Here is a 72089-nt window from a genome sequence, read left to right on the forward strand (position 1 = left end):
TGCCCCCCGTAAATCCAGTTTTGAAAATATCCTAGCCTCAGTGACCTGTGTGAACAAATCGTCTATAAGTGGTAACGGGTAACGATTCTTCACCGTGATTTTATTGAGGCCACGATAATCAATGCAAGGCCGTAAACCCCCGTCTTTCTTTTTAACAAAAAAGAAGCCTGCCCCAGCGGGTGACCGGGATGGCCTAATAAACCCCTTTGCCAAATTCTCACGGATGTACTCCTGCATGGCGAGTTTCTCGGGACCAGATAAATTGTATAAATGGCCTCGAGGAGGCATACAACCAGAACGAAGGTCAATGGGACAGTCAAATGGGCGATGCGGGGATAATTTATCCGCGGCCTTGGGACAAAACACATCGGCATAATCTGAATACTGTTCCGGTATACCTTCCACCTGTACCTTAGTTAGACCTAATGTTAGTCTCCCCAAACACTGCTGGAAACAATGAGGTGACCATGCTGTCAACTGTCCTGTGGCCCAGTCTATTTGTGGGGAGTGAACCTGCAACCAAGGCATGCCTAGGATTATAGTGGAGGTGGACATGTGTAAAACAAAAAATTGTAACTGCTCCTCGTGCAATACCCCTATGGTGAGCTTCACAACCGGAGTCTGTGACAGGGGACAATTCCGCTGCAAAGGGGAATCGTCAACAGCCGTAACCTGAATGGGGGGTCTCACGGGAGTGAGTAGTAGACCCAACTCCTGAGCAAACTCAAAATTCATAAAGTTAGCCGCTGAGCCGGAGTCAATGAAAGCCTCAGTGGCAACAGACTTATCATCCCATGTGATAGTACAAGGGAGAAGTAATTTTTTCTCTTTAAGGGGTGAAGGTTGTGTGCCTAGGGTGTCACCCCCCACTACTCCTAGGCAGACCCGTTTCCCGCCCTGTTGGGGCAATTTCGCACCCTGTGCCCTGCCTCTGCACAGTATAAGCACAGTTGTTCCGTCATCCTCCGCCTTCGCTCCACCTGGGTCAGTTTTGATCGACCAATCTGCATCGGCTCTGGTGGAGGCAAGGCCGGAGCGGGCGAGACAGGCGGAGATGCTGTTACAGAGGATGCAGCAACCGGTGCCGCATACGAAGTCGCCCTGACACGGTGACTACCCCTAGCCTGCCTCTGATGGCGTAGTCTGCGATCTACTCGAATGGCCGATGATATGGCCTCATCAAGAGTCTTGGGCTCGGGTACCGTTAACATTAAATCGGAGACCTCCTCCGTCAACCCAGACAAAAAATAATCCATTAGTGCGAAGTTATCAAATCTGGAGATGACTGACCACCTGCGGAACTCCGCCGCATAATCCTCGACCGAACCCCTGCCTTGCCGCAAAAGTTTGAGCTTCTGCTCTGAGGATGCAGCAAGGTCAGGGTCGTCATAGATTATGGCCATGGCCTTAAAGAATTCCTCTACCGAGGTCAGGGCGGTATCGGTGGGAGACAGGTTATATGCCCAGGATTGGGAGTCCCCAGTCAACAACGTTTTAATAAAGATGACCCGTTGGGTCTCAGTCCCCGAGGATCGGGGTCTTAATTCAAAATATGATAACACTCTACTCCTGAAATTCCGGAAGTCAGACTTGTGGCCGGAAAACTTCTCAGGGACAGGCATACGTATGTCATCACTAGGAGGGGATCGCACTGAATCAACTGATGTCTGGAGGGTTCTCACGGAGCCGGATAAGGCATCAATTAAGGCTTTGTGCTGGCCTAGTGCTTGGTGAATGCTATCCACCGAAGTGGCAAGCACAGTCAGAGGATCAGTGCGTTCCATCAGTTGTTTTGGTCTGGCGTTCTGTAACGATCGGTGAAGCACAGAGAGGTCTGATTACCGGTGACCTGCAGCGTCACGGGGAATACAGACGTATACCAGATTATATGTGATCTGCAGTATCACCGATAATCCAATATACTAGCTAACCTCCGTTCACCTGAGTAGAGTGTAGTGTTAGGTGTAACAGTAACACTTAGAGGACTAGGCTTCAGTACAGCAAGACGTACTGTACAGATTCCCTCCGCAACCGTGAGCTCTCCAAGACGGGAGGAGTCAGGCTGCCAGCAGGAAGGATCTTCTGGAAGTAACCCTCAGGCGGAAGGGTCACTAACAGAACAAGGAACCGCCTCCAAGAGTGAGGTCGGTTCTCGAGGTCGGACAAGCCAGGTCGTACACACACGGACAGATAAAGTACAATACAGTAGGCAAAGGCGGAGTCAAGGTACAGGCAGGGTTCGGCAACGGGGTATCAGATATATCGGGGTACAAAATCAGGAGGCAGAAACAGAGTCTAGGAACGAGCCGAGGTTCGGCAACAGAGTATCAGAAATATCGAGGTACAAGGTCAGAGTTCAAGAGAGTAGTCGAGCAGGCAAATTGTCATAACAGATAATCACAATCAAACTAGTACTTTAGCTATCAATATCTAGCTAAGTGTAGGATTACGGCTCCAGCCGGTCCCGGCACACTTAAGGATCTGACTATGGATCTGGGTGCTCCCACATATGTGATCGCAACGCCAGACAAAGCAAGAGTGAACAGCCGGCAGTATATATGCCCCTATGCCTCCCCCAGCACCTCCCAGATTGCTGGACCAATGAGGAGCGGAGTAAGAGTCAGCTGACCTGCCTGATCAGCTGACTCTCTCCCGGGTGTCATAACGCCTGTTTGAGTGCGCGCGCGCGCGTCACTCTAAACCCTGTGGGACTACGAGTCCCAGCCACCGCAGCTCCGCTCAGCGGTGTCTCCGCTGCGGGGACATGTGCGCGAACCGCCGCGTCCAACGCGGCGGTTTCGCCGCGTTGCCCCACCTGCTGCATGGAGGCAGCCGCCTCATGATGTGAAGAGGCGGCTGCCTCTCCGTGTGCTGTGGAAAGAGCCGCCCGCCGCTGGCTCATGGCGGCGGCTCTTCCGCGATTCCTCACAGTAGCAGGTGTTTTTCTTGGAATGCTGTGTTCTTTTTCCTCCATGCATAACACCCCTTGTTATGCCCAAATAACTCAATTTTAGTTTCATCAGTGACTCCATCTGCAGCAAGATGATGTTGTAGTTATTTGGTGCTGGTCTGTGGGTTGACTCTGACTGTTCTCACCATTCGTTGCTTCTACTGTATCTATCCAAAATTTTTCTTGGTCAGGCACTTCAAGCCTTACCTTGAACTGAGCATGTGGTCTTTTATTTCCTCAATATGTTCCTAACTGTTGAAACAGACAGCTGAAATCTCAGAGACAGCTTTCTGTATCTTTTCCCTAAGCCATGATGGTGAACAATCTTTTTCTTCAGGTCATTTGTGTAACGATTGTGAAATTATTTCCGTGGTCAGCGCACAGGATGCACGCTGACACTGCGGAAATCCTCCACAAGCGTATAATCTGAGAGAACCCAGCTGCGGTGCAATGCACCTGTAGAGGGGAATTCCTGCCGGCAGATGGAGCTGTGGAGAACAGAGGAACAACCCCTCTGTACTACCACAGATGCCAGATAGGAATTGTACGAGGGGAAGCAATGCATGACAAGTGTATGCAAATTCCTCAGCAGAGCAACTTTGAAACTTGCAAAGAAAAGACAGGTCTCTTTTCCAGAGACCTGCAGCCCTCAGACTTAAGGAATGGTCAAACAGCTGTCTGCTTGTGCAGACAGCTGAGCGGATCGTTACAATTTGAGAGTTGTTTTGAGACCCTGGCCCATATGCAATTCCCTTTTTCACCTGAGTTTTCTCCTAGGTGATATTTTCTTAAGTTGTCATAAAATGCTATTTAAACCACCAGAAAGCAAGAAAGTGCTCAAAATAATTTTGATGGAACCTCTACACCAACTTTTTGGTACTTTTTGAGTTTTAAAATGATCAAAATTTAGTTTACAGAGAAGATGAAAATTATCTCCTAGGAGATAACTCAGGTGAAAAAATTTATTGCATATGGACCCCCATGTTGCTACTCTTCAGATAAAATTAAAAGAGGAGGGAAACTTACAATTGAACCCCTTAAATACTCTTTCTCATAATTGGATTCACCTGTGTATGTGAGTCAAGGGTCACTGAGCTTACCAAGCCTATTTGAGTTCCAATAATTACTTCTAAAGGTTTTGGAATCAATAAAATGACAATAAAGTGCCCAAATTTATGCACCGGCCTAATTTTATTTAAACAAAAATTGTGCACTTTCTGTAAATCCAATAAACTTAATTTCACTTCTCAAATATCACTGAGTGTGTCTCCTATATGATTTATTTAACTGACATTTTTTTAAAGTAACAACCAATGATTTATACAGGAAAATCATGATGATTAACAAGGTTGCCCAAACTTTCGCATCCCACTGTATATGTCTTTACGCCTTGTTCACATTTTGCATTCGTGATTTTCCACACATTTTAAAATTGTACAGATTTTTATTTTTTCCCGCATTCACAGTTATAGTGTACCCCGCCACAAACAGATAATAGCAGAGTGAAAGTGACAAAATGTTCACGAAGAACGCGATCACAAAAGCAAACGCACTGTGGCAGTGACCTAGAAATCTGAGGGGAAAACAGCCCTGCAAGTGTGTTCCCTGATTTATAGAGCAGAGCTGGATACGCATTTGCCGTTTGCTTCAGCAACCGGCCAAAAAAGCACAAACCTCCATCCAAATAACCCCCCAGCAGAAAATGCTTACCAAGCCTCCAGGCGCTATCTTCTACCCTTCCTGTAGCTCCTGTCGGCTTTCTGGTGTCCTTTGTGTGCAACTCCAGCGTGTCACCTGACCCGTATCAGGTCAGGTGACATGCCAGGAGCCGGTGCATGGACACCGAAAAGCCAAAGGGAGCTGCAGGAAGGGTAGAAGACGGTGTCTGGAGATCCGGTAAGTATTTTCTGCCCTACATCCTCCTGCAAACCCTCCAAAGCACTGTCCCTGTTATCCCCCTAAGGCATTATAATTATTATTATTTATTGTATTTATAAAGCGCCAACATATTACACAGCGCTGGTTAGTTGAGAGTTAGGCATGCCGGTTAGTTGTTGCCTGAGTTCCATATAACGGGGACTTTGCTGTACTTGATTGAAGACTGTCACAGCCGGTAAAAGTGATCATTCATAAAACAAGTAGTTAGGCTTTAAAAAAAAAAAAAAAAAAGATGTGTAATTCTGCATAATGCTGACTTCAGGTAATTCCTTAGTAGGACTAGTACTATATGTATCTATGTTTATCTCATCTTGTCATGTGTCAGTTCAGGTACAATTTAAAATGGTACATATCTCTTCCACACTTGTTAAGGCTTTGTTCACATCTAAAATCGCAATCAATGAGGCCAGCGTTTTGCGATTTTCCCCCCCCCCTTTCGGGCGCTTACCTGCACGCTACGATTTTGTGTAAAGCACTTTTCTAAGCGCTTTTGCAGAGCAATTTGTTTTTTCACTTCCTGACCAAGAAAAGAATAAATACAATGTATTGGAAAGCAGGCAAAACGCGCTGATATGAACTATCCCATAAGGATTCATTGCACAAGCGATTTTAGGGCGTTTTTTTAAAACTGCAAAACACCCTAGGTGTGAATAAGCCCTTACTGTTATTCTGCATTTTTTTTACCATCCATGTGCAGATTTGTTTCAGCACTTACTGAATAAGGAAGTAAAGGCTGGATAATAGCAATAGGAGTGACGATTGGCTTTTAAAAAGGGCTAAAAATAAATAATATACAATACACTGTTATACCCATTTCATAACACTGTAACCCCACATAAGTATACTTACATTTGAAATATTAGAACCACTTATCTACTTAGTTTCCTCAACGTCTGCCCACCCTTAACTGTCCTAATCTTGCTGCAGCTCTGTATCGCCAAACTCTCTCAAGCTGCTCCACCAATATTTCGCTGCAACCGACCCCCTAACCCCCAGCCCTGGCACACTACCCAACCTCCAGAGGAAAACACGCGCCACTGAACGGAAATGGAAGAAAACTAGACTTAACCAGGATTTCCTACAGTACAAGACTAACCTGCTGCAGTTCCACACTGCCATTGCTCATGCGAAGCAGGAATACTTTACCAAGCTCATCGGAGCACAAGCTTCTAACCCCCGGCGTCTTTTTGCCACATTCAACTCTCTGCTTAAACCTTCAACCTAACCCTTTGTTTCCTCCCACTTTGCCACAGATTTAGCCACCCACTTTACCAACAAAATTGTCTCCATTCGTCAGGAAATATCCAATCTCTAATCTTCACCTCCCATCTCCTCCCAACCAGCTCCTCCTCCACCCATCCTATCCTCCCCTCACATCCTTCCCTCCTACTACCACCGAGGAAGTCAACCACCTACTGCAGACTTCCCATACCACTACATCCCCTCTCGACCCCATCCCTTCTGATTTACTCCAGCCACACTTCACGGAATTGGCCCCAGTCCTCACTACTTTGTTCAACCTCTCCCTATCTACAGGCACCTTCCCCTCAGACTTCAAGCAGGCCACTGGACTACCCCTGCTCAAGAAACCCTCCCTCGATCCCTCGCTACCCTCCAACTACCGCCCTATCTCCCTCCTCCCCTTTGCCTCAAAACTCCTTGAGCATCTGGTTCACAAACGCCTGACCCAGTACCTCAATGCCAACTCACTGCTAGACCCACCGCAATCTGGATTTCGGCCTGCCCACTCAACCGAAACTGCTCTCACCAAAGTGGTCAATGACCTTGCCTTAGCTAAAGCTGAAGGTAAATACTCCATTCTCCTCCTCCTTGACCTTTCAGCAGCTTTTGACACATTAGATCATCCCCTACTCCTCCCGTCCCTCCAGTCCATGGGCATTCACGATCTCGCCCTGACCTGGCTTTCATCCTACCTCTCCAACCTCTCCTTCACGACCGCCTTCAATGAGTCCTCGTCCACCCCCAACCACCTCTCAGTGGGAGTCCCCCAAGGCTGGGTCCTTGGCCCCCTACTGTTCACCCTATACACATCCTCCATTGGCAAGGTTATCTCCTCCATGGGTTTTAACTATCATCTGTATGCAGATGACACCCAGATCTACCCCTACACCCCTGACATATCCACCACTACCATGGACAACGTCTCCTCCTGCCTATCAGCCATCTTCTCCTGGATGTCCGATAGGTTCCTGAGACTAAATCTAGACAAAATGGAATTTATGATCTTCCCACCCCGGCCATCCATGAACCTCCCAGATGTGCATGTCACTGTTAACCTCACTACCATTTGCCCTACCTCTCAAGCCCGCTGTCTGGGTGTCACCATTTACTCCGCACTCTCCTTCAATCCCCACATCCAAAACCTCACAAAGTCTTGCAACTTCCACCTTCGTAACATCTGTCATATTCGCTCTTTCCTGACCTCTGCCACCACCAAACTCCCAAAGCCCTCATAATTTACCGCCTTGACTACTGCAATGCCCTTCTGTCTGGTCTCCCTATGACCCGAACAGCCCCACTGCAGTCCATCATGAATGCGGCAGCCAGAACTATCCACTGTTTCCATCGCTCCACTACGGCGGATCCCCTCCTTGAATCCCTCCACTGGCTTCCTATCCAGTCCAGAATCAGATTCAAGATACTGTGTTTGACCTACAAATCTGTCCACAAAACCTGCCCAACCTACATTTCCGATCTTACTCAGAGGTACACACTCCGCTCTTCCAATGAACTTCGCCTAACCGCCCCCCACATCATCCAGTCCCATGCACGCCTCCAGGTCTTCTCAAGAGCTGCTCCAACACTATGGAACTCCCTACCTCCACCCATTAGGGCAGCCCCCTCCTTCAACATCTTCAAGAAGGCCCTCAAAACTCACCTTTTCACTCTGGCCTACTACCCCTCACAAGTGCTCTAAACCCTCAGCTGAACCCTACCTTTTGTGTCCTTACCTCTCCCTCTGGATTGTAAGCCTTTGGGCAGGGTCCTCCTCCTTTTGTGTCCTACGTGATCATGCACCTCCATTACTGTGAACCCATGCTATGCATCTGAGTGAACCTAACTTGCCTAATCTCCATGCTTCCCTCCAGTGACGACTAAGCATTACCTTGTACTCATACTGTGCTGCATGATCTGGTCTTTCTTGTATTCAGGTATTGTCATTTTGATGTATGTCACCCCTAAATATTGTCTGTAACCTAGACTAATGTCCAGCGCTGCGTAATATGTTGGCACTTTATAAAAACGATAAATAAATAAATATATGTACAGTCGTGTTGGAACGGAGAAAGCACTACTCCATGGATGATTTCTGAGATCATGAAACTGTTACAGTACAGTGAAATAGAATTAATATCTGCTGTGTTTTTAATTCACAAATACACCTTATTGGTCCTGTTTAATGTGAAAGGGGAACAGACAGAACAATTTGAGAAATTAACTACTTATTAACACAGAATACATTAAACAGACACTAAGGTTAGATCTACCTGTAACTTCAGGGTATAGGAAAAAAGCTGGTACATTTAACATGTGCAAACAGTATGTTAACTTAAGTTTGCACAATTTACACAGTGAGTTATGCAAGTGGAGCAAACCCGGTACATTTAACGTACCCTTTCTGCACACTTTATGTTTACCACCCTTTTGTGCTTATATCTCAGGTAGCTCTATCCTTAATATAAAATTAGCTTAAAAATTCAAAAAGAAGTGCACTCTGTGAGTACACCGTGCAATGCACTGTATAGAATAACGCTTTTGCATAAATATGAAACTGGATAGCTGAAGGTCAGGTGTAATGTACTGTACATTTCAGCTGACTTAAAGCGGTGTTATATTTTTGATCAAAATCATTGGAAAGTAAGCGTATATTTTTCAAGGTAAGAATGCCTTATAAAGCTCTAACAACGAAACACATTTCACTTAAAACAATTATGGTTAAAAGCATGCCGTTTTACATCTATTTCAAAGATCAAAAGCAGCGCTGCTTCTGTTAGATACTTTTTCATACACTTTACTACTAAAAGAAGAGGAATAACTTTTTATAGCTCTTTATTAGATGAAATGTCTAATTTTGATTTAATATCTTATATGTTTACTTTCTGATAGTGCTAAGAAATGTAACTGGTGGACCATCAGCAATAATCTTCCCTGACTTTTTAAATTTGTGCAGGAAGAAAACAGCACCAACAAAAAGCAATACAATAGGTAAGGGCAGTAGGAATCAGTGGAGTTCAAAAAATTGCAGCAAACTGTGGTACTCTGTGCATACAGTCATGACAAAAAGGCGGTACACCCTTATTTATTTATTGTATTTATAAAGCACCAACATATTACGCAGCGCTGGACATTAGTTTAGGTTACAGACAATATTTAGGGGTGACATACAGCAAAATGACAATACCTGAATACAAGAAAGACCAGATCATGCAGCAGTATGAGTACAAGGTAATGCTTAGTCGTCACTGGAGGGAAGCATGGAGATTAGGTAAGTTAGGTTCACTCAGATGCATAGCATGGGTTCACAGTAATGGAGGTGCATGATCAGGTAGGACACAAAAGGAGGAGGACCCTGCCCAAAGGCTTACAATCTAGAGGGAGAGGTAAGGACATGAAAGGTAGGGTTCAGCTGTGGGTTTAGAGCACTTGTGAGGGGTAGTAGGCCAGAGTGAAAAGGTGAGTTTTGAGGGCCTGCTTGAAGATGTTGAAGGAGGGGGCTGCCCTAATGGGTGGAGGTAGGGAGTTCCATAGTGTTGGAGCAGCTCTTGAGAAGTCCTGGAGGCGTGCAAGGGACTGGGTGATGCGGGGGGCGGTTAGGCGAAGTTCATTGGTAGAGCGGAGTGAGCGGCTAGGTGTGTACCTCAGAGTAAGATCGGAAATGTAAGTTGGGCAGGTTTTGTGGACAAATTTGTAGGTCAGACACAGTATCTTGAATCTGATTCTGGACTGGATAGGAAGCCAGTGGAGGGATTGCAGGAGGGAATCCGCCATGGTGGAGCGATGGGAGCAGTGGATAATTCTGGCTGCCGCATTCATGATAGACTGCAGTAGGGCTGTACGGGTCATAGGGAGATCAGACAGAAGGGCATTGCAGTAGTCAAGGCGGTAAATTATGAGGGCATGGATGAGGAGTTTGGTGGTGGCAGAGGTCAGGAAAGGGCGAATCTTACAGATGTTACGAAGGTGAAAGTTGCAAGACTTTGTGAGGTTTTGGATGTGGGGAGTGAAGGAGAGTGCGGAGTCCAGGGTGACACCCAGACAGCGGGCTTGAGAGGTAGGGCGAATAGTAGTGTGGTTAACAGTGACATGCACATCTGGGAGGTTCATGGATGGCCGGGGTGGGAAGATCATAAATTCCGTTTTGTCTAGATTTAGTTTCAGGAACTTAGCGGACATCCAGGAGATGGCTGATAGGCAGGAGGAGACCTTGTCCATGGTAGTGGTGGATATGTCAGGAGTGTGGAGGTAGATCTGGCTGTCATCTGCATACAGATGATAGTTAAAACCTATGGAGGAGATAACCTTGCCAATGGAGGATGTGTATAGGGTGAACAGTAGGGGGCCAAAGACCGAGCCTTGGGGGACTCCCACCGAGAGGTGGTTGGGGGTGGACGAGGACTCATTGAAGGCGGTCGTGAAGGAGAGATTGGAGAGGTAAAATGAAAGCAAGGTCAGGGCGAGATCGTGAATGCCCATGGACTGGAGGGACGGGAGGAGTAGGGGATGATCTACTGTCTCAAAAGCTGCTGAAAGGTCAAGGAGGAGGAGAATGGAGTATTTACCTTTCACATTTAGCTAAGGCAAGGTCATTGACCACTTTGGTGAAAGCAGTTTCGGTTGAGTGGGCATGCCGAAATCCAGATTGCAGTGGGTCTAGCAGTGAGTTGGCATTGAGGTACTGGGTCAGGCGTTTGTGAACCAGATGCTCAAGGAGTTTTGAGGCAAAGGGGAGGAGGGAGATAGGGCGGTAGTTGGAGGGTAGCGAGGGGTCGAGGGAAGGTTTCTTGAGCAGGGGTAGTACAGTGGCCTGCTTGAAGTCTGAAGGGAAGGTGTCTGTGGATAGGGAGAGGTTGAACAGGGTAGTGAGGACTGGGGCCAATTCCGTGAAGTGAGGCTGGAGTAAATCAGAAGGGATGGGGTCAAGGGGGGAAGTAGTGGTATGGGAAGTCTGCAGTAGGTGGTTGACTTCCTCGGTGGTAGTAGGAGTGAAGGATGTGAGGCGAGGATAGGGTGGAGGAGGAGCTGGTTGGGAGGGGATGGGAGGTGAAGATTGGAGATTGGATATTTCTTGACGATGGAGAATTTTGTTGGTGAAGTGGGTGGCTAAATCTCTGGCAGAGAGTGAGGAAACCGAGGGTGGGGGGGTTTAAGCAGAGAGTTGAAAGTGGCAAAAAGACGCCGGGGGTTAGAAGCTCGTGCTCCGATGAGTTTGGTAAAGTATTCCTGCTTCGCATGAGCAAGGGCAGTGTGGAACTGCAGCAGGTTAGTCTTGTACTGTGGGAAATCCTGGTTAAGTCTAGTTTTTCTCCATTTCAGTTCAGTGGCGCGTTTTCCTCTGGAGGTTGCGAGTATGGGTAGTGCGCGAGGGCTGGGGGTCGGTTGCGGCAAAATATTGGTGGAGCAGCTTTTTCTAGGGCTGACGAGAGTTTGGCGATACTGAGCTGCAGCAAGATTAGTACAGTTTAGGGTGGGGAGAGAGGAGGAGAGGGCATGGAGGGGTTCAGCAAGGACGCTAGGGTTGAGCTTGCGTAGGTCTTGCTGCCATCGACTAGGTTGGTTGATCGACTTTAGTTTGGAGGTGCCCTCCATGAGGAGGTTGAAGGTGAGAAGGTGATGGTCTGAGGGTGGAAAGGGTGCGATGTCAAGGTCTGCAATGGTGGTGGATTTAGTGAATGTAAGGTCGAGAGTGTGACCTGCAGTGTGAGTGGGGGTGTTGGTGTGTTGTACTAGTCCAAGTGAGTTGGCAATGGTGAGTAGCCGGGTCACAGTGGAGTTCTGGGCTTCATCGATGGGAATATTGTAATCCCCAAGGATGATGGTGGGGAGGTCAGAAGAGAGGCTGTGAGGGAGCCAGGAGGCAAGGTCATCAAGAAATTGTGGGGTGGAGCCCGGAGGGCGGTACAAGACTGCAACAATGGCAGGGAGGAGGTGGTAGAGCGGATGGTGTGGTCCTCGAATGATGTAAATTGTAGGGAGGTAGGTGGGGTGAGGATACGGAAGGTGCAGGATGGGGAGAGGAGCAGACCCACCCCTCCCCCATTCCTGTTGTCTGGTCTGGGGGTGTGACTGAGGTGAAGCCCACCATAGGAGAGGGCAGCCTCTGCGGCAGAGTCAGAGAGGGTGAACCATGTCTCAGTGAGTGCGAGGATGGTGAGGGATTTTGAGAGGAAGAGGTCGTGGACTGCTGTAAGTTTTTTGCGGACGGATCTGGCATTCCAGAGACCGCAGGGTAGGGGGAGCATGTGTTTGTGGGTGGGATGGATGGAAATAAGGTTGGAGCGAGGATGGATGTTGAGGTTATTTGTGGACAGAGGGCTGTAAAGTGTATGAAGCAGGTCAGCAGGGGATGCTTGTCTGGCAGCAGGCTGTGGCCCAGGATTGGGTGATATATCACCAGCTGCAAGTAAGAGCAGGAGGGAGAGAGTAAGCAAATGTGAATGGGATTTAAATGTTTGTGAGGTTTTTGATCAATAGTAAGGTTTTATTGTACCATCTAACCTCAGATGTAAAATAATGCACAACAGAATCCATTTTATTTATTAAACCAAAATAATGCCCAAATGTAGAAGCCATGCATAAAAAAAAATAATGCCTGGTACGTACCATGCAATTTTCTAGTTAGATTGTAAGGAAATTTCCTGTCGTTCGACAATTCTCAACATGTTTGGTCTGCTACAGATCGAGAAAATTATTGATTCTGTGCACTAATGATCTCAAAATCAGAAGCAGGTCAAAATGTTAGTAATTATCAAACAATGGGAAAATTGCACCGGCTTCTACTAGATAGATCTGGAAAGTTTTTACAGAAAAGATTGTATTCTTTTGGGCACCCTTTGCAGAAATGATTCTAAACGTGGCCATATATCAGGCAACTTGGCGGCTGATCGACCATCCAATTAGATTATTATAATCAAATTGGATGAAAGTCGGTACCGCCAAGTGCATGACCACTGACAAAGCGACCAATTTCGGGACGGAAATCGGTTGCATTGTCGAAAGCACATGATATAAGATGTCGGGCCAAAGTTGGTTGGTTGGGTGTGTGCCGGGAATGGCGTGCAATTTAATGATGACTGACAAAACCATCCTCCGCCTCACCGCTATGTCCCCCCCAATTCCCGCCGTGCCAAAGTGTATACATTACCCGTGGCCCCACTTGTCCCACACGCGTGCCCTTACAAGGAAACCACGTGGGGCGCGTGCATGCAGAAGAGGAGAATGCGCCCGAAGCAGCGTGGGACAAGCAGAGGCTGCGGACAGGTAATATATACACTTTGGCACAGCGGCGAGGCAGCACACAGGGCCGATTCTGGATCGATTTCAGCATGAATTTTATTGGGAATCAACCTGTGGTGTATGGCCAGCTGACAGATCTCTCTCTTATCAGATTTGATAAGAGAGAGATGTGTCTCTTGGTCGAATCTGTCTCGCACATCATATTGGAGGAATTTTGGTCCACTCTTCTTTTAGCCCAATACGGCTTAAAGAAACTCTGTAACAACAAAAACCTCCCCTTGGGGGTACTCACCTCGGGTGGGGGAAGCCTCCGGATCCTAATGAGGCTTCCCACGCCGTCCTCTGTCCCACGGGGGTCTCGCTGCAGCCCTCCGAACAGCCGGCGACAGAGCCGACTGTAGCTTCAATATTTACCTTTGCTTGCTCCAGCGGGGGTGCTGTGGCGACTTTCGGCACGGAAATAGACGGAAATAACCGATCTCCGTCGGGTCCGCTCTACTGCGCAGGCGCCGGAAACTTGCGCCTGCGCAGTAGAGCAGACCCGACGGCGATCGGGTATTTCCGCCTACTTCGGCGCCGACAGCCATAACAGCGCCTGCGCAGGAGCCAGGAAGGTAAATATTGCGTCACGGCTGTACGGAGTGCTACAGCGAGACCCCCGAGGGACGCAGGACGGCGTAGGAAGCCTCATTAGGATCCTGAGGCTTCCCCCACCCGAGGTGAGTACCCCCCAGGGGCCGTTTTGTCGTTACAGTTCCTCTTTAAAGCAGAATGAATCCCAGCATTTCTTCTTTGGTCTAAACAATTATTTACAGCATATTATATACAACCAGCATTTTTTTACTAGAAAAGCATTCAAAGGGTTACACACAGGACTTGCAAGTTCAGTGCAGAGAAATGTGGACGCATCCGAAAGTGGAGATAATGTTATCTTGTGTTTACTTAATTGTATAAAGTGAGTAATGTGACACATTCTGTGACTGTGCAGAAGCTCCTGGACACAGAAAAACACTCAAAGCATTTCTGCCTTCAATGCATAATGAATAAAACCAGCTATGAATAAAATGCAAAGTCAGCTCTCAAAGAAAAAAACTGTACTTTTGGGAACTTGTAATTTCTGAATGTATAATAATACGTATGCACAAATGCAAATATGATAACTGTATGGCATATAAAAAGTAGGAAAACATGTTTTTATTGAATTTTATTTCAGGATTTTATACCGCTTTAAGGTCATTCATGTTTGTAGGCACTTATGCATAGTTCTCTTGAGGTCCTCCATAACATTTTGATTGGGATCTTTTTCAGCCATCCCCAGTTTTTGTGATAAAATTAGGCTAAGCTTTAGATATTGAAAAAAAGGTCTCACTTTTGACTAGAATAATTTGGTATACAGAGAAGTTCATAATCAAACAAATGACTGCAAGATGTCCAGATCCTGTATGTTTATTTATTAATGCTCTGAGACGCACACCCCAACTCTGCTCCCATTTTCCTTGTGTAGACATCTATTCTCTGCAGCTCCCCCTGGAATTCCAGTGGATTCTTCTTTTTCTAACATGAACAGCAACTTGGGGCCGTAGATTCCAACTAAAGCTGTGATAATGAAAGGACTGCAATTTTCTTCAGCGTTCTCTGTTTTGCATATTTCGGTACAGATAGGTCCTTATGCTATTCCCGCTTTCTCCTAGGTGATATTTTCACACCTCGTTGATAAAATGCACTTTACACCACCAGCAAGCAAGAAAATGCTCAAAATAGTTCTGATTGCAATTTTTCAGCAACATTTAGGTCCTTTTTTATTTGCAAATTCTTGAAAGTCATTATAATGAGAATATAAAAATGTATCTTCCATGAGATAACTCAGGAGCAAAAGTGATTTGCAGTCAATTGAGTCAATGACCAATAAACCTAAAACATTTACTAAATCAAGTAAAAATGGACAGTATGTTTTTTTGGCTCTCTCTGCTGACTGGAGCATTGCGGCTATAAAGGATAGACAGGAAAGGGCGTAATTAACTGGATGCATATACGTATTTTAGCAAGGTATAGTGCATTTTACTCTAGGTCAAATGTACATCTTATATAGACATGTATGTAAAAAATATTTGCAATAATGGTCCTTGAAAATCTTTTATTTTGAATGAGAGCAGTTCAAGCTTGTACTGCTCTCGTAATCGGAAAAATAATCATTGCCAGCCCGAAAAAGCTCTTTGCCTGGTGCTTCTTTCTCGATGGCAGAATTATTTAGACACAGCTATAATTAAGAAGGTATCAGAGATAAAATGCAGTCTTTGCAAAATAGCTGAAACAACAATTTTAAAGTGTGAACACAGAGTAGGGACACCAAGAGCCAAATGTAATGTAGTATATACTGGTAGTTGAAATGAAGTATGATAGAGTAATAAGCTATACTCACAAAGCAAGTTTACCTCAAAGGAAACTGTTGTATAGGCAGGTGGAGAGATTGAACCTGACCCCACTCAGGATTAAGAAGTCACTCTCCGTAGATAAGGAAACAAAGGGTAACACCCCTCCATCAGGGAAGGACTTGATATAGAGTAGTATAGATACAGAGGCGCCAAAAGGATAAAAGTATCGACAGAGATGCCTGGCTCTTCTACTGACCACATATGCTATTACTCCATTGTTATTGACTGATAAAGCAGGATCAAACCTGCAAAATGTGTTGCATTGTCCCCTGGAGTATGTAAATAAACTTGTTCTATTTGACAAACACATTAACAATTTTTGTGTCTTCTTGGAGGAGGTAAGTCCACCACTGCCTCCTCGTTTTAAATTTTTTAGATACTTTTATGCTTTCGGCGCCTCTGTATCCATACTACGCTAATTTTAAAGTGTGAACTCGTTTCTATTTTAAACAGTGCAAAGAAACCATAAAAATGTCCAAAAACAAATATGATAAAACAAGCAGGCATTAGGGTAGCCAGCAGATGGTGCTGAAGAATCATTATTGGGACTTGCAATTGGTGTTTGTTTTAAAATTCAGGTATAACACTATAGGTTTGGAATACTATTAAAACATGATTAGAGAACACCCAGAAATCAGATAAAAGCAGAAATGCTATATTGGTGGTCATGGGTGGGGCCGAAATATATATGACCTTAGCAGTGATGTAAAAGCCCTGCCGGGGAAGTCTGAGCTCTGCCGTAGTGTATCCCCCAAAAATAGATGTAATCTGACAGCATTTCACCAAAAAGACATGTAATCTGGTAGAAGTTCCTCCAAAATACAGATAATATGGCAGTGGTTCCCCCAAACTAGACAATGTGGCAGCAGCAGTTCCCCCAACATACACATAATCTGGAAGCAGATCCCCAAAATACGCGAAACCTGGCAGCGGATCACCCAAAATACACGTAACACCCAAAATACATGTAATCTGGCAGCAGTGGTCCCCCAAACATACACAATCTGGCAGCAGTTCCCCAAAATACACGTAATCTGGCAGCAGCCGTTCCCCTAACATACACATAATCTGGAAGCTGTTCCGCAAAATACACTTAATCTGTTAACAGCGGTTCCACAAAAATGCAGATAATCTGACAGCAGTTCCCACAAAATAGGTACCCCCAGCATAGATAGCCAGGTCTATTGGTGTCCTCAGTATAAGTAGCCATGAATATAGTTGTCCCTAGAATAGGTAGCCAGGTGTATAATGTCCCCAGAATAGGTAGCCAGGTGTAAAGATGTCCCAAGAATAGGTAGCCAGGTGTATATGTCCCATAGGTAGCCAGGTGTATAGTAGTCCCCAGTATATGTAGCCAGAGGTATAGGTGTCCAGTATATGTAGCCAGGGGTATAGGTGCCCAGTATATGTAGTCAGGGGTATAGTAGTCCCCAGTATATGTAGCCAGAAGTATAGGTGTCCAGTATATGTAGCCAGGAGTATATTTGTCCTGTATGTGTAGCCAGAGGTATACGTGTCCAGTATATGTAGCCAGAGGTATATGTCCCCAGTATATGTAGCCAGGGGTATATGTGCCCAATACAGTGGGTTGCAAAAGTATTCTGCCCCTTTGAAGTTTTCCACATTTTGTCACATTACTGCCACAAACATGCATCAATTTTATTGGAATTCCACGTGAAAGACCAATACAAAGTGGTGTACATGTGCGAAGTGGATCGAAAATCATACATCATTCCAAACATTTTTTACAAATAAATAACTGCAAAGTGGGGTGTGCGTAATTATTCGGCCCCCTGAGTCAATACTTTGTAGAACCACCTTTTGCTGCAATTACAGCTGCCAGTCTTTTAGGGTATGTCTCTACCAGCTTTGCACATCTAGAGACTGAAATCCTTGCCCATTCTTCTTTGCAAAAGTGCTCCAGCTCCGTGAGATTAGATGGACAGCGTTTGTAAACAGCAGTTTTCAGAGCTTGCCACAGATTCTCGATTGGACTTTGACCGGGCCATTCTAACACATAGATATGTTTTGTTTTAAACCATTCCATTGTTGCCCTGGCTTTATGTTAAGGGTCATTGTCCTGCTGGAAGGTGAACCTCCGCCCCAGTCTCAAGTCTTTTGCAGTCTCCAAAGGTTTTCTTCGAAGTTTGCCCTGTATTTGGCTCCATCCATCTTCCCATCAACTCTGACCAGCTTCCCTGTCCCTGCTAAAGAGATGCACCCCCCCCCCCCCCCCCCCCGCGAGCATGATGCTGCCACCACCATATTTGACAGTGGGGAAGGTGTGTTCAGAGTGATGTGCAGTGTTAGTTTTCCGCCACACATAGCGTTTTGCATTTTGGCCAAAAAGTTCCATTTTGGTCTCATCTGACCAGAGCACCTTCTTCCACATGGTTGCTGTGTCCCCCACATGGCTTGTGGCAAACTGCAAACGGGACTTCTTATGCTTTCTGTTAACAATGCCTATCTTCTTGTCACTCTTCCATAAAGGACAACTTTGTACAGTGCATGACTAATAGTTGTCCTATGGACAGAGTCTCCCACCTGAGCTGTAGATCTCTGCAGCTCGTCCAGAGTCACCATGGGCCTCTTGACTGCATTTCTGTTCAGCGCTCTCCTTGTTCAGCCTGTAAGTTTAGGTGGATGGCCTTGTCTTGGTAGGTTTACAGTTGTGCCATACGCCTTCCATTTCTGAATGATCGCTTGAACAGTGCTCGGTGGGATGTTCAAGGCTTTGGAAATCTTTTTGTAGCCTAAGCCTGCTTTAAATTTCTCAATAACTTGATCCCTGACCTATCTTGTGTGTTCTTTGGACTTCACAGTGTTTTTGCTCCCAATATTCTCTTAGACAACCTCTGGGGCCCTCACAGAGCAGCTGTATTTGTACTGACATTATATTACACACAGTTGCACTCTATTCAGTCATTAGCACTCATCAGGCAATGTCTATAGGCAACTGACTGTACTCAGATCAAAGCGGGCCGAATAATTATGCACACCCCTTTGCAGTTATTTATTTGTAAAAAAATGTTTGGAATCATGTATGATTTTCGTTCCACTTCTCATGTGTACACCACTATGTGTTGGTCTTTCATGTGGAATTCCAATAAAATTGATTCATGTTTGTGGCAGTAATATGACAAAATGTGGAAAACTTCAAGGGGGCCGAATACTTTTGCAACCCACTGTAGGTGGCTCCCAAAAGATAATAAAACGTACAAGAGGCATTGCTGTGGGAAAAAACATTTTCCAGCTCTTACTTACATTTGAGCAAAAAGTGTCTAGTCCAAAAGTATTCATACCATTCTCAATAATCAATAGAAAATAATTTATTGGCTATTACAGCAATCAAACGCTTCCTATAATTGCAGACCAGCTTTTTGCATGTCTCCACGGGTATTTTTGTCCATTCATCTTTAGCAATGAGCTCCAAATCTTTCAGGTTGGAGGATTTTCTTGCCATCACCCTGATAATTAGCTCTCTCTACAGATTGTCAATTGGATTTAAGTTAGCACTCTGGCTGGGCCACTCCAAAACGTTAATGTTGATGTCTGATAACCATTTCTTCATCACTTTTGCTGTTTCTTTTGGGTCATTGTCATGCTGAAATGTCCACTGGTGCCCAAGGCCAAGTTTCACTGCAGACTGCCTGATGTTGTCACTGAGAATCCTCATGTATTAGTCTTTTTTCATGGTGCCATTTACTGTGATTAGGTTCCCTAGTCCATTGGCTGAAAAAAGCCCCCAAAGCATTAAGTTCCCACCACGACGTTTGACAGTGGGGATGTTGTTCTTTGGGTTGAAGGATTCTCCTTTTTTATGCCAAATGAAGGAAACATTATTGTGACCAAACAAATACATTTGTGAACATTTGTGAAAATGTTTCATTTGACCATAACACAGAAGACCAGAAGTCTTCTTCTTTGTCCAAATGAGCACTTGAAAAGGCCAAGCGAGCTTTTGTGTGCCTTATCTGAAGAAGTGGCACCATCCATGGTCTGCATCCATGGAACCCAGCAGTGTGCAGTGTCTGTTGGATGGTCTGCCTTGAGACATTTATTTATTTATTGTATTTATAAAGCGCCAACATATTACGCAGCGCTGGATAATAAATAGGGATACATACAATATTTAGGGGTGACATACAGCAAAATGACAATACCTGAATACAAGAAAGACCAGATCATGCAGCACAGTATGAGTACAAGGTAATGCTTAGTCAGTCACTGGAGGGGAGCATGGAGATTAGGCAAGTTAGGTTCACTCAGATGCCTAGCCTAGATGGTCCTTTGGGTTCACAGTAATGGAGGTGCATGATCAGGTTATACACAAAAGGAGGAGGACCCTGCCCAAAGGCTTACAATCTAAAGGGAGAGGTAGGGACACGAGAGGTAGGAGACCAGAGTTCAGCTGAGGGTTTAGAGCACTTGTGAGGGGTAGTAGGCCAGAGTGAAAAGGTGAGTTTTGAGGGCTTTCTTGAAGATGTTGAAGGAGGGGGCTGCCCTAATGGGTGGAGGTAGGGAGTTCCATAGTGTTGGAGCAGCTCTTGAGAAGTCCTGGAGGCGTGCATGGGACTGGGTGATACGGGGGGCGGTTAGGCGAAGTTCATTGGAAGAGCGGAGTGAGCGGCTAGGTGTGTACCTCTGAGTAAGATCGGAAATGTTGGTTGGACAGATTCTGTGGACAGATTTGTAGGTCAGACACAGTATCTTGAATCTGATTTTGGACTGGATAGGAAGCCAGTGGAGGGATTCAAGGAGCAGATCCGCCATGGTGGATCGATGGGAGCAGTGGATAATTCTGGCTGCCGCATTCATGATGGACTGCAGTGGGGCTGTTCGGGTCATAGGGAGACCAGACAGCAGGGCATTGCAGTAGTCAAGGCGGGAAATTATGAGGGCATGGATGAGGAGTTTGGTGGTGGCAGAGGTCAAGAAAGGGCGAATCTTACAGATGTTACGAAGGTGGAAGTTGCAGGACTTTGTGAGGTTTTGGATGTGGGGAGTGAAGGAGAGTGCGGAGTCCAGGGTGACACCCAGACAGAGGGCTTGAGAGGTAGGGTGAATTGTAGTGTGGTTAACAGTGACATGCACATTTGGGAGGTTTATGGATGTCCGGGGTGGGAAGATCATAAATTCCATTTTGTCTAGGTTTAGTTTCAGGAACCTAGCGGACATCCAGGAGATGGCTGATAGACAGGAGGAGACCTTGTCCATAGTAGTGGTGGATATGTCAGGGGTGTGGAGGTAGATCTGGGTGTCATCTGCATACAGATGATAGTTAAAACCCATGGAGGAGATAACCTTGCCAATGGAGGATGTGTATAGGGTGAACAGTAGGGGGCCAAGGACGGAACCTTGGGGGACTCCCACTGAGAGGTGGTTGGGGGTGGACGAGGACTCATTAAAGGCGGTCATGAAGGAGCGGTTGGAGAGGTAGGATGAAAGCCAGGACAGGGCAAGATCGTGAATGCCCATGGACTGGAGGGACTGGAGGAGTAGGGGATGATCTACTGTGTCAAAAGCTGCTGAAAGGTCAAGAAGGAGGAGAATGGAGTATTTACCTTCAGCTTTAGCTAAGGCAAGGTCATTGACCACTTTGGTGAGAGCAGTTTTGGTTGAGTGGGCAGGCCGAAATCCAGATTGCGGTGGGTCTAGCAGTGAGTTGGCATTGAGGAACTGGGTCAGGCGTTTGTGAATCAGACGCTCAAGGAGTTTTGAGTCAAAGGGGAGGAGGGAGATAGGTCGGTAGTTGGAGGGTAGCGAGGGGTCGAGGGAGGGTTTCTTGAGCAGGGGTAGTACAGTGGCCTGCTTGAAGTCTGAGGGGAAGGTGCCTGTGGATAGGGAGAGGTTGAACAGGGTAGTGAGGACTGGGGCCAATTCCGTGAAGTGAGGCTGGAGTAAATCAGAAGGGATGGGGTCAAGGGGGGAAGTAGTGGTATGGGAAGTCTGCAGTAGGTGGATGACTTCCTCGGTGGTAGTAGGAGTGAAGGATGTGAGGGGAGGATAGGGTGGAGGAGGAGCTGGTTGGGAGGGGGTGGGAGGTGAAGATTTGAGATTGGATATTTCCTGGCGGATGGAGTCAATTTTGTTGGTGAAGTGGGTGGCTAAATCTGTGGCAGAGAGGGAGGAAACGGAGGGGGGGGGGGGGGATTAAGCAGGGAGTTAAAAGTGGCAAAAAGACGCCGGGGGTTGAAAGCTTGTGCACCGATGAGCTTGGTAAAGTATTCCTGCTTCGCAAGGGCAGTGTGGAACTGCAGCAGGTTGGTTTTGTACTGTACAAAATCCTGGTTAAGTCTAGTTTTCCTCCATTTCCGTTCAGTGGCGCGTGTTTCCCTCTGGATGTTGCGAGTATGGGTAGTGCGTCAGGGCTGGGGGTTAGGGGGTCGGTTGCGGCAAAATATTGGTGGAGCAGCTTTCTCTAGGGCTGATGAGAGAGTTTGGCGATACTGAGCTGCAGCAAGATTAGGACAGTTTAGGGTGGGGAGAGAGGAGGAGAGGGCATGGAGGGGGTCAGCAAGGACGCTAGGGTTGAGCTTGCATAGGTCTCGCTGCCATCGACCAGGTGGGTGGGCAGGTAGTTTGGAGGTGCCTTCCGTGAGGAGGTTGAAGGTGATGGTCTGAGGGTGGAAAGGGTGCGATGTCAAGGTCTGCAATAGTGGTGGATTTTAGTGAATATAAGGTCGAGAGTGTGACGTGCAGTGTGAGTGGGGGTGTTGGTGTGTTGTACTAGTCCAAGTGAGTTGGCAACGGTGAGTAGCCGGGTCACAGCTGAGTTCTGGGCTTCATCGATGGGAATATTGAAATCCCCAAGGATGATGGTGGGGAGGCCAGAGGAGAGGATGTGAGGGAGCCAGGAGACAAGGTCATCGAGAAATTGTGGGGTGGAGCCCGGAGGACGGTATAAGACCGCAACAATGGCAGGAAGGGGGTGGTTGAGGCGGATGGTGTGGGCCTCGAATGATGTGAATTGTAGGGAGGTAGGTGGGGTGAGGACACGGAAGGTGCAGGATGGGGAGAGAAGCAGACCCACCCCTCCCCCGGTCCTGTTGTCTGGTCTGGGGGTGTGACTGAGGTGAAGCCCCCCGTAGGAGAGGGCAGCCTCTGCGGCAGAGTCAGAGGGAGTGAGCCATGTCTCAGTGAGTGCGAGGATGGTGAGAGATTTGGAGAGGAAGAGGTCGTTTACTGCTGTAAGTTTATTGCGAACGGATCTGGCATTCCAGAGACCGCAGGGTAGGGGGAGCATGTGTTTGTGGGTGGGATGGATGGAAATAAGGTTGGAAAGAGGGCTGTGAAGTGTATGAAGCAGGTCAGCAGGGGATGCTTGTCTGGCAGCAGGCTGTGGCCCAGGATTGGGTGATATATCACCAGCTGCAAGTAAGAGTAGGAGGGAGAGAGTAAGCAAATGTGAATGGGATTTAAATGTTTGTGAGGTTTTTGAGCTGCTGGAGGGAGAGAGAGATTTCAGGAGAGCTAACAGTTCATGAGAAGCTGAGTAAGGTGAGGAAAGCAGAGCAGGTGAAATTAATATGGAGTGTGGTACACTGGGAGGATGCATATTGCAATGCAACTTGTAGATATTTGCAGACAGGCAGAACATAAGAAAAAGTGCAGTAAACATAGTAATGGTCTCTGATTATAGTGGTGGCTGGATAGTGTACTGGTTAAGGGCTCTGCCTTTGACATAGGAGACCAGGGTTCAAATCCTGGCTAGGTCAAGTACCTATACAGTAAGGAGTTCAAGGCAAGACTCCCTAACACTGTAGGGTGGCCTCTTGAGCGCGTCCCAGTGGCTGCAGCTCTTGAGCGCTTTGAGTCCGACATGAGAAAAGCGCTATACAAATGTTCGGATTATTATTATTATAACCAGGAAGTTTCCAACCACTAAACAGTTTATATGAGTATGCAGTTAGTGCAAGCAAACCTGTGTAAATAAAAAAAGCAGGGTCTACTTGGCTGTGCAACATATGTCCAGCAGTGGCATTTTTTAGCAATAGCATTGGAGGAAGTTGTGGATGCAGAGTAGTAGTTTCCAGCAGAGTCCTGTGGCTGTTGAATCCTGTTTGAATTCCTGGGTGAATTCTTGGTAAATTCTTGGTAAGTTGTGAAGCACTTTGTAATAAATGGCACTTAGGAATTAAATGGCACGAGTGACCAAGCTCCAGCACTTAAATAGGTATGATAGCTACCATGGTGGAATTGGAAGTGATTCTCAATTATAAATTGGGAAAAACAGTTCAGCTGAGGATGGGTGTGGCTACCAAAAACAGCCCTGCCATAAATAATTGGTGATCACTGGGCTGGAACACAAGGATTCACAAATGTAATATGGGAATTTACAAACACTGCTGAACTACTTAAATTTATATTAAACAGTCTTAGAAGCAATGTATGCAGCAATCATACCATAAACGTGCAGATGATTGCAGTCACAGGTTGTAAAGTAGACTTTTGCAAGGAAGCAGCAATCATACCATAAACGTGCAGATGATTGCAGTCACAGACATTGCCACCAGCAGAGCCTATATTCACCAGGATGGCCTTGGTGGTGATCCTTGGATTCTTTTTCACCTCTCCCACTATCCTCCTGGCCAGCACACGTGTCACTTTTCGCTTCTGACCACATCCTGAGATTTTCCACAGTGCGGAACATCTTGTATTTTTTAATATTACTTTGCACGGCAGCCACCGGAACTTGAAAACATTTAGAAATGGCCTTGTAGCCCTTTCCTGACTTGTGAGCAGCCACAATGCACCGCAGCAGGTTCTCACTGAGCTCCTTTGTCTTAGCCATGACTGTCCACAAACCAACGTTTTTCACCTGTTGATTTGATTAAAACAGCTGTTTGGACTATCTGGAATGGTATCGAACTTTGGATTTTCCCACAGACTGTGACAGTTTGTGAAGGGTATGAATAATTTTGGACTGGACATTTTTTTTTTTGCTTAAATGTAAATAAAAGCTGAGAATTTTTTTTCACAATAATGCCTCTTCTACATCGTCTTATTATCTTTTGGGAGACATCTATGTCATTTCCCATCAAAAAAATACTTGCTGGTTGAATAAAAGTAACTAAGTCGAAATTTGCCAGGGGTATGAATAATTATGGGCAGCACTGTATGTGTAAAAAAAATTCACTTAAGATATGCTTTAAGTCCTTCTGTTGACATCTGAATATGTGAAATAGTAATAATATACAGTATTTTAGTGTGCCTAATAAATTGCAGCTATTATCAATGAAAATACCTAATCCTGCAAATCCTGTAGAATAAAAAATTATATCACATTGGTAGTACAGACTATTGTTTAGGATCTTTTAGTATTGTCATTGTTCATTTCTTCACCAACCTGATTCGCATTAGCAAGGTCGACAGTTAAAGCCTTCCTTCCGAAATATTTTCTTCAAGCAGCAATTGCAATTACTGTTCTTCTAGTCAAATTAAGTTATTGCGAAGCTACCTATTCCATAGGAGCAGTGAACCTAGAACCTTACTATAGTCAAATTTGGAAAAAAAACTAAATCAAACAAAAAACTAAATCAATGCTAGTGCTCACCAGTTTAGCACCAGCTTGCAGCTTTCACCACTCTCCCTGTGAAAACTGTAGTGCTATTATTGCATGCCAGCAGTTCTAGCTCCCACAAACTAATGTCACACCACTCTTTGTTAGTTTATAGGTGCTAAGACCACTAGAAACAGAGGTGCCACAGTTGTTTAATTTTCTCTAGCTTGGCAAATTAAGATCTCAACTGGACTTGATCTTTGCACATCTGTCATGTGTCCTGATGCCAACCAGCTAATGGGGTGTATTTGTAATAGGTTCTGAAGTATACAGATGTAAGGAACAAATAATTTTTTTTAACTTAAAGTGAAATTCCAATTTTTTTGATAAAGAAGCAATCCCTAAAGTTCAACCTCAAATTGCTAGGATTAATGCCAAAAGTTATTTTAAACTGCCTACACCATTTTTTTTTTAACACACGCTATCTGATTGGGAGCTTTCGTCTTATCAAGACCTCATACTTTGTGCACAGAACAGAGGCGCCAAAAGAATAAAAGCATATATCTAAAAAAGTTTTAAAATTCCTCAGGAGGCGGTGGTGGACTCACCTCCCCGAAGTAGACATGATACTGTTGAATTTTATACAAGCAAGTTTATTTATATACTCCAGCATACAATGCAACGCGTTTCACAGGTATATCCCCGCTTCTTCAGGCAATAACAGAAAGAAGTGCACACTGAAATGATAGAGACAAGTATAGTGTCCTCAGACTAATGTATATAATGATTGAGTGGTATTTTTATCGTAATTAGTAAGGGGGTATAGACAACATCAAAAATTAGGGGGTGCGGGGGGGGTTGATTTTTGATGTTGTTTATGCCCTCTTACTAATTACTATAAAAATACCACTCAATCATTATATACATTAGTCTGGGGACACTATACTTGTCTCTGTCATTTCAGTGTGTACTCCTTTCTGTTATTGCCTGAAGAAGCGGGGATACACCTGCAAAATACGTTACATTGTATGCTGGAGTATATAAATAAACTTGCTTGTATAAAAATTGACAGTATCAGGTCTACTTCGGGGAGGTGAGTCCACCACCGCCTGCTGAGGAATTTTCAAACTTTTAGATATATAGTTTTATTCTTCTGGCGCCTCTGTTCTCCTTACAAAATCAGTTTCCACCCCTGGTGGAGGGGTCAAATCCCCTTTTTCTTCTCTTCATCTACAGAGAGCGACATCTTATGCCCCATACTCACAGGCAACATTTCTGGCCTGTCCCTAGCACACTGGTCGCCAGGTCCCTCCGCATACACACGGCGGAGGGACCTGGCAACTGATGCGGCGGAAGCTGTCGCTGTTGATCCTCCCCCCGTCGGAAGTGCAAGGTATTCCCTGCTTGATGCTGTCGCTAGTCCGCATACTCACGCGGACTAGCGACAGTTGCGGCGAAGTTGCAGCAGCAACTGTCGCCAGGCGATTGACTGCGCCAATCGCCTGGCGACATCAGCGACGAGCAACGGTTCGGGGGGCGCGCCCGTGCAACGCCTTATACTCACGGGCGACAATTGTAGCCCGTGAGTATGGGCCATTAATCCTGAGTGAGGACAGGACTAATCTCCTCACCTGCCTATATGGTAACCCTGACTTGTGAGTATATCTATCATATACTTTTTCATTTACTCTTCACTCAACTTACTACACTATATTGGGCTCTCAGTGTCCTCCTTTTCTCTCTCATACTTTGTGCAGCTGATTTCTCATACAAGAGGAGAAATCTGGGCTGTCTCTAATGAAGCACAAAGTACAAATTTCAAGATAGAAAACAAATGCGATTTGGGCTTACAGTTGATTCTTGAAACTGATAAATGGGCTGCAAATTGAAAAGTAAAATTTTTATAACATTACAAAGCAAAATTAACAGCTTGTATACATATTTTTAGTGAGCGTGGAATTTCCCTTCAATCTGACCTGCAGCTGGTGCTATAATTTACTAGTGAAAAGGATCTTCAGCTTGCACAGCAAAACTGCAAATGATTGTGCTTGTTTTCTTTATTGTATGCATGAAGTCTGCTGAGATGAAAAAGCAGCATATGAGCCACTACAATCTGTTGTAAACTACACCTAGATGGCTTTTACAAATTTGATAAAAGAAAAACCATACAGAGCCTGTCAGATTCTCAATTTTATTTTCAATTCTTAGCTCACAGTGCAGCATAAAAAGCAACAATAACAACGACCAATAACATTTGTGCAGCGCTTTTCACCCGTAGGACTCAATGCGTAGAACTCAAAAGTCTCCATGAGTTGTATTAAACACTTCCACTAGGTGCGATTCGGAGGGATTCCCCGCACACAAATTCGGATGGGGAATCACAACCTATTAAAATTAATAGGCTGCTTTCAAATTTTTGAGCGGGGAAAAAATGGATGGTCAGCAGCATTTTTTCACATCACGTAAGCAAATCCCCATAGCTGTGCATGGCATGGTTGGAGGGATTTGGATGTGTACTTGCATCAACACACATTCTGCCAGGCACCTTGGAGACACACAAAGGCACAAATGGAAACAGGCTCTTATTCTCTCAAACTAAAATAATAAAAATCAAGATCCCAAAGTCATAATAACAATATCTGCAATATCTACTTAAACTAGCTATTCTTTCTATTGGGACAACTGATAGAAGAGGTCATACTTTCCCTTTAAAGTAAAAATGCACACTTTCTTTTAAAGGACCACTATTGTGAAAACGTGTAAAATTTAAAATAAATGTGAACACATACATATAAGAAGTACTTTTCTTCCAGAGTACAATGAGCCATAAATTACTTTTCTCCTATGTTGCTGTCACTTACAGTAAGTAGTAGAAATCTGACATTACCAACAGATTTTTGGCTAGTCCATCTCTCCATAGGGGATTCTCAGCATGGCCTTTACTCTTTATAAAGACACTCCCTGAAAAAAAAAATATACACAGATCCTGGACAGTCTCAGTGCTCTCTATACACTTCTTTGGCAGTTGGATGGAGCAAATCCCATTCACTGTTATTGAAAATAAAGAAAACCCAGAGAACCCCCATGAGGAGATGCACTAGTCCAAATCCTGTCGTTAATGTGAGGTCTACTACCTATTGTAAGTAACAGCAACATAGGAGAAAAGTAATTTATTTCTTATTTTACTCCATGAAAAATGTACTTCTTATTTGTATATGTTTACATGTACTTTAAATTTTACTAGTTCGCAATAATGGTCATAAATGCCTCGTTCACATCTGCTGCGCTGAAAAACGTGTGAAAGCGCGTGGTAAAAAACGCATCAGCTTGTGCGCGCTCTAGTGCGCGTTTCTGTGCGTTGCGCTGCGCTTCTTTAAAGCATGTTTTGCTTGTTGTACCAGCAGCAGTTGTCAATAAAACTTTGGTTGTGTATGTAAATGTATTTTTTTCCCCAATTAGGGGTAAAAAACGCATGCGCTTCTATGCGCTTGTACGTGCTTCTATGCGCTAAAAAAGCGCACCCATTCATTTGCATTGATGTGCGCTTTCCAGCTCAACGCACAGAAATGCATGCAACCCTACGTTTCTGTAACGCTGCTCAGCGCGGCGCATAGATGTGAACCAGCTACATTTAGTTACATGGGAAAATAAATACCTTGCTGATTGCACAGGGCAGTGCGCTGTAAAAAGCGCACAGAAACGGCCCTGATGTGAACGAGGCCTAAGTCAGGTTCTTACTGCTCCCTTTGTCTCCAGAGAGCAGATTATTCCTCACTTATGCCCAAGACAGTTCAAAAAGAGTCAGAAAGTAAGTTAAAATACACATTTTTAATTTACCAATAGAAAAGGAAGAGGTGGTAAATATTAAATGGTGACATTTGTCCTGGCAACATCTGTCACATGCAAGGTTTTCCTCTGATTTTGTGGTCATTTTCATGGTGTTTAAGGGACAGAAAATAAGGTGGACTCTCCCAGGCTATAATACAGACGGCAATAAAAACATAACCGCTTTTTAACAGTCCCATACACTACCCAAAACCAAGACAATGATTTAGCTAGAATTTAAATGTGATTTTGTGCTGGAATATAACACAGAAGCACCTTGACCTTCTTCCACAGAGCAATAATAGAGTTTGAAAACTGGAAGCATTTATCTATGAACTGAAAGGGTTAAATTTGTAGAAAGCATCTGCAAAGAGAAATATTACTACCAAATTTGATGTCAGATGGAACTAGACGGTTTAAAATTGAAAGCTACCCTGCAATGAACAAAATAAAAAAAACAGATATACACCATAGCAGAGGAAAGCCTCTGGATGATCCAGAAGCTTCCTGTGTCCTCCTGGACCTCACCGCCACTGGCAAGGACCCCTTGATGTTCATGGTCGCATTCCCCGCTATGTACTAGAACGGCCGTACTGTGACTGTGCAACTACAGCCATGCTGGTGCAGAGCTGCTTGTAGATGAGCAGTTTCTGCTTACTGTGCAGGCATGGCTGTACTCGCACATGTGCAGTATGGCCACACTCGTACACGGCACAAGAACATATCCTACGAGCTCATGTCGTATATGTTTAGAGGGAACCTGTGCAGGAACAGTGGGGTGCCTCAGGAATATCCATAGGCTTCCCTCTACCAAGGTAAGTATCAAACGTTTGTCTTTTTTTTCAGTACAGGTTTACTTTAATTAGGAACCTCCAAAATAAAACCAATAAAGTTAATGTTGCTTGAAAAAAGTACATACTCACGCAGTAGAGTGTATAAAGCTTAGAGATGACTTACCTCACCAAAACACTATTTTAATCTAGCAATGATAAACATATACGTAACTTGGCAATCTAGAGCAATGACATTTCTGACAATTTAACTGAGAATGCCTGAAAATGAGAAAACTTCACAAATGAATATTTTAAAAGAAAGTTAAGTTCATAATAAAATATTTCCCTTCATTTTCAACTAATTATAGCAAATAATTATGTTTCTTTCCCTAAACGAGCACAATACTTGTACTAATATATACATACAGTATGCATGTATATACTGTATATTACATTACTAAACAGGGAAATACTTAGCCTCATTTTGTAGAGTTGAAAAAGGCGCCTGGAATAAGAACTGTCTTTATTGCTTGCTTATAACCACTAGGTTTTAAACCGGAAAGAGAATGATTGAAGACAATAGGCCTGACCCAATTCCCTTTTTCTCCTAGTTATATTTTCACGCCTTATTAATAAAATTACTTTTAAGCCACCAGCAAGCAATAAAATACTCAGAATGATTTTGACAGTACTTTTTCAACTGCAGAGTGCTGAAAAGTTACAGAACATGAAAAATTATCACCTAGGAGAAATTGACACTACGTAAAACACGCAGTACTGTACTCCAAACATGCTCACAGTTTTCTTGCACAATCTAATCAGTGAAATAAAAGGTCAGGAAAACTTCAGTGAAGTTCCAAAGTTTAAAGGCCAACTGACCTGAGTGGAATATGGCGGCTGCCGTATTTATTTCATTTTAATACATACCAGTTTCCTTGCACCCTGATGATCTTTCACGGCACAGCGGCGTTTGGATCATACACCTAAAACAAGCATGTGGAAAATGCAGTGAAACTTAAGAGACACTGAAGCGAAAATAAAAGATATAATGAATTGGTTGTGTAGTACGGATAATTACTAGAAGATTAGTAGCGAAGAAAATATTCTCATATATATATTTTCAGTTATATAGTGTGTTTTATAAATCCTTTAATATGTGCAGTTTACGCACTACTCAGCATTCTAAATGATTTTTTCAGAGCAGTCTTATGAACTATTGACCTGTCCTCTGGCAGAGAAAAAGAAAATTCTTCACTGACAGTTGAGATAATAAACTTCAGAAGACAGCCCTCTCCACGACTTTGAAAGTCATAGAGCTTAATGGCTTTTTTTCATAGAGATAACAACTGGAGTTTCTTAAAGCCCAATCTACACGATACGATTCTTTGTGCGATTCTATTACGATTCTATTTATGATCTGTTTAAATCCGACATGTCCGATCGGAATTCGATTCTATTCAATTCGATTTGCCATTGCAAAACAATGGCAAATCGAAATGAATCGAATCCCGATCGGAAATGTCAGATTTAATCGGATCGTAAATAGAATCATAATCGAATCACACAAAGAATCTTATCGTGTAGATGGGGCTTAACTCTTCCTGTACTGGAAACAATTAGACTTTTGTCTCTGATCCTATTGTTTTATTTCTTAGCTGTACTACACATACAAATCATTGTATCATAATTTTTTTTTTTCGCTTCAGTGTCTCTCTAAAGTGTACCTGAGACGAGGGGAAACAAAAGTTTTATACGTATCTGGGGCTTCCTCTAGCCCCCTCTGCGCAGATCGCTACCTCGCTGTGGTCCAAAGCCTCCTAGATCCTCTCATTGCAACCCCGTTCTCCATGGCCAGTCGGGCATAATGCGCATGAGGGGCCCAGCCGTGCACGCCTGCCTAGCTCCCTATGCCGGGGGCATTCTGCGCCTGCACAGTACTACTGCAAAGGCGCAGAATGCTCCCAGCCACAGGAGCGAGATGGGGAAGCACTCTTGGTTGCACACTGTACCTGCGCTTACTGGCTGAGGAGAACGGGGCAGCTACGGGAGGATCTAGGAGGCTTTAGACCACAGTACAGGAACAATCTGCATGGAGGGGGCGAGAGGAAGCCCGAGGTATGTATAAAACTTTTGTTTCCCCTCGTATCAGGTACACTTTAAGTCTAACATCTGATTTGCATGATTTTTAGGGTCTGACTAAATTGATTAGAGGCAGAAGATCAGCAAGTCAGCCAGACAATGTGCAATTGTTTCAAAGGAAATAAATATGGCAGCCACCACGTTCATCTCAGGTCAAATGTCCTTTAATTAAAGGTGGGTGCTGATAAACAATTGTCTTACTGCTCATAACAACAAATTATTATTTCACTTTCAACCCCCAAACTGTAAAAATGACAGCCGTACACTATATTGTTAGCTATGAGCGACAAGACATTTCTTTGTTGGCACACTTTTTGTATTTGCAGATATTTAGCAATCTTGGGAAACATTTCTAGCAACTGCATATCTAATGGCATGAGGAAACAATGTGAAAGTGTTCTAAATTCAGCTAAATCCATTTGTTCAATGTGTGCAATATATAACGCTAAGTACCAAATGCAAAACAAACAATTAATAAACATTTTGAACATTTCCACAATTTAAAAATCGTAAACCTAAAAAAGAAATATTAGCTCCTTCCAAGTACTATGGTTGTTTTCAGAAATAAGCCTGATTCGGAATGAAGGATCTCTGCTCTGTGTGGTTTCCATTAGGCAGAGAAAAGGAAGGTGACATTGAGAAGCTGGGGCACGAGTAAGGCCTAGATGTGTAGGGAATCATGTTTGTCTTTCCAGTTGATAGAGAGGAATTCATAGGTGACAAATCATTCACTGAACCCCGCTGCGTATTGTAACCTGTAAGCAAGTAAAAAAAAAAAAGTAAGCTTAGCTTCATAAATATAATGCAATTTACATAGAAATGTACACAGAAATATTTACTACAATACAATAATGACATACAGTATATTCTTCAAAGTCCATGCAGGCTTATCTTGTACATTGTCAAGCTGCAACAACCGGATGTAAAAATATGTCCACAAAAAAAACTCTTACACTAATAAAGACTCCCCACCCACCTCCTACTCATCCAAAGAGATCATCACCTTTGCATTGTCGCTACCCAGGAGGTTGGGAAAACAAGCATGCAGACGGCAATAAAGATTTACTAGCGAGAGGAAGGGTTAGAGCCTTTAGTAAGGATGACCAAAGAGATACCAATAACTGAGTTGCAATTGTTTTATGTAAATGTATGTAGCTTGGAACTGGATCAATCAAATGCAGCAGCTGATTGCTCTGACTGATCTTAATAATGCATTTGCATAAATTAACACAACATCTGCAACAACTTAAAATTATTGTCATTTCATTGACCATCGCTGTACTCCTCCCTCCCCCCTCCCCCCCCCATGCTGATGCTGCTCTCCCCAGGGGCCTATGCAGTGTCAGCACAACAAAACTCTCACCTCTCCAGATGGGGTGCTACCTCTGCAGAGCTGCTGTCATCTCAGAGTGCCCATAGTGACCCCGTAATGCGTTAATACTCTGCATAGGGTCCAGGAGAGTGCATTAGCAAAGGGGACATGTCAGTGGCTTTGCTCCCCTTAGGCCGGGTTTCCACCAGGGCTGTGGAGTCGGAGTCGGAGTCGTGGAGTCGGGCAATTTTGGGTGCCTGGAGTCGGAGTCGGGAAAAAATGCACCGACTCCGACTCCTAATGAATTTGTAACTGTAATTAAAATAGAAAATATGATAAAATGTTCTATTTCTCAGATATTAGTCATTAAAAATAATGTATATATACAGTATATATACAGTAATAGCTTAGTCCACAAAAATGAAATAAACCAATCAAAATTAGTTACTTGTGCTGCTGCAATAAAGCAGTCCCTGTATTTTTAAGGTCAGATATACATATCTGATTGTGACTGTATATATGATGTGTACACAGGAATCTCTTATATATACTAAATAACATCTATGCTGTAAGAATAAAGCCTGATGTGTAGCTGTGTCACTAATAGAGATGGTCAATGACATGGAAATAATTCTGCATTGATGCTGATTTATGCAAATGCATGCACTCCCTTTGCTGATGAAATCAAATAATGTGATATGTTATTAAAATTTGGTTTGGTCACTACAAATTAAAGGGTAACTGAGACGGATGAAAAGTAAAGTTTTATACATACCTGGGGCTTCCTCCAGCCCCCTTCAGGCTAATCAGTCCCTCTCTGTCCTCCACCACCCGGATCTTCTGCTATGAGTCCTGGTAATTCAGCCAGTCAGCGCTGTCCGGCCGCATGCCGCTCCCACAGCCAGGAACATTCTGCACCTGCGCAATAGTGCTGCACAGGTGTAGTATGCTCCTGGCGGCGGAGTGTGTGCATGCGCACTACGCCTGACTGGCTCAAGTACCTGGACTCCTAGCAGAAGATCCAGGTGGTGGAGGAGGACAACGAGGGACTGATTATCCTGAAGGGGGCTGGAGGAAGCCCCAGGTATGTATAAAACTTTAATTTCATCTGTCTCAGGTTTACTTTGTTACACAGTAGTACTATACTCTACATATGCACTCCCCACAGAGCTGCAGGGAATCCACTGAGAATGCTGTGCACATTGAACACAGAGGTGTTGTCTGTTTACAATCTCCTCATTCCCCTGCAGAGTACCTGCACATCATTCTTACATGTACCCACACTTACATTGCCTAGGGCCTGATAGATGTTCTTTGTTCCGGTTTGTACCTTTTACAAGTACTCTTACCAAGGACTAGTTTTAGTCTAAAGGGAATAAATATAGTAGTCTACATATCCTTCTCACTTCAGTTGTCTTGTAAAATTCCTAAGCGTTGGCAGTTAAGAGACGAATTTCATGTTACATACTTTTAATCAACAAAAATGTAATATGCAAATTAGAGGAGTCGGAGTCGTGGAGTCGGAGTCGGTGGAATCCTAAACTGAGGAGTCGGAGTCGGAGTCGGTGGATTTTTGGACCGACTCCACAGCCCTGGTTTCCACTGCTGCGAATTCAGGCCGATTCCCCGCCCACGAATTCGGATGGATTTCAGCAGCCTATAGAAGTCTATGAGAGCCATCCGAATTCGTGGCCGAGGAAAAATCTGAGGCCCTGCAGCATAATTTCGTCCGTAGCTGTCCGAATCCCATAGCCGTGCATAGCACGGCTAGAGGGATTCGGCTAAGAGGCAACAGCTGTGCCGGCATCGCGTCTCGCAAGACGCATGCCGCCGCACAAATGGAAACCTAGCCTTAGATATGGCCAAACCCCTGCCCCTGATCAAACAGCAAACAACTGTCTAGTTTAATTGATAATGTCGGTTGATTTCTGCTAGAAATCGATCCAAATTACAAATGGGCAGCATGTTGGAGCAACAATCTGCTGAGGAATGTCTCATAATTTATGGGCATCTTCACCACCGAATGCCCAGTTTAGAGTAGCACACACAAAGTCTCAGCCCCAAAGCACTCAGTTGTGGCATGACAAGACAAAGCTGAAATGCAATAAATGTGAATGTTCTACTTGCCTGAATAACTGTAACTCTGTCCAGCTGCTGTAGTGCATTGAAAGTGAAAGCTCATTGCTAGGGAACTAGGAACTGTACACTTGTGTCCCAACAAACAGTTGGTGCAAGTATCAAACCCCTTCAGTAACCTTCTGCTTGTACAGTACAGTAGGGCCAAAAGGATGATGTCATCAGAATACTCAAAGCGATTTTTAGGTATCTACAGGATTTGTTTTTGGTACTTACATATTATCCATAGAGTTTGGCAGCTTCTTGTAAAGTTCTATTTGCTGCCCTACCATGATCTAACCAATTTTGGAAAGCCGAAAGCCCTGACTTTACTTTGCACCAGGTCCCGAGTCTGTGTAATGCTTCGTTCTAAAGTTAAAGGGTCTTGAAGAAGGGGTGTCCCCTGCACTTGGCTGCAAGGGGTGTGCCCTGCACTTGGCCGCAGAAAGCGTGATTACATAAGTACCGGACGAACCAGACATTAATGATCAACAGCTCACCCGGGAGGTAGTCTTCTTTTTTTCGCAGCATGAATCTGTGTTTTCAAAACTTGTGTCAAGTGCCCTGGGGGTCTCATTACAGAAGAAGAAGCCCCTCGTCTCCTCTCTGAGTGTGATACTGCCCAAGGCTGGAAACTCCGTTCCACTGTGCTCTCTGCAACCAAAAGCAGGGGACACACCTCTTTCAAACCCCCTAACTTGGGAACGAAGAATTACACCGACTCGGGACCTGGTGCAAACCCCCCTAACTTGGGAGAGAAGCATTACACCGACTCTGGACCTGGTGCAAATCCCCCTAACTTGGGAGCGAAGCATTACACCGACTCAGGACCTGGTGCAAACCGCCCTAACTTGGGAGCGAAGCATTACACCGACTCGGGACCTGGTGCAAACCCCCCTAACTTGGGAACAAAGCATTACACCGACTCAGGACCTGGTGCAAACCCTCTTAACTTGGGAACAAAGCATTACACCAACTCGGGACCTGGTGCAAAGGAAAGCCAGCGCTAAATGGTTAGATTGCTGTAGGGCAGCAAATAGAACTTTTTACAAGAAGCTGGCAAACTCTGCAGATGGGATAATACATAAGTCCCGTTTTTTTCCCAAGTTTTAAATTGTACTTAATCAGAGAAGCATCAGAAATAGGTAGGGAAGGTTTTTTAGGTGAGGTACTACTTAACGCTGAAAAATGTACGCACATTTTAACTGATCAGTTGTTTCATAGCAGTGCATTGTGAAAAGCTTTCAGTTAAAACCCATATAATGTGAACTGACCCACAGGGAAACATAGACATTAGGTTGTCCATTCAGTTATAACTGACAACTGATCGAGTGTAAAAACGGCCCATAAAGCAGAAATGGTTTGGCTCAACAGAAATACAAATCTGTGTAAAGGTGTCCATTACCGGTACAATTTTTCACTAAATGCGATCTATTGATGCAATTTGAATGATCGTAAGTAATCTAAAGGCAATTATCGATTGTTCACATTTACTGAACAATTGTTTCTTCAAATTCGATCATAAATTCAAAATTTTGGATCGACTTGATCCTATTTAGTGATTGATCATTCATTATCGATTGCCTTCATAAACGGTGAATTTTCTATACAATGCTATTGGAAAAATTACATGGAAAGATTGCATTTGGTGAAAAAATTGTCCTGTTAATGGGCACCTTAAAGAGGAGCTGTTAGGTATAAGGTCTCAGAGAAAATAAACACATATATCAGTAGCTAAAGATTGGCTGTACTTACATTACATATGCATTTCACTGTCCACGTTTGGATTTCACAGAATTTGTATATAGTATATGCAGAGATAGATGCTCCTGACAGCTCATGGCAGGATCCATGTTTTTCTGTCAAATGTGTCGTCATGTCCTGCCTGCTTCCTGATCACAGATAAGCTCCTACTTGAATAACACAGTGTGCAGTGAATATTAATGAGCCATGTGGCTAGGAACAATAGCTGACTCCTGCAGTGTACTCTGCCCGGAGATTTATCAGTGCTACGCGCTGGACTGATTACAAGCTGCTGTAACGTCTCATTAGCAGCCGAGGGGAGGGCCCCAGAATGCTTTGCAGTTTAGTATGCTGCTTGCGTCCTTATGGGTCTATAACAGCCTTACTGATAAGCACACATCAAAGGTAACTGAGATTTTTATCTTCACTAATGGCTTTTGGGCTTCCTTCTAAACTGTTTAACACAGGAGAATAGAGGTTTAAATTAGCTTCTGCAGCCTGACAGTTACTCTTTAAAGGGGCAGTATGGCAAAAAACTGTAAAATTTTAAATATGTTCAAACATAAACAAATAAGAAGTTTTTTCCAGAGTAAAATGAGCCATAAATTACTTTTCTCCTATGTTGCTGTCACTAACAGCAGGTAGTAGAAATCTGACAGAAGCGACAGGTTTTGGCCTAGCCCATCTCTTCATGGGGGGATTCATTTATTTTCACAAGCACTTAGTAAATGGTAGTTGCTCTGTCCAACTGCCCAAAAACTGTAGCGAGCAAGGAAGCTGGTCAGCATCATTGATTAAATCCTTTTTAGGGAATCCTATACATTAAAACCGAACTGTCCCTGCGTACACTCCTGTCCGTGTCCCTGGGTTTGTGCTACTGAGCATGTGCCACACAGACAGCTGTTGGGACAGGAGGACGGACCCAGGCAGGCGTGTGCGTGGTGGACCGGTACGCGTGCATGCGCACTGACATGTGGCGGCGGCGGGACAGAGACCTAGAGCCCGTTTTTTAACCACTTAAGGAATCAGAGGGCGGGGATCGCCGATCACCTTTATGTTGCATCTCCTTTCTGTTGCAGCAGCGCCGTTCGCTGTAAACACCGGGGATTTCTTCCCCGGATGTTTACAATTAGCCTGCGAGCCGCGATCGGAGGCTCGCCGGCTGTTCACGGAGCCCTCCGCCGTGAACTAACAGGAGTTTCCATGGAAATCCACAAACGACCAGCCGCCGCCTATCGGCGTTGGCTGGTCGTTAAGTGGTTAAATGGGCTTAGGTCTAATAGTATCTTTATAAAGAATAAAAGCCTTGCTGAGAAGCCCCCATGAAGAGATGGACTTCTGTAAGATTTCTACTACCACTGTAAGTGACAGCAACATAATTATGGCTCATTTTACTCTGGAAAAATGTACTTCTTATTTGTCTATGTTTGCACATATTTTAAATTTTACATTTTTTCGCCATAGTGCCCCTTTAAAATCAATTCTCTCCCATGTCACTGGTGCTGGAAGCAGCCACTGCATGGTTAACTGTTAAGCCAGAGGGAGCTGTAATGCTAGGTACATACCATACAATTTTCTGGCAGATTTACCTGCCAGATCAATTATTTCCAGCATGTCCAATCTGAATTTCGATTTTCCGATCTTTTTTTAAGGGATTCTGAAGCGACTTTTAAAACAGCTTTTTACCTTATGTTCAACATGGGCATGTTTGCCACTGCTAAAACGCCGCTCTCCCGCGGCAGAACGAGGGGTCTTTACCCCCCAAATCCCCCCCTGCAAAATCCACGATCAACTTGGTCGTAGATTTTGCTGCTCATGGAGGCTGAGCTTTCAGCTGTAGCTCTGCCTCCATGCGCGTCTATCAGCGGCGGATCTCCACCTCTCCCCCGCCCCTCTCAGTGAAGGAAGACTGAGAGGGGAGGGGAGAGGCGGCGATCAGCGCTGATAGACGCGCTGAGAGGCAGGGCTGCGGCCGTTAGCCCTGCCTCTAGCAGGAAGCGATCCCCGGGCACTACAGAGGGGATTTGGGGGTGAAGGCCCTTGTTCTGCCGCGGGAGAGCGGCGTTTTAGCAGGGGCAAACATGCCCATGTAGAATATAAGGTAAAAAGCTGTTTTAAAAGTCGCTTAAGAGTCTTTAAGTGTTTTTTTTTTTGTAATCTTTTTTTGATTGATTTTTAAAGAACTGAACGAAAAATCTTTGAAAAAAACAACCGAAAAACAATTAAAAAAGATTGGAAAATCGAAAAATTAATTGAAATTCAAATTGGACATGTTGGAAATAATCGATCTGGCAGGTAAATTTGCCATAAAATTGTATGGTGTGTACCTAGCATAAGAGAAGAAAAAGCAGTCTGCTTTCTCAGGATCACTGCAATGGACCATCAGTCCTAGAATTTGTTTGTTTTACAAACACTAAAGCTGGCCATTCACTGGCCCGATTTACCGCCGTTCGACAGCAGTTTCCATCACTGGGATCGAATCTGCTGCCAATCGTTCGCGCTAAACGCACCTGCCGATCCGATTTCCTCCCGAAATCGGATCGGTCCGTCGATCGCGCCATGCCGGAAATTACCATTGATCGGCCGCGGGTAGGGAGCGCGTCGCTAGCGGCGGCCGATCCGATACAGGTATACATTACCTGACGCTGGCTCCCGGGCATCTTCTCCGCGCTGCACCGCTCTGTTCCTGCTCCATCCCAGCGTACATTAACTTCCTGTGTCACTCCAGTGACCAGGAAGTTCAATTGCTGGGGCAGCTGCGGCGAACGGCTGATGGCGGAGCTGCGGCGAGGGACATGCTGGGAGCTTGGGGCTGGACGAAGCCCCGGGTAAGTTGCACTTATTTTCCTTAATTTCGCCTGATAACTCCTTCAAAGTGCACCTGAGATGTAGAAAAAATACATACCTGGGGCTTCCTCCAACCCTGTTATGGCTCATCGTCCCTCACCGTCCTCCCAGGCTGCCTGGATTCTCCGCTAGGCGGCCCGGGTGCGCACGCTTCCCTATTGCGCTCCCATCACCGCAAGCAATCTGCACCCGGCGACGGGAGCACGGTAGGGGCGGGCACGCGGCCGAGTCACGAATGTGCAGTTCCCCCCCAACAGGCTGGATTAACGGGCCATAGCAAGGAAATGAACAGCGCTACTTAAAAACAGGCAAGTGCCTACCTGCAAAAGAGTGCAAGCCCCACTTGTGGAGTCGAATACACACCGAGCATACACATGACCTGTCTACCACTGGAGTAGGTTAGTTTCCTGTAACAGATTGCATGCAACCCATTAAGTACTCGTCCCTCCCACTGCGAAGAAGTCGATCCTCCATGCGAGGGGCCTAACACTAACTAAATCCTAACCTATGTATATGCATAGCCTGGGTGCGGCTAATCAAATAAAATCGAAAATTGAAAATTGCGCAAAAGGTGGATCAGCGCAACTGCCTCCAATCAGAGGTGCGCTGAGCCCCCCCAGAAACTACAAACGCACCTTGAACCCAAACAGAAGCTCAGAATATACATCAAAGGCATGGCTGTTAATTTAATTTTCAATTTTGGATTAACGGGCCGCCTAGCGGAAGATCTAGGCAGCCCAAGAGGACGGTGAGAGACAAATGAGCCTAAGCGGGGCTGGAGGAAGCTTCAGGTATGTATATTATTTTTATCTTTTTACACCTCAGGTTTATTTTAATAGATGCAATTTTTATGAGAATTAGCATGCACATATTTGTGTACAGACATGAATATGGACACCAACACTAGAATATAACTCTAGCTTTTACAGCTTTACACAAATGAAATATCACTTTCAATTGCATTTCTTAGAACAAGTGAGATCCATGATGATGGGTACCACTGATATGAGTAAGAAGGAGCTCTTTTGCACAAAGTTAAAACTTTTTTTTAAGTACTGTATATCCTATGTTCACATTGTATTCTTACCTAAACACATCAGTGTAAATTGCGCAGCCAGTTCCTTTGCATCTTCCAATGATGTGCACAGCCTGTCAGGAATGAAATACTTCTGGGAACTATTAGTGAAGGCTGGAAGCACAACCTTATAAATCAGAAGTAACTTTCCCTCCTGGCTTAGAGCTGAATATAAGTAGTATTCGGGGTAAGCCATGTGATTTTTATAACAGTAATAATCTAGGAGCATCACAGCAGTGTGAAAATGGCAAGGTTTTAAAGACTGAATGTTTGTTGGTGTAAGCTTTGTACCAGGATAGAACGGATATGTGCATCTTTCAGTCTCCAAACAAATGGGACTTTCTCTGCCTTTATTAGGGGCAGGAAGACTGGAGCCTCTGTCAGCAGCTTTCTGAGACACCTCTTCGTAATTAAACAAATATTCTGCATTCGGACTCAAATGTCCATCCCCCTGCTGTTTCCAGTTAGCTTCCTTAGATGCAGGTTTAGCCAAAGTAACCTCAATGCTTGCTCCATCTATGTACTTCCCATTCATTATTGACATTGCTGCTAAGGCATCATCTCGGTTAAAAAAATGTACAAATGCATAGTCTCTCATTTTTTTCACACGTTCCACAGCTCCAGGCTTGAATTTATTGAATTCTGATTTAATGGTTTCTTCTGAAGTTGATATCATCAAATTCCTTACATATAGAACTTTCACTCTTTGCATAGTTTCTTCATCAACTTCTTTCTCCGGATCTGCCCAGTCTACCTGAATGGTGTGGCCCCATAACTGAAATGTTCCTGCAATAAGGCAAGAGCACTGTCATTTTAGAATGGTACACATACCAGAAATCTACATATACTGATCATTCCGTGCCTCAAGCAACACTGGATTGTTAAAGAGAACCGAGGTGGGTTCTAAGAATGCTATCAGCACAGAGGCTGAGTCTGCATATACTGCCCAACCTCTGTTGCTATACCGATCCCCCCTAGCACCCCCCCCCCCCCCGCTATGCCCCTATAAATCAAACGTTGAGCTGTCGACACACAGCGTGTCGCAGTCGACTGTTTACCTCTGGATCGAGAGGTAAACAGCCGGCTGCGACACGTTGTGTGTTGACAGCTCGGCGTTTAATTTATGGGGGGCAAGCAGAGCGCAGGGGGGGGCCAGTATAGCAACAGAGGCTGGGCAGTATATGCAGACCCAGCCTCTGTGTGTTAATAGCATTCTTAGAACCCACCTCGGGTTCTCTTTAAATGTTTCTGCAATTCACTATTTTCTATTTCTCAGTTACTTGTAACTCCACAAATCTGTTCTTTATACAAGATGGTGGGCATAATATCAGTTCAATTAGCTCTATAGCACCATCCAGAGGTATTTCCGTTTGACGTGTGTTATCTGTGCTAGTTTGATCAAATAACCAACATTTTTGCATTACATTAGCAAGAGTTTTTCATATCACAACCACTCAGAAAAGCGCTGCTAGTGGGTCCCAGGCATAAGATGTGGGTCTGGGCTGTTTAGTGGGGTGAGCTGGATTGCAGCCTGTGCCTATGTTAAGTGTGTTAAAATGTAACACCTTAAAGAGGAGCTGTTAGGTATAAGGTCTCAGAGAAAATAAACACATATATCAGTAGCTAAAGATTGGCTGTACTTACATTACATATGCATTTCACTGTCCACGTTTGGATTTCACAGAATTTGTATATAGTATATGCAGAGATAGATGCTCCTGACAGCTCATGGCAGGCTCCATGTTTTTCTGTCAAATGTGTCGTCATGTCCTGCCTGCTTCCTGATCACAGATAAGCTCGTACTTGAATAACACAGTGTGCAGTGAATATTAATGAGCCATGTGGCTAGGAACAATAGCTGACTCCTGCAGTGTACTCTGCCCGGAGATTTATCAGTGCTACGCGCTGGACTGATTACAAGCTGCTGTAACGTCTCATTAGCAGCCGAGGGGAGGGCCCCAGAATGCTTTGCAGTTTAGTATGCGGCTTGTGTCCTTATGGGTCTATAACAGCCTTACTGATAAGCACACATCAAAGGTAACTGAGATTTTTATCTTCACTAATGGCTTTTGGGCTTCCTTCTAAACTGTTTAACACAGGAGAATAGAGGTTTAAATTAGCTTCTGCAGCCTGATAGTTACTCTTTAAATTAAAAAAGATGAATCTGACCAAAAATATATGAAGAGAAAGGGAGAAAAGGTCACCCATGTATGAAGCACTACTCCATTATTTCAAAAGATATGTGAAATATTTTTTTAATCATCACATAGGAAAAGAAAACATGAAATGTAAAATTTAAAATCACTAAAAACATGCACTCTCTTGAGCCAGAATAAGTCAGACAATATTAGTATTTATACCATAAATTACCTGGTCACACTTTCTATTAATGACACATCGGTGTGCTCAAAATAGAGGACTGCGGAGAGGTAAGTAGCCATTAGGATGCCAGGGTGGTCTACTCCACCGGTTTCACAGGTGTGACCCTGCTGAATGAAGAATGGACCCTGACCAGCGGAGTCATGCCCACAGAACTGGTGGAACAGTCCACCGTGCCATCCTAACGGCTACTTACCTCTCTGCAGTCCAGAGCCTGGCTTCCCTCAGTCCCTCCTGGGTGATGTATAACCTTCCTATCACCTCACGTTGCACCAATTAACTCCTTGATTGCACTAGCACTGTTAATTTGTTTAGCAAGTGGCTCTACTGAGCACTTTTATCTCGATATGGGATATTATTCAGCATTATATTTGATATGAGATTTTATATATTTATGTGTTGTTTCAAGTGATTTTGCAGTTTTTCTCCTATATTCAACACAATTTTGCACTTTATTTATGGATAGCATTGCACTTTTTTCAGAACTCAGGTTTTAACAACATTGTGTGCTCTATTTTGAGCACACTGATGTGTCATTAAAGGGACCCTGAGCAGGTGGTAAAAACAGATTTTACACTTAACTGGGTCTTCCTCCAGCCCACCGTAGGCCGCAAGGTCCCCCAGCGTCCTCCTGTCTCCTTCCTTGGTCCCGGCTTTAGTTACAGGATGACATTGGTATGAAGTCATCAGGTCTGCTTCCAGCTTCTGTGAATTGCGGCATTACACCGGCAGGCTACGCATCATCACGCCCGCCGGCGTGAGAGACCTACGCATGCGCAGTTCTCTAACCGCATGAGCAGGGCTTAAAGCGGTTTTAAACTCTGACAAAATATTCAATAAAAATACGTTTTACTACTTCTTATAACCCATACAATTATCATATTTGCTTTTGTGCACAAGTATTATTATTCATTTAGAAATTATAAGTTCCCAAAGTTCAGTTTATTTACTTTGAAAGCTGCTGGTGCATTTTATTCATAACTGTTGTAAATGCAGCCAGTAATGATTTCTGAGCAGTGTTTCAGTTCAGGACTCATTAGCAGAAGTTTCTGCACAGTCAGAGAATGTTTACTTAATTGTATCAAGTGAAGAATGTAAACACAAGATAAGGTTATCACCAGTTCAGATGCGTGTGCCCCTGCAGGAGAAAAAAAATCAGTCCTGTGATTTAAATCTTTGAATGCTGTTTTACAAAAAAAAAAAAAATTTGTTAGTATATTACATGCTGTAAATAATCTTTTAGAGCAAAGAAGAAATGCTGGGTTTCATTCCACTTTAATGGCGCAATCCACGGAAGAGGGAAGCAGACCTGATGACTTTAGTCCAAAGTCGTTCTGTGACCGGGACCAGGCAAGGAGCCAGGAGGACGCTGGGGGACCTTGTGGCTTACCGTGGGCTGAAGGAAGCCCCAGGTAAGTGCAAATTCTGTTTTTATGACCTGCTCAGGGTCCCGTTAAAGAGACACTGGAGTGAGAATAAAGCTTGCTTCAGTGCTTATATTCAGCAGGGGCATGTGTGCCACTGCTAAAACGCCGCTATCCCGCGGCTAAACGGGGGTCTCTTACCTCCCAAATCCCCTCCGTGCAGCGGAGGATCACTTCCTCATTGAGGCATGACTAATGGCCACAGCCCTACCTCACGCGCGTCTGTCAGCTCGTATCTCCGCCTCTCCCCCGCCCCTCTCAGTCTTCCTTCGCTGAAAGGGGCGAGGGAGAGGCGGCAATGCGCCGCTGATAGACGGCACTGAGAGGCAGGGCTGCAGCCGTTAGCCCTGCCTCAACAGCAGCAAAATCTACGACCAAGTTGGTCGTAGATTTTGCAGGGGGGGGATTTGGGGGGTAAGGGACCCCCGTTTAGCCGCGGGATAGCAGCGTTTTAGCAGGGGCACACATACCCCTGCTGAATATAAGCACTGAAGCGAGATTTATTCTCGCTTCAGTGTCTCTTTAATACACAGTGGGTTTGATTTATCAATGTATTTTGTGCTGTTCAGTACAAGATACGTATATGAGCGTGAGGTAAAAGTACCTGCATGCTATGCTCGCTTGCGGCAGTGTAGCGTGTGCTCTTTTATGTCTGAGCTCTCCTTGAAAAGTACACGTGCTAGTGCAGGGCAGCGACCGCGAGACTTGACTATCGCGGCCGTATGCAGAGTTACTTTTACCTCACACTCATCAATGTATCTCACACTGAACAGCGCAAAATACATTAATGAATCAAGCCCATTGTTACCAGGTCATTCATTATGGTATATACAGTATACTAATATTGTCTGACTTATGCTGGCTCAAGATAGTGTATGTTCTTAGTGATTTTAAATGTTACATTCAATGTTTCTTTTCCTATGTGATGATTAATAAATATTTGACCTATCTTTTGAAATAATGTAGTGCTTCATATATGTGTGACCTTTTCTCCCTTTCTCTGCATATGTAAACTACACCCATTACACCCTTATGGTGAAGTGTGGTGACTCACTTAGCTTAATTTAACTGTTTAGCTTAATTTAACTAACTAAAAATATAGTTAAAATCTAGTCGAAGAAAGCACCATGTGATATTTTCTCCCACTAACATGTCGCAGCAATTTTAGAAACAAAAACTTTTCTTGCCTTATAAGTAGGGATAGTCAAAGACATGCAAAAAAATCAGGTTGATGCATGATTATGCACATTTTTGCAGCTTGAAAATTGTCTAGTCGAATACTACCAATCTGGAATTTGATTGGTCTATTTTCAAGATGCATACATTTGCACACAGAATCTGCATAATCCTGTATCACCTCTTAATTACTGTATTTGCATTTCACCCCAATTTATAAATAGCAAAAATAAAGTGCAATAGGTTTGCCTTCAACCATTTACTGCTGCTTTATACACACAAACAGCAGCAAATAACCAGGGCTGTGGAGTCTGTACAAAAATCATCTGACTCCAACTCTGACTCCTCGGTTTAGGAAACTGACTCCAGGTACCCAAATAGCTCCGACTCTGACTCCTCAGTCCAATTCTTATCAGGACTGTGGAGTTTGTACTAAAATCATCCGATTCTGACTCCTCAGTTTATCCAACTCCAGGTACCCAAAATTGCTCCGACTCCTCGACTTTGACTCCACAGTCCTGCAAAGAACAAAATAATAAAACATTTAAAATTGTTATGGTTTCATCACTATTTTACATCTGGGCTTTTGTCTCTCGTATGTTAGCTTTTCTGATTCACGATTTTGTTGTGACACAATGTATTTGGAGAAAAATACCTGGAATTAATTTCCGTCTTGCCATTGCTGCTGCTCGGTGAGATTCAAATTCCACAAAGGCAAACCCTCGGTTTTTGGCTTTGTCATTCGCACTTGGGTAGACGATAACATCCACAACTCCATCTGTAACTTTCCTCATTTCTTCCAATATTTCTTCTTTCTTTTTTTCCTTTGGGATGGCACCAACAAAAAGTCTGCAGTTGTCTAAGCTAACACACACTCCAATAAACTTCCCAGGACGAATCTCATAATTATTTAGTATTCTAATAGCTTGTAAAGCATCCTCCTTATTTGTGTACATCACAAAAGCGTAGCCTCTATTCTCTCCACTAAATTCCATCATTAACCTAAATTCATAGATTTTTCCTGCTCTTTCAAAAAGAGGAACCAATTCATCTTCATACAAATCACGAGGAATTTTTCCTACAAACACTTCACAGCCACGGGGAGGAGGTGGACCTTCCCATCCTGAAAAACACACAGAAATTGTTGTCTTGTCAGTTGTAGATATTATGTGGAAATATTTTACTCTTCATTCTGAATTACATTTATCTTTTTATTTATAAAAAGTGCATGTTTTAAAAAAATTCTGATCACAGCTGCCTTTGATGATTATGGCCCCTTTCACAATAGCGTGTTGCATCACTCTCTGTTGCTGCACGTTTGCCGCTCCACCGTCGCAGTGGCCGTTAGTGTTTATGAGACTGACATCACTACCCGTGGTACAACATGGTGTAACTGGTTCCAATGACGTAGATGTGACGCAGACTCTGCAGAGCATTGCCGAGTGGCAAAAGTGATACCAAGCGGCAGGCATTTGCGTCAATGGCATGCGCCAATTGACCAAAAAACAGTGATGTACTTCATGTCCAGCAGGGAGCACATCACTGTTCGGGGGCAGAGCTATGCATATTACCCTGTTTGCGCGCTCTGCACGAAGGGGAAATGGTGCGGTGCCAAGGACGACTGTACCACACTATGGGCCATATGCAATTCACTTTTTCTCCTGAGATTTCTCCTAGGACAATCTTTCATCTTCTGTTTAAAGTAACTTTTAAGCTTTCTGCAATTGAAAAGGTACTAAAAAGTAGGTGAAAAGATACTAGCAAAATTATTTTAGTATTTTCTTGCTTGATGGTGATTTAAAATGCATTTTATTGACTCATTTAAAAACATCAGCTAGGAGAAAACTCAGGAGAAAAAGTTAATTGCATATTGGCCAATATGTGAAATTGGCCTTAGTGTTTCTGGACTGCATCATTCTGCTATCAATCATAGTGCATACTTGTTTAACCACTTCACCACTGAGAGTTTTACCCCTTGAGCACCAGAGCCTTCACCTCTCAGTGCTCCTTCCTTTCATTTGTCTATAACTTTATTATTACTTATCACAATGATATGAACTATATCTTGTTTTTTTCCGCCACCAATTAGGCTTTCTTTAGGTGGGACATTATGCCAAGAATTATTTTATTCTAAATGTGTTTTAATGGGAAAATAGGAAACAAATTTGGAAAAAAAATCATTATTTTTCAGTTTTCGGCCATTAGTTTTTAAATAATGCATGCTACTGTAATTAAAACCCATGAAATTTATTTGCCCATTTTCCCGGTTATTACACCGTTAAAATTAAGTCCCTATCTCAATGTTTGGCGCCAATATTTTTTTCAGTTTTGCTTTCATCCCTAATTACAATGTATAGGTATATGAAAAATGCTTTTGGGTGTAGTTTTACTATTTACACAGTAACTTTTTGTGAATCGTCCTGCAAGCGTAGGAAGTACACTTGCAGGAAGTTCAGGGAGGCTGGGAAACGTTGTTTTGTTTTCACAATTATCAGGCTGCTTCTCATAGAAGCAGCTGATCATTGTTGGGGGGCTTAGATCAATGAACGGGAATGGTTATTCCTGTTCATTGATCTCCGGGAGAGCGGGCGGCGGCGTGAACAAGCACGCGCGAGTGGGAGCGCGCGTAGCGGCGGGAGGTGCGTATATCTCCGTCCCTGGTGGTTAAAGGTTGTGCAAAGGGACGGAGATATACGCACCTGCGGTGGTAAAGTGGTTAAACCATCAGACTGTCAGTAAGGGTCAGTTCCCACATGCATCAGAGAACAGAGCGGAACAGTTCCCTTTTCTTGTTGCGTCCGCGTCTGGGGTTTCCACCACAGATCCTTATGGAAAATGCATCTGCTATTGGAAAATATGCAGCAGGTCGGAAACATCCATTTAAAAAACCGTAGCAAGTGGAAGCACAAGCTATTTTTAACATAAGATCTATTTGCATGTCCGTCACTGCGCTGCATAAAATGCAGTGTATGGGTACGTTTTCTTAACAAGTGGGAACATAGTCTAACCTGTAACAAGCTATGGACTCCTCTTGTTTGTCAAAATAGTTGTTTTTTTTTATCAGTACTCTTCATACCATAGCAGATATTTTTGGATTTTGTAATCACAAACAGGCTATAAAAGCATTATCTTTTTATTATTGCACAGGACATGTACAGGAGTTAATGTCTGCAGCTGTGTATTCATTCTGAAGACATTCTATTTGATAACATTTTTTCTTGAGTAAAGTGTGCTATAATGCTGGTATTGACGTGCAAGTATAGCGGGATGTGCAAACCATGATTTCACTACAGCCCCCACCTTTCAAGATATCTGTAGGAACATGTAGCTCATCCATTGCTATGAAACGGGAAAACATAGAAGAGATCAACTAGAGTGACCTCATCTTGAGGAAAACAATAGTGCTCAAGTAGGGAAATGTGATCAGGAAATTACTGTCTTGTGAAATCATAAGCTTGGCTGGTAATTATTTAATATCTGTATTGTTGTACAGTGTTGCTCTGGCTGATATTCCTGCTGTTTATTAAACTACTGTAAATACACTTTCAGGTTGCAAAATGAGAAATAAAGTGCACATGAACTGGGTGGCATCAGCAGGGGAAGAAGCAGTAAACAGACCAGCTATTGTATTAGCCAATTATACCACCTAAGCCCAGGTTCATGTATAAAAGGGCTCCAAATTTGAGGGACATATTGGCCACAAATTGTGTTGAACCCCCTACGTTTAAGGAAAATCCATGGCAGAAATTGGGTTTTTATCCTTGTAGAAATTGTTGTATATGTCAAAAGACAAACAGTGGAAAGAAAACTGTATTTGAATGTAAAAAGTATGGTAAAGAGTATAAAATCAGACAATTCATGAGGTGTGCATCTAGCCATGCTGTGTACCTACTAACTAGATCCCAGAAAGCTTGCATAATTTAATTGTATCAGTTAGCCATTAAAAGGTATTATTTTTTACAAAACATTGTTTTTTCTACCTACAAAAATGTAAATGTGATTTGCAGCAGGTATATAGGGAGGAACACTAGTTGTCTAAAAAAATCGTATGTCTGAACACATAAATAATATCAAAAATGGCTTAAAAAAACTGTGTCTCAGCACACTTTGTTCAGTATCACGATTGTGAACCAATTGTCTAAAAATTGTACCTATTGAAAAAATAAGATCACACTAGAGGGGATCAAATAGGTTTCAGGATTTGTGTAAGAAACTGAGTGGATCTATAAGATGGGCATCAGGACCCCTGATGGCATGCATATAGAGATTTTATATCTGTTTTATATCGAATAATGAAGTTTTTGTTAGGATTTGTATTATTTTACAGGTATAAAGGCGCTTATGTGTTATATTAATCCTGGGTATGTACATATATGATGGGCAGGAGCACGCGTTTAAAAGTTTTAGTGTAGTATATGTTTATAGTGAGGTGGATTTGGTAATGAAATGAATTGGAGTATGCATTTTATATGATTGACAACTTTTTCACCTTTCTTGCATCTTTGCACAATGGTGGCTTGCACAGTTTGCATTAATATTGAAAATATAAAAATCGATAGATCAAGGATTATAGGGAGTGTAGGTTATTCAATGCACTTTATATGATTGGTTATATGGGGAAGGGGGGGGGGGGGGGGGGGGATTGAAGGATATATAATGCATTTTATATGATCTGATTTATAGATATATTATAGAATTTGTACTCTCATAACTTGTATATGTATTATTTTGCAGATAGCACTTTGTATTTATAATATGGGATAATGAAATTAGTTTATGCATTGGATTAGCACTTTAAAGAGGAACTGTCACAAAAATCTTAACATTTAAAACACATACAAATAAGGCCCCGTTCACACTTGCGGTTGTCTGCCAAACGGACCGGATGACCTGACCGGATCCGGACCGGATCCGGATCGGAACCGTACGGTTCTGATCCGGATCCGATCCGGATCTGGTCAGGTTGCATCAGGTGTTCATCAGGATGCGATCCGGATCCGTTTGGCAAAAGTTACGTAAAAAACAAAAAAAATGTTGGGGTCTGGGAGGTCAGCAGAAGGGGGACCTGTGGAATCAGGCCCTCCGCTGTTTAGCACTCACCTCCACCTCCAACATGCTGCCAACATCTCCAGCTCGTGCTGCTCCACTCCAAAATGCTTGCCCATGTGTCCCCGATCCAATATCGCCGCAACAATCCTCATAGGAAGTGGGGTAGAACATCCGGATTTTTAGCCAGTGTGTTGTGCACTATCCGGTTCTCATTGATTTGTATTGGCCGGATGGTGCAGTCCGGCTCCGCCCCGGATACGGCTGCCGGAGGAGCCGGACCAAAAAATAGCGCATGTTGGAACGGACGCCGGAGTCCGGATCCGGTCCGGCCCGGACGAAACGGACGCATGTGAACGGTGGCATAGACTTACATTGCTATGCCGTGCGTCCGTTTCGTCCGTTCCGCATGCGGTGCGGCTCCGGCACGGCGATTCCGGATAGCCACCGCTAATGTGAACCGGGCCTAAGAAGTACATTTCTCCCAGAGTAAAATGAGCTATAAATGACTTCTCTCCTGTGTTGCTGTCACTTACAGTAGGTAGTAGAAATCTGACATTACCGACAGGTTTTGGGCTAGTCATCTCTTCATGGGGGATTCTCAACATGGCCTTTATTTTTTATGAAGACATTCTCTGAAAATTATTAATACAATGATGCTGGCCAGCCTCCGTGCTCGCTGCACACTATTTTGGCAGTTGGACGGAGCAACTGCCATTCACCAAGTGCTTTTAAAAATAAAACAAACCTCCAATGAGAAAATGGGCTAGTCCACAATCTGTCAGTAATGTCAGATTTCTACTACTTACTGTAAGTGACAGCAACATAGAAGAAAAGTAATTGATGGCTCATTTTACTCTGGGAGAAATGTACTTCTTATTTGTATGTGTTTTAAATTTTTAGATTTTTGCAACAGTTCCTCTTTAATATAATGAATTATGCAGTACCAGGTATAGTATAGCATAAAGCACTTCATAATAATGTATTTATAATATGGGATAACGAAATGGGATTATGTAATATGTTGCAATAGGTCTACACTGTGATGCATTTTTTAGGTACAGGAATACATGTGGCATAACTAGTCCATGATATACTTACCTGGGGGAGAGAGAAAAGGAAGAGTTTTATTGTATTTCTATTGTTTGTTTTAAAATTATGACCTTGTTAGGATTTAGCAAGCACGCCTCCACAAACAGTTGCCTAGTGATAAGTGGGCGAGATCAGAGCAAAAGGGAGGCAGGGCGGCTATTATACAGCACCTACTCTAGTGTACCTTCAGCCCCTAATGAGTTATATGACTAAAGGGAGGAGCCCAGAGATACACTGACAACGTGTTTGAGTACGTAGGAAGTTTGCAGAAATGGGACTAAAAAGGAGGAGTGCAGGCTGTGTTCGCCGCTCGGAGTGTATCTTGTCCTTTCTAAAATACCCCAAGTAGAATGAGCAAGTCCTTTTGGTATTAACCACCAGTGCCCGGGTCAAGAAGGAGTCTGCAACACTTGTGATACACCTGTGACAAAAAGCTCTCTGGTGAATGCAAGCACGGAGGGGAGAGCGGTTTACTGACAGATTTCCTCCATGGTGGTGGCACATCCTGGGGGAAGGGGGGGGGGTGCAGTTTGATTGTGGCACACAGTGTACTTTTTTTATACAGTAGTAAGCAATATATATATATATATATATATATTCTTTGATTTCTGTGTTTGGCTCACAGTGATCACAGGATCAAGAGCCAATTGCGTTAGCTTGATTAATGCATGGGACTCTGGAACTGTAACTGAACTGCTGTGTATATGGTAGTGCAGATAAGCAGATCATGACGGAAGCCAGTGTAGGTAAATCTACGGCGTATCAAGAGTGAACATCCATAGACCTGGCACAGACTTAACTCCACAAGGTCTTAAAGAGAATCTGTACTCTAAACTTCTTACAATAAAAATCATACCATTCTCTTCATTATGTTCTCCTGGGCCCCTCTGTGCTGTTTCTGCCACTCCCTGCTGCAATCCTGGCTTGTAATTAACAGTTTTAGACAGTGTTTACAAACAAAAGACATGGCTTCTAACCAGAGTATGATAGGCTGAGAACAGCTTACTGTGTGACTCATGCAGAGCTTGGAGAGGGCGTGTAAAGCTTCTGCCAATGACAAGCAGTGCTGCACATTCCACACATTCCAGCCTTAGCCCGACAGAGGAAAGGAGATAAGATTTATTACAGAGACAGTGCAAATAGAAAAGGCTGCAGTAAGAAAGAGCACATTAGAACAGGCATAGGAACTTATAGGATAGAAGAAATAAGGCTCAATCAAAAATAAATTTTGTTACAGAGTCTCTTTAATACAGTAGAAAGAATGTTTTTAATGGTACTGTTATTAATGTTACCTGGAGGAGGACCACCAAATTTACGTTGTCCGTTTTCTTGTACCATATTGTACCCAGTCCTTTCCATTAAAGCCAGCAATGCTGCTTCGTTCTGATTCGAAAGCCTAGTTTTGCTGCATCCATTAAAGATACTGGAACACTCCTCGTTCATTGTGGAAAAGTCATCTAACAAAAAATTAAAAGATTTTTACTAAACAGCAGTAATCCAGTATTGCCCATGTTAGCTAAGGGCTAGTTCACACCCAGAAAGAAATTCACGATCACAACAACGATTTTCTATCACAAAATTACCGCAATTTGCATTTTTGATTCCCGTTCAGTAGAACAAGGATCACCAACGCAATTGCCCCCAAAATGCAGTGATAATGATCCCATAGGGATCCATTAGCCACAGCATTTTGCTGATTCCCAGCGATCAGCAAATCGATGAAAAGCTCCTGAGTGTGAACCAGTCCGTTCAGAGAAAATATTTACACATTACACACATTCAACTGATCAGCCAAAGGAGGACATTTTTGAGCAAGCATGACAGAATTTGTATAGGTAGCAGGACAAATTGTAGAAACCAAAGCAGAACATTTTTGAGCAAGGATGATAGCATTTGTAGAAGTAGCAGGACAAATTGTGGAGGCCAAAGCAGAATATTTATGAGCAAGGATGATAGAATTTGTAGAGGTAGCAGGACAAATTGTAGAGGCCAAAGCAAGACATTTTTGAGTAAAGATGATAGCATTTGTAGAGGTAGCAGGTCAAATTGTAGAGGCCAAAGCAGAACATTTTTTTAGCAAGGATGATAGCATTTGTAGAGGTAGCAGGACATTTTTGAGCAAGGATGATAGCATTTGTAGAGGTAGCAGGACATTTTTGAGCAAGGATGATAGCATTTGTAGAGGTAGCAGGACAAATTGTAGAGGTCAAAGCAGAACATTTTTGAGCAAGGATTAAAGCATTTGTAGAAGTAGCAGGACAAATTGTAGAGGCCAAAGCAGAATATTTATGAGCAAGGATGATAGAATTTGTAGAGGTAGCAGGACATTTTTGGGCAAGGATGATAGCATTTGTAGAGGTAGCAGGAAATTTTTGAGCAAGGATGATAGCATTTGTAGAGGTAGCAGGACATTTTTGAGCAAGGATGATAGCATTTGTAGAGGTAGCAGGACATTTTTGAGCAAGGATGATAGCATTTGTAGAAGTAGCAGGACATTTTTGGGCAAGGATGATAGCATTTGTAGAGGTAGCAGGACATTTTTGAGCAAAGATGATAGCATTTGTAGAGGTAGCAGGACAAACTGTAGAGGCCAAAGCAGAACATTTTTGAGCAAGGATGATAGCATTTGTAGAGGTACAGTAGTCAATAAATGGTTGCATTTTAACTCAAACGTACTTTCAAAAACATGACACAGAAAACAGAGATCAGATGATGACACTAAGATCAGACATTGAGCAAAGACATATCCATCCATATCTGTCTAGTACACAGTAAGGTCCGGCATGCACCTAACAGATGAATGGTGCTCCTTTAACCTCCTTAGCAGTAACCCCGTGTGTGACACGGGGTAAGCCGCCGGAGGGTGCCGCTCAGGCCCTGCTGGGCCGATTTAAATAATTTTTTTTTTGCTGGACGCAGCTAGCACTTTGCTAGCTGCGCCAGCACCCCGATCGCCGCCGCGCGCCCGATCGCCGCTATCCGGTGCGGCGCGCCCCCCCCAGACCCCGTGCGCTGCCTGGCCAATCAGTACCAGGCAGCGCCGAGGGTTGGATCCGGAGTCCCAATGACGTCCCTGACGTCATCCCGCCCCGTCAACATGGCGACGGGGGAAGCCCTCCAGGAAATCCCGTTCTTTGAACGGGATTTCCTGATCGGAGATCGCCGAAGCGGGCGGGGGGGGATGCCTGGGCTCGCTACATGATTTTAAAAAAAAAAATAAAAAAAAAACTGCTGCGCTGCCCCCCTGGCGGTATTTTTCATACCGCCAAGGGGGTTACAAAGGATCCCTGAATTTAACATGTGCCCATACTACAGTACTATCACATCCTTTCTGTCACCAGTTCTACCAGGACAACAACAGTAAAAACACTGCCTATTCACTTGAATGAGCAGCACGTATCTACCAGCGCAGCAGCCGTCGGTAAACAATGTGCAAGCATTTGTGTGAAACAAGCCTTTTCATAACAAACAGTATGCACTGATTCAAAAGCTGTGAAAAAGCTAATGCCTGCCACCGGGGCTCCGCCTGTTACAGTGGGGCTGTTTTTTACTCTTGACTTTTTGATGGGGGGGGCTGTATGTTACAGGGGTCAGTCATGGAGAGCAGTCTGTGCTGGCTGGCTGTTAAAAGGGGGGGGGGGGAGGGATGTCATGGGGAAGTTATTACTGAGGACTATCCTGGGATGCCATATCTCCCTACCTTTTGAGATAAGAAAAAGAAGGAACACTTAAGCCATGCCCCTGACTACATCCATAATCACGCATACCGTCATGATTTAAGAAAAATGTTATTTTATCATTCATATCACATTGATCCTTTCTATCCTGGTCCAATTTCCTTCATATTAAGATTTGAAAATAAGAAATATATACATTTAAAGAATGAGAATAAAGTTTAGAATCAAACACATTTTTCAGTAGAAAAATAAATTTATTTACAGAGACAGGTAGGTACATCTGTCCTGAAAGAGATCCAAAAGAGGGACGGTTGGGAACTATGCTTACAGGGGATTGTCATGTAGGGTTTCAGATGTCATAATTGGGGGGGTTGGGTGGAGGGCTTGCCACAACCCCAGGTTGCAATTTTAGTGGTTGCCACAGGCATGCTTCCCAACTTTTTGAGATGAGAAAGAGAGACATTTAAGCCACGCCCATGTCACACCCCTGATCACGCCCACACCACACTCCTAGTCACGCACACCATAAAAATTTCATAAGAAAAATACGTTGTTTTATAATTCAAACCACACTGGTCCTTTTCTATCCTGGTTCATTTTCCTTCATAGTAACATTTTAAAATTAGTAATATATCAATTTAAAGGATGAGAATAAAGTTTAGAGTAAATCAAACACATTTTTTTAGTAGAGAAATATATATATTACGATAGAAAGAGGGACAAAGTCCTGAAACAGAGACAAATGAGGAGGAAAGAGGGGCAGAGGGATAGGGTTCCCAAAGAGGGACTGTCCCTCCAAAAGAGGGACAGCTGGGAGCTATGGCCATAGGCACTATTGTCACTAGATATGCCAAATACACTACAAGCTGTGAAAGTACCATATATAGCTTCACCTAGCATCACGCTACGCTGTCTGGCATTGCTGGAGTATGGTGGTTTCCTGCATTCAGTTTACAATACATCTGAGGGCTCGTTCAGATTATGCGCGCTGCCGCGCACATTTTTGTAGCGCGCATAGTGTGCGACATTCAAGAACAGTAGAAGGGCATAGAGAGCCCTTCTATCATTTCCATCATATGTGCTGTGCAGCAGTGCGATACGCTATCGCACTACTGCATGCGTTTTCAGGAATCGCAACGATCCCATTCACTGTAGTGAATGGGATCTGTAGCGCAGATGGCATACAATCATACGCGTTGTGTTCCGATCAAACAGCCATCTGCGCTGAATGATGTGAACGAGGCCTAAAAGTATATAGCTTCACATGGCATTATTTACACATAAACCTGTAGTATGGTTTCCTGCATTTTGTATATAATACATCTGTGAAAGTATATAGCTTCACATGGCATTATTTACACATACCCTGGCAAACCCATGTATGGTTTCCTGCATTCAGTTTCCAATAACCTGTCTATAGCTTCACCTAGCATTATTTACACGTATTATTGTGGCAAAGCTGTAGTATGGTAGTTTCCTGCATTCAGTTCACTGGATTCGGTCACAGGGGAACAAGATAATGTGGCTTTCATACGTTGTCAGTGCCCTTACACTAAACTATTTTCCATCTGGATGGAATAATCACGTTGTATAGCGCCTGCATGAAGGCCCAGCGAGTACAGTGCGCATTGCTATCTCTGCCCCTCCCGACCATGCTATGAAGAACGTGTGATACGGAGGCAGGCTTATGTTTCCGCATAGTAGTGAAGCCAGACCGGGCTGCTCACATACCCAATGTGGGTCTCCGAAATAGGCTCATTTGGTTACTGCGATGCTTTATCTCTGGGAAATTAATGGCCACCGAGTAAAACATGCAACGCGCGGAACGTCTCCCCAAATGCCCCGCCCTCTTCCCTCACTCCCCGCTCAGAAAGGGCGCGTCCCGCACTGACATCACGTGAGCCTCTACCGCACATGCAGAGCCTTCCTCCTACAGTAGTGTTGTCCGGATCATGAACGATTCGAATCTCTTTTGTGAGTCGAATCATCTGGATAATCAAAATGAACAGATTCGGATCAAAGGGGGGGGGGGGGTGGCCAGGAGCGGCACGCCCCCCCTCTCTCAGCGGGCACCGGGGTAGAGATGCGAAGTTCGGATCTTTTCAATGATCCGGATGATTCGAATCGATCATTAAAAAGATCCGGATCTTTGATCCGAATCTCGGATCATTTTACAAGGGAAGCATTGGGGGGGTGAAATGACAAGCAGCACAGGAGAAGGGGAGGGGGGTGGACACAGGACAGGAGAAGGGGAGAAGATGGACAGAGGGCAGGGAGTAGACAGAGAAGGGAGGAGGGACGAGCAGAGAGCAGAAATGTTTGCTTGCACACAATACCCACATGCTGCAATCATGCTTTACAGATATTTCACCTACATGTTCATCTGTATACTATGAATGCAAACATCTCACAGTGAAAGAAAGCATTCCCAGAAGATAAGTGCAGCTGTTTAGAGCAGTGCAGGAGGATCATATTGCCCTGCAATCACAGTGCCTGTAAAGTTACTGAGCTGAGCCAAAAGCTTCCAATTTGTTCACTGTGCACAACTAGGGAACGGACAGCCTATAATGAGCAGCACATTATAGCCAGTATGTGTGCTCTACACAGAGGTGGCCTTAGAGTACGCGGGGCCTGGGGCGACTGTCATATGCGGGGCCTAGAGATATATACTGTGGATACACACGTTGTGGAAGCACACACTCTGTATAGGTTAGATACGTAGGTGCCCCGCAGTACAGATTAGATAGGTAGGTAGGTACCCTGCAGTATATATTAGATAGGTGCCAGCCTGCAGTATAGATTAAATAGGTGCCAGCCTGCAGTACAGATTAGATAGGTGCCCGCAGTATAGATTAGATAGGTGCCAGCCTGAAGTATAGATTAGATAGGTGGCTGCAGTATAGATTAGATAGGTGCCTGCAGTATAGGTTAGATAGGTGCCAGCCTGCAGTATAGATTAGATAGGTAGGTGCCTGCAGTATAGATTAGATGGGTGCCAGCCTGCAGTATAGGTTAGATAGGTGCCTGCAGTATAGATTAGATAGGTAGGTGCCCGCAGTATAGATTAGATGGGTGCCAGCCTGCAGTATAGGTTAGATAGGTGCCTGCAGTATAGGTTAGATAGGTGCCTGCAGTATAGGTTAGATAGGTGCCAGCCTGCAGTATAGGTTAGATAGGTGGCTGCAGTATAGGTTAGATAGGTGCCTGCAGTATAGGTTAGATAGGTGCCTGCAGTATAGGTTAGATAGGTGGCTGCAGTATAGGTTAGATAGGTGCTTGCAGTATAGGTTAGATAGGTGCCAGCCTGCAGTATAGGTTAGATAGGTGCCAGCCTGCAGTATAGGTTAGATAGGTGCCAGCCTGCAGTATAGATTAGATAGGTGCCAGCCTGCAGTATAGATTAGATAGGTGCCAGCCTGCAGTATAGATTAGATAGGTGCCAGTATGCAGTATAGATTAGATAGGTGCCAGCCTGCAGTATAGGTTAGATAGGTGCCAGCCTGCAGTATAGATTAGATAGGTGCCAGCCTGCAGTATAGGTTAGATAGGTGGCTGCAGTATTGATTAGATAGGTGCCTGCAGTATAGGTTATATAGGTGCCAGCCTGCAGTATAGATTAGATAGGTGCCAGCCTGCAGTATAGATTAGATAGGTGCCAGCCTGCAGTATAGGTTAGATAGGTGCCCCGCAATACAGGTTAGATAGCAAGAAGGCTGCAGCAGTGGGGAGCGGGCATAGTTGTTAAAACTCACGTGTCTTCACCGATGCTCACACTGTGAGTCACAGCTACCATCTATTTCCTCTCCCGGCATCTGTGTATTGGTAACAGTGCCCCCCTGTGGTGACATGCGGTCATGTCATCATAGGGGGCGCTGTTACCAATATACAGATGCCGGGAGAGGAAATAGATGGTGGCTGTGACTCACAGTGTGAGCATCGGTGAAGACACGTGAGTTTTAACAACTATGCCCGCTCTCCCCAGCACTGCAGAGGGTGCGGGGCCTCCTCAGGCGCGGGGCCTGGGGCGATTGCCCCACTTGCCACCCCCAAAGGCCGGCTCTGGCTCTACACATATCTGGCAGTGGCACCCATGTACAGGGCAAGGACAAGGTCCGCCACCAACAGAGGCTGAGGTGCCCAAGTGCGCCCCCCCCTGATGAGTGTGGCCATGAAAAGATGTGGGTGGAGCTAATTGTAATGTAACAGTGTAATGCAAAGACAGTGGACCCTAGTTTTCTCCCAAAACACAGGCAACGGACCCTAAAGTTAATTACACAAGGTGTCCCCCACACCTACAAACAAGGGACAGGGAAAGCAGGCAGAACCCTTCTGTCAGCAAGACATGTAATACGGGAGCTTTTCACCAGAAAATACATATAATGCGGCAGCGTTTTCCCAGACAATTCACATAATGGTGCAGTGTTTCCCCAGACAATTCACATAATAATGCAGCGTTTCCCTGGACAATTCACATCATGGTGCAGCGTTTCCCCCCGACAATTCACATCATGGTGCAGCGTTTCCCCCGACAACTCACATAATGGCGCAGCGTTTCCCCCGACAATTGACATAATGGCGCAGCGTTTCCCCAGACAATTCACATAATGGAGCAGCTTTTCCCCGGACAATTCACATAATGGTGCAGCTTTTCCCCAGACAATTCACATAATGGTGCAGCTTTTCCCCAGACAATTCACATAATAACGCAGCTTTTCCCCAGACAATTCACATAATGGTGCAGCTTTTCCCCAGACAATTCACATAATGGTGCAGCTTTTCCCCAGACAATTCACATAATGGCGCAGCATTTCCCCAGACAATTCACATAATAATGCAGCTTTTCCCCATACAATTCACATAATGGGCCAGCGTTTCTCCAGACAATTCACATAATAACGCAGCTTATCCCCGGACAATTCACATAATAACGCAGCTTTTCCCCGGACAATTCACATAATAATGCAGCTTTTCCCCAGACAATTCACATAATAATGCAGCTTTTCCCCAGACAATTCACATAATGGTGCAGCGTTTCCCCAGACAATTCACATAATGGTGCAGCTTTTCCCCAGACAATTCACATAATAACGCAGCTTTTCCCCAGACAATTTACATAATGGTGCAGCGTTTCCCCAGACAATTCACATAATGGTGCAGCGTTTCCCCAGACAATTCACATAATGGTGCAGCGTTTCCCCAGACAATTCACATAATGGCGCAGCCTTTCCTGGACAATTCACATAATGGCGCAGCGTTTCCCCCGACAATTCACATAATGGCGGAGCGTTTCCCCGACAATTCACATATAATAATGCAGCTTTTCCCCGGACAATTCACATAATAACGCAGCTTTTCCCCAGACAATTCACATAATAACGCAGCTTTTCCCCAGACAATTCACATAATAACGCAGCTTTTCCCCAGACAATTCACATAATAACGCAGCTTTTCCCCAGACAATTCACATAAAGGCGCAGCGTTTCCTCGGACAATTCACATAATGGCGCAGCGTTTCCCCGGACAATTCACATAATGGCGCAGCGTTTCCCCCGACGATTCACATAATGGCGCAGCGTTTCCCCAGACAATTCACATAATGGCGCAGCGTTTCCCCCGAAAATTCACATAATAGCGCAGCTTTTCCCCAGACAATTCACATTCGTTATGTGGGAGCATTCACCAGAAAATAATCGTTATGTGGGGAGCAGTCGCCAGATAATAATCGTTATGTAGGAGCAGTCACCAGAAAATAATCACAATGTGGGGAGCATTCACCAGAAAATAATCGCTATGTGGGGAGCATTCGCCAGAAAATAATAGCAGTGTGGGAGCATTCACCAGATAATAATCGCAATGTGGGAGCATTCACCAGATAATAATCGCAATGTGGAAGCATTCACCAGACAAAAATCGCTATGTGGGGAGCATTCGCCAGACAATAATCGTTATGTGGGAGCAGTCACCAGATAATAATCGTTATGTGGGAGCAGTCACCAGACAATAATCGTTATGTGGGAGCAGTCACCAGATAATAATCGCAATGTGGGGATCAGTCACCAGACAATAATCGTTATGTGGGAGCAGTCACCAGACAACAATCGTTATGTGGGAGCAGTCACCAGACAATAATCGTTATGTGGGAGCAGTCACCAGACAATAATCGCTATGTGGGGAGCATTCGCCAGACAATAATCGTTATGTGGGAGCAGTCACCAGACAATAATCGTTATGTGGGAGCAATCACCAGATAATAATCGCAATGTGGGAGCAGTCACCAGACAATAATCGCTATGTGGGGAGCATTCGCCAGACAATAATCGTTATGTGGGAGCAGTCACCAGACAATAATCGTTATGTGGGAGAAGTCACCAGATAATAATCGCAATGTGGGAGCAGTCACCAGTCAATAATCGTTATGTGGGAGCAGTCACCAGACTATAATCGTTATGTGGGAGCAGTCACCAGACAATAATCGTTATGTGGGAGCATTCACCAGACAATAATCGTTATGTGGGAGCAGTCACCAGATAATAATCGCAATGTGGGAGCAGTCACCAGACAATAATCGCTATGTGGGGAGCATTCGCCAGACAATAATCGTTATGCGGGAGCAGTCACCAGACAATAATCGTTATGTGGGAGCAGTCACCAGACAATAATCGTTATGTGGGAGCAGTCACCAGATAATAATCGTTATGTGAGAGCATTCACCAGACAATAATCGCTATGTGGGGAGCATTCACCAGACAATAATCGCTATGTGGGAGCAGTCACCAGACAATAATCGTTATGTAGGAGCAGTCACCAGACAATAATCGTTATGTGGGAGCAGTCACCAGACAATAATCGTTATGTGGGAGCAGTCACCAGACAATAATCGTTATGTGGGAGCAGTCACCAGACAATAATCGTTATGTGGGTGCAGTCACCAGACAATAATCGTTATGTGGGAGCAGTCACCAGATAATAATGGTTATGTGGGGAGCATTCGCCAGACAATAATCGCTATGTGGGGAGCATTCGCCAGACAATAATCGCTATGTGGGAGCAGTCACCAGACAATAATTGCTATGTGGGGAGCATTCGCCAGACAATAATCGTTATGTGGGAGCAGTCACCAGACAATAATCGTTATGTGGGAGCAGTCACCAGACAATAATCGCTATGTGGGGAGCATTCGCCAGACAATAATCGTTATGTGGGAGCAGTCACCAGACAATAATCGCTATGTGGGGAGCAGTCACCAGACAATAATCGTTATGTGGGAGCAGTCACCAGACAATAATCGTTATGTGGGAGCAGTCACCAGACAATAATCGTTATGCGGGAGCAGTCACCAGACAATAATCGTTATGTGGGAGCAGTCACCAGACAATAATCGTTATGTGGGAGCAGTCACCAGACAATAATCGTTATGTGGGAGCAGTCATCAGACAATAATCGTTATGCGGGAGCAGTCACCAGACAATAATCGTTATGTGGGAGCAGTCACCAGATAATAATGGTTATGTGGGGAGCATTCGCCAGACAATAATCGCTATGTGGGGAGCATTCGCCAGACAATAATCGCTATGTGGGGAGCATTCGCCAGACAATAATCGTTATGTGGGAGCAGTCACCAGACAATAATCGTTATGTGGGAGCAGTCACCAGACAATAATCGTTATGTGGGAGCAGTCACCAGATAATAATCGTTATGTGGGGAGCATTCAATAGATAATAAACTTGTAAAAAAAAAATCACTCACCTTGCCACTGGCCAGCATCCCCCATGCAGCTCCTCCAGCGACGATCCTCCTTCAGCACATCTCCCGCGCTGACAGGAAGAGTGCAGGGCTACGGGAAGATGGTGCCCGAAGCCCTGTACTGGAGACACAAATAGTCTCTAGTGCAGGGTTTCGGCAGCCATCTTGCCGTAGCCCTGCTCTGCCTCCGGGAGGCAGTCCCAGCAGCAACTCACAGGCCGCTGACGTCTCTCCTGTGCCAGAGAGATGCATGGTGGATTTCTCTATGAGAGAGGCTGGCAGCGGGCGACATCGGTGACCATGGCAACAGGCACATAGCAGAGTGGAATGTATACACTCCGCACCCGCTCCGTCATCCCCCGCAGACAGCCTGGTCAGTACTTTGTGAACTGAGGCGTGACCACAGGGGAGAGAAAGGCGGGCAGCCAGGCAAAACAGTCCTGCTCCTTGCACAGACTGTCAATGACTTCCGCCCCGAGGCTCCAGCCTCGTCTGCCTCTGTGTCAGCACGGCCCTGCCCATGTCCCCTCTCTCTCATCTACCTGTCCCTGACTCCCCTCCAACAGAGCGATCCATCTCTGCTCTGCTTCCAGGACCCCGCTGCCCGCTGAGAGGGGGGCGTGTAGCTCCTGGCCCCGCCCCTTTTGCGATCCGAATCACTCATTTTGATTATTCGGATGATTCGACTCACAAAAGAGATTCGGATCAAAGATCCGAATCGTTCATGATCCGGACAACACTACCTGGAAGCAGAGCGGAGATGGATCGCTCAGTTGGAGGGGAGCCAGCCAGCCTTGCAGGGACAGGAAGTTGGGAGAGGGGACATGGGTGCCACTGCCAGATATGTGTGGAGCACATATACTGGCTGCAATGTGCAGCTGATTATAGGCTGTCTGTTGTAGTTGTGAACAAATGGGAAACTTTTGGCTGAGAAGCACAGCTCAGTAACTCTGCTGGGCTGAATGAATGAATGAATGACAGGACAGGCACTGTGATTGCTGTGCAATATGATCCTCCTGCACTGCTCTAAACAGCTGCACTTATCTTCTCCCTAAATTTATGATGTGTTCTAGGTGAAAAAAGGGGAATGCTTCCTTTCACTGTGAGACGTTTGCATTTAGAGTATACAGATGAACATATAGGTGAAATATATGTAAAGCTTATGATTGCGATTGGGTATTGTGTGCAAAAAACATTTCTGCTCTCTGCTCACCCCTCTTCATTCACCTCCTCCCTTCTGTTCACTCCCTGCCCGTCTCTGTCCACCATCCACCCTTCTCTATCTGTCCACCCCCCTCCCCTTCTCTGTCCGTCCGTCCCCCCCCCTTCTATTGTCTGTCCACCCCCCCCCCCTCCCCTTCTCTGTCTGTCCACTGCAGGAAAAGTCCTGTCCTGCTAATCATTTCACCCCCCCCCCCCCCCAATGCTTCCCTAGTAAAATGATCCGAGATTAGGATCAAAAATCCGGATCTTTTCAATGATCCGATTCGAATCATCCGAATCATTGAAAAGATCCGAACTTCCCATCTCTATCCTACAGCATCTGACCAATCACTCTGCGAGAAACAGGCTCTCCTCGCGCTTATTGGTTTGGCCCCGCCAGCGGTTATCGGGGGAGGTTAGCATATGATCTGTGAGAAAAGTCGCTCTGAATGAGTGCACGATTGAAATAACAGTTTGTGCAGAATAGAGAAGCTGAACGACGTTTTGACAAATGCATAACTCCCAACTGTCCCTCTTTGGGAGCCCTGTCCCTCTTTCCTCCCCATTTGTCCCTCTTTCAGGACGTTGTCCCTCTTTCTTTGTAAATATATATATGTATTTCTCTGCTAAAAATTGTAAAATGTTACTAGGAAGGAAAATGAACCAGGATAGAGAAGACTAGTGTGGTTTGAATTATGAAACACATATTTTTCTTATGAAATCTTTATGGTATATGTGGCATTGGCGTGTCGTGTCCTTTTTCATCTCAAAAAGTTGTGAGGTATGAAATACAGTTGGTGACAGCAGTATCATTCCCTATAAAAATTGTGCCTTACGCTGCACCGAAAAATGGGCGTGGCCATGACATTGTATGGGCGGAGAGTAACCGTAACCCCAAAGCAGCAAATATAGCCAACTATGACCATTAAATAATAAATGCAGCAACAGTTACCCCAGACACCAGAAAATAAACGCAATGTGGGCAACATTTCACCAGAAAAAAAAACGCACTGTGGGCAACATTTAAGCAGAAAAGAAACGCAATTTGGGCAACATTTCAGCAGAAAATAAACGCAATGTGGGCAACATTTCAGCAGAAAATAAACGCAATGTGGGCAACATTTCAGCAGAAAACAAACGCAATTTGGGCAACATTTCAGCAGAAGATAAACGCAGTTTGGGCAACATTTCAGCAGAAAAAAAACGCAATTTGGGCAACATTTCAGCAGAAGATAAACGCAATTTGGGCAACATTTCAGTGGAAAACAAACGCAATTTGGGCAACATTTCAGCAGAAGATAAACGTAATTTGGTCAACATTTCAGCAGAAAACAAATGTAATTTGGGCAACATTTCAGCAGAAAACAAAGCAATGTGGGCAACATTTCAGCAGAAAACAAACACAATTTGGGCAACATTTCAGCAGAAGATAAACGCAATCTGGGCAACATTTCAGCAGAAAACAAACGCAATTTGGGCAACATTTTAGCAGAAAACAAACGCAATTTGGGCAACATTTCAGCAGAAAACAAACGTAATGTGGGCAACATTTCAGCAGAAAACAAACGCAATTTGGGCAACATTTCAGTAGAATATAAACGCAATTTGGGCAACATATCAGCAGAAAACAAACTGTAACGATTGGTGTAGCAACACAGACGTCTGATTATGATCTGCAGAATCACCGATAATACAGACGCTATACCTGATTATGTGGTGATCTGCAGAATCACCAATAATGCAAGTATAGCTAGCAGAATAGCAAGGTGAATAGTGCTTGGTGCAACAGTAACCGAATAGTTTAACTAGACCTCACCAGAGGAGCTGGTGGGCACTATTGGTACAGTAACTGAATAGTTTAGCTAAACCTCACCAGAGGAGCTAGTGGGTACTATAGTACACAGTAATAGATTAATGGACTAGATCTCACCAGAGGAGCTGATGAGTACTGTTAGGAATTCACCTGGAGGTTCCCGCAATGCGACCGCTCATGATGAGAGTTGCGTCGGAACCTCCACTTCTGCATGTCAACGGCCATCCTCCGCTGGTGATGCGTGCACTGGGGATCGCTCTGCGCATACTGGTGGGCGGCTTCTCGCTCCTCTCGGCCACAGTATGGTCTGAGGCGGCGACAGAGGTAGTGTCAGCTGACAGTTTAGTCAACTGACATGGGTTTTAATAAATATATAAAATATGAATACTGTCCCTGGCTGGATTTGAACCCTGGCCTCTCACGCCAGAGGCGATGACTTTGACCAGTATGCTATAGCTAATATACAGCCAGGAGGTTTTGTTAGTCAGCTGAGTAGTTACCCAACTGACATGTATTGCTACCTGTGTCAGCTGATCTCTTCAGCTGACACTTAAACAGGATTATTGCCTGCGTGTGATTGGCTGCTGTGTGCATGTGGTCGACCACTGATTGGTTGCATGAAGTATTTAAACCTGCTGAGTGCTTCCTGTGATTGCCTGTGATAGCTTTGGCTGTGTGCTTTTGCTGGGTGTGATTTACTGCTTATTGATTACCTGTGATCCGACCTTCTGCCTGATCCCTGACTATTCTCTGATCTCTGCCTGGACCGACCTAGGATTACCTGACCTTGATTTCGCCTGCTCCTTGTGTACCTCGATACTTCTGATTGTACGTGTATGACCTCGGATTGTTACTGGACTCTGCTTATCTCCTGTTAGGTTCTGGTGAGTTACATAGTTCACTCTACGTTCAGCTCCTATACCTTGCACCTACAAGGCCTGGGTGTAACCGAAGTCGGGCAGGTGTTGTTTCCTCACCTCCCGTTCAAGCGGGGACGCGCCACATAGGGTGAAGAAGGTGGGGATAGATTGGGGCATAGGAGCTAAGCTGTGAACTGATAACTGGCCAAGCCTGACATAACAAGTACTAGCAAAGAGCACTTCACCAGTGACAGGGTTCACTGGTGAGTAGAATGGACAGACAGGCTAGGATCAGTAACAGGCAGGAAAGTACAGTACAAAATCGACAGGCAAGAGAGTAGTAAGATATCAGGCAGAGTTCAGCAACAGAGTCAGATGGGCAGAAGTACAGAATCGATAAGCAAGAGCAGGGTCAGAGGATAGGCAGAGTCATACACAGAATATCAAATATACAATACTACACTAATTCTAGTCTTGTGTGAAATCCCTGGTTTCCTCCCAGATCAAAGCACACCAGATACCATCTAAGGTCTAAGCGCTAGCACATAAGTATTCGCAACAGCAGACAGGTAGCGAGTGAAGACTGAAGGCTTTTGAAGCAGAGGAGACCCCATGGCCGCACCCACCACCAATCAGCCAATCCTGAGCGCCATGAGTCTCCTCTGATGTCAGCCGACCAGCCGGTCAGCTGACGCGCCTCCTCCCCGCATAAAGGTCCTGTCTCCGCGCGCGCCCGCGCGATACAGCAACCCTATGAGCAATAGACAACCCCGTCCTCGGCGTACTAGACGCCAGAGGAACGGTCGAAGTCCCAGAGCAGGGAAGCGAGGTGGCTGCGGAGACACCCTGCGTGCCCGCAGCCGCTGCTTCCGTGGATGTTACACAAACGCAATTTGGGCAACATTTCAGCAGAAGATAAACGCAATTTGGGCAACATTTTAGGAGAAAACAAACGCATTTTGGGCAACATTTCAGCAGAAGATAAACGCAATTTGGGCAACATTTCAGCAGAAAACAAACGCAATTTGGGCAACATTTCAGCAGAAAACAAACGCAATTTGGGCAACATTTCAGCAGAAGATAAACACAATTTGGGCAACATTTCAGCAGAAGATAAGCGCAATTTGGGCAACATTTCAGCAGAAAGCAAACGCAATTTGGGCAACATTTCAGCAGAAAATAAATGCAATTTGGGCAACATTTCAGCAGAAAATAAACGCAATTTGGGCGACATTTTAGCAGAAAATAAACGCAATTTGGGCACCATTTCAGCTGACAACAAACGCAATTTGGGCAACATTTCAGCAGAAGATAAACACAATTTGGACAACATTTCAGCAGGAAATAACGCAATTTGGGCGACATTTTAGCAGAAAATAAACGCAATTTGGGCACCATTTCAGCAGACAACAAACGCAATTTGGGCAACATTTCAGCAGGAAACAAACGCAATTTGGGCAACATTTCAGCAGAAAACAAACGCAATTTGGGCAACATTTCAGCAGAAGATAAACGCAATTTGGCCAACATTTCAGCAGAAAACAAACGCAATTTGGCCAACATTTCAGCAGAAAACAAACGCAAATTGGGCAACATTTCAGCAGAAGATAAACACAATTTGGGCAACATTTCAGCAGAAGATAAGCGCAATTTGGGCAACATTTCAGCAGAAAGCAAACGCAATTTGGGCAACATTTCAGCAGAAAATAAATGCAATTTGGGCAACATTTCAGCAGAAAATAAACGCAATTTGGGCGACATTTTAGCAGAAAATAAACGCAATTTGGGCACCATTTCAGCTGACAACAAACGCAATTTGGGCAACATTTCAGCAGAAGATAAACACAATTTGGACAACATTTCAGCAGGAAATAACGCAATTTGGGCGACATTTTAGCAGAAAATAAACGCAATTTGGGCACCATTTCAGTAGACAACAAACGCAATTTGGGCAACATTTCAGCAGGAAATAACGCAATGTGGGCAACATTTTAACAGAAAACAACGCAATGTGGGCAGCATTTCAGAAAATAACAGTACAGTAGTGGGCACTGGCCTGGGCAGCATTTCACCTGCAAAAAAAAGAATTTACTCACCTGACGCTGCAGCCAGTTCATGCAGTAATATGGTGGCCAGAGTCCCGAGGCCGGGACGTTTCCCAGGACCTCACGCAGCCTGGGACAGCGGACCCCGAAGGCAGGACGCGCCCCGGGTAAAGCGGGACGTATGGTCACCGTAACTTAATTAACTGTCCCTCAGAGGAGCTCACAATCTAATCCCTGCCATAGTCATATTATTATTATTTATATAGCGCCAACATCTTCTGTAGTGCTGTACATAGTACAAAAATAATGGGGAACAAATATACATCAAAAATTCAAGACACTGTACAGTCATGACATTAAATAGTAGAAATACAAATACATACATAGTTAATATGTAGTTTGAGATATATCTAAAGTTGGTACATTTGCATATATTAAATTACAGCAGTATGAGAAACACTAGGAGGAGGTCCCTGCCCTTACAATCTAAAGGGTAGTGGGGAGGAAACAATAGGGAATGAGACACAGATGTTAATGGTTGAGGCAGTGACCTTTAGTGCTACTTACAGTCATATGTCTATGTATGTATTGTGTAGTGTATGTATCATAGTCTAGGGACAGCCTTTCTCAACCTTTTTACCCTGGAGGAACCCTGAAAATAACTTTTCGATCTCAAGGAACCCCTGCAAACAATTTTGTAATCTCGAGGAACCCCTGCATTTATTTTTCCTGTGGCATGGTCTTTAAAAGTAGGTGAGGCTGTTAATTTCAATACCCCCTATTACACTGCCACTCATTATACTGTGCTCATTATTATTCTGACCCCCAATTTAGTGCTTCTTTTTACAGTACCACCTATTATAATGTTTATACTTCACCCACGATGGGGGAAAATGCCAAGGAACCCCTGCAGAGTCCTCAAGGAACCCTGGGGTTCCAGGAAACCCTGGTTGAGAAAGCCTGGTCTAGGGGCAAGTTTTTTTTGTTTTCTTTAGGGGAAGCCAATTATCTGTATGTTTTTGGGATGTGGGAGGGAAATGGAGTGCCAGAGGAAACCCACACAGACACAGGGGGAACATACAAACTCCTTGCAGATAGTGCTCGGGTGGGGATTTAAATCGGGGACACATCGCTGCAAGGCGACGGCACTAACCACTATGCCACCGTACTACCCATGTTTGCACATACACATTCAACTGACTGGCCAATCGATTACCAATTTTATCACTTCTATGTAGTATCAGAGTTTACCTATACAATCTGCTCCTAGTATAAAAAATCTGTATACCCTCAGTTACTATATGGAAGCAGTAAAATTGGGCAGTTATTGGCCATTCAAAATTGAAGGTGTGCATAGCTCCCAACGGAACAGTCCCTCTTTGGGAACGAAATCCCTCTGTCCCTTTTTCTTCGTTATGGCCTTGTTCACATTGGGTGCGTTCAGAAACGTATTTAAGCGCATGATTCTTAACGTGTTTCAATGCATTGTGGTTGTGCTTTTTTTAAGCGGACCCATGCGTTTTACATGCGCTTGAATGCGTTTTGCTTATTGGATGTAGCAGAAGTCAATAAAGATTTGTTTTCATTTGAAAATGTGTTTTTTAATTAGGGGGAAAAACCGCATCTCCAAAGTGCATTACTATGCTTTAAAAAAGTGCTCACATTCACATGCTATGCTTTTCACAGCGCAACGCACAGAAATGCCTGCAACACCACGTTTCTCAGACAGTAATTCAGCGCATTGAAAGCGCATTGATGTGAACGTGGCGCATTATAAACAATGGAAAAAGTGGTACCTAGCAAAGCGCACAGCACAATGCATGGTGAAAAGCCTACAGCAACATCCCTAGTGTGAACGAGGCCTATTTGTCCCTCTTTTAAGACGTGTACAGATCTGTGTTAATACCTGTATATGTATTTTTCTACTAAAAAAAATGTGTTTGACTCTAAAATTTATTCCCATCAATTAAATGGATTGATTTCTTATTTTCAGCACCACCTTCACTGCTAAATAATCCCTCTCTGCTATTTATCAAGCCCCTGTCACTGGGACACCCACATTACCCTCAGTTAATATTGTGATCTATGAAACACCCATTTTACCATAGCTTAGCTGGTGCCCAAATTACCTGCTTTGCAGATTCCCCACTGTATTATTATTTATATAGTGCCAACATCTTCTGCGGCGCTGTACAGAGTATATTGTCTAGGCACTTAACTGTCCTTTAGAGGGTCTCACAATCTAATCCATACCATAGTCATATGTCTACGTATGTGTCATAGTTTAGTTCCAATTTAGGGGGAAGCCACTTAACTTATCTGTATGTTTTTGGGATGTGGGAGGAAAACGGAGTTCCCAGAGGAAACCCATGCAGACATGGGGAGAACATACAAACTCCTTGCAGATGGTGACCTGGCTGGGATTCAAACTGGGGACCCAGCACTGAAATGCTGAAAAATTCTTTAAAAAATGTATACAAAGCACTAGCTTAAAGTGACCTAGA

At 44.3% G+C, this 72089-nt stretch overlaps 1 protein-coding gene across 2 annotated transcripts; it reads right to left on the minus strand.

Annotated features, from left to right (window-relative positions):
• Nucleotides 1-28488: 28488 nt before the first annotated feature.
• RBM46 (RNA binding motif protein 46) lies at nucleotides 28489-57763 on the minus strand. 2 transcript variants are annotated; one of them, XM_068278888.1, is made up of 5 exons: nucleotides 57652-57763; nucleotides 53536-53700; nucleotides 46761-47228; nucleotides 41139-41912; nucleotides 28489-32789 (listed from the first exon to the last, which is right to left on the minus strand). In XM_068278888.1, the coding sequence occupies exons 1-5, from the start codon at nucleotides 57731-57733 to the stop codon at nucleotides 32593-32595; spliced, it is 1686 nt and encodes a 561-aa protein (XP_068134989.1). In that variant the 5' UTR covers nucleotides 57734-57763; the 3' UTR covers nucleotides 28489-32592. The 2 variants fall into 2 exon arrangements, with proteins under 2 accessions (XP_068134989.1, XP_068134990.1); XM_068278889.1 differs by lacking the exon at nucleotides 57652-57763 and adding an exon at nucleotides 57286-57643.
• Between the last annotated feature and the right edge of the window lie 14326 nt (nucleotides 57764-72089).

Source organism: Hyperolius riggenbachi, chromosome 1 (genome assembly GCF_040937935.1).
Source record: "Hyperolius riggenbachi isolate aHypRig1 chromosome 1, aHypRig1.pri, whole genome shotgun sequence".
Taxonomy (NCBI): Eukaryota; Metazoa; Chordata; class Amphibia; order Anura; family Hyperoliidae; genus Hyperolius; species Hyperolius riggenbachi.

Coding starts and splice junctions, on each gene's coding strand:
- RBM46 (XM_068278888.1), bottom strand. CDS start 57,733: ATGTTTTACTCGGTGGCCATTAATTTCCCAGAGATAAAGCATCGCAGT. Junction 53,701..57,651: donor ATTTCGGAGACCCACATTGG/GTATGTGAGCAG, acceptor ATTTTTTGTTAG/ATGACTTTTCCACAATGAAC. Junction 32,790..41,138: donor ATTTACACTGATGTGTTTAG/GTAAGAATACAA, acceptor ACTTGCTTACAG/GTTACAATACGCAGCGGGGT.